Genomic DNA, 72089 nt, shown 5'->3' with positions numbered 1-72089 from the left:
CTTTTTGACATGCCACTATCTGCCATTGAGCCCCATTGTACATTTCTCAAATTTGAAAGCACTATATTTCTAAAACTATGAAACATTTCAAAGATTCCTTTTCGGGCAAACATGTACACCGTAAGATGAACCTAAATAGGTTGGAATGGGGTTTCTATGTGTAAGTATGTAGGACTAGTAGCATACAAAGGTTTGTGCTATTGCCATTAAGAATGCATTGGGCGTTTAAGTTGAATAACTCAGAAACTACAAAATATTTCAAAGTAAAAAGTTCCAGCATGTGTTACCCCAGTAAGCTGAATTATAAAAAGTGTGAACGGAGTTTCTAGGTGAAAGTGACTTTTTGACGTGCCACTATCTGCCATTGAGCCCCATTGTACATTTCTCAAATTTGAAAGCACTATATTTCTAAAACTATGAAACATTTCAAAGATTCCTTTTCGGGCAAACATGTCCACCGTAAGATGAACCTAAATAGGTTGGAATGGGGTTTCTATGTGTAAGTATGTAGGACTAGTAGCATACCAAAGTTTGTGCTATTGCCATTAAGAATGCATTGGGCGTTTAAGTTAAATAACTCAGAAACTACAAAACATTTCAAAGTAAAAAGTTCCAGCATGTGTTACCCCAGTAAGCTGAATTATAAAAAGTGTGAACGGAGTTTCTAGGTGAAAGTGACTTTTTGACATGCCACTATCTGCCATTGAGCCCCATTGTACATTTCTCAAATTTGAAAGCACTATATTTCTAAAACTATGAAACATTTCAAAGATTCCTTTTCGGGCAAACATGTACACCGTAAGATGAACCTAAATAGGTTGGAATGGGGTTTCTATGTGTAAGTATGTAGGACTAGTAGCATACCAAAGTTTGTGCTATTGCCATTAAGAATGCATTGGGCGTTTAAGTTAAATAACTCAGAAACTACAAAACATTTCAAAGTAAAAAGTTCCAGCATGTGTTACCCCAGTAAGCTGAATTATAAAAAGTGTGAACGGAGTTTCTAGGTGAAAGTGACTTTTTGACGTGCCACTATCTGCCATTGAGCCCCATTGTACATTTCTCAAATTTGAAAGCACTATATTTCTAAAACTATGAAACATTTCAAAGATTCCTTTTCGGGCAAACATGTACACCGTAAGATGAACCTAAATAGGTTGGAATGGGGTTTCTATGTGTAAGTATGTAGGACTAGTAGCATACCAAAGTTTGTGCTATTGCCATTAAGAATGCATTGGGCGTTTAAGTTGAATAACTCAGAAACTACAAAACATTTCAAAGTAAAAAGTTCCAGCATGTGTTACCCCAGTAAGCTGAATTATAAAAAGTGTGAACGGAGTTTCTAGGTGAAAGTGACTTTTTGACGTGCCACTATCTGCCATTGAGCCCCATTGTACATTTCTCAAATTTGAAAGCACTATATTTCTAAAACTATGAAACATTTCAAAGATTCCTTTTCGGGCAAACATGTACACCGTAACATGAACCTAAATAGGTTGGAATGGGGTTTCTATGTGTAAGTATGTAGGACTAGTAGCATACCAAAGTTTGTGCTATTGCCATTAAGAATGCATTGGGCGTTTAAGTTAAATAACTCAGAAACTACAAAACATTTCAAAGTAAAAAGTTCCAGCATGTGTTACCCCAGTAGGCTGAATTATAAAAAGTGTGAACGGAGTTTCTAGGTGAAAGTGACTTTTTGACGTGCCACTATCTGCCATTGAGCCCCATTGTACATTTCTCAAATTTGAAAGCACTATATTTCTAAAACTATGAAACATTTCAAAGATTCCTTTTCGGGCAAACATGTACACCGTAAGATGAACCTAAATAGGTTGGAATGGGGTTTCTATGTGTAAGTATGTAGGACTAGTAGCATACCAAAGTTTGTGCTATTGCCATTAAGAATGCATTGGGCGTTTAAGTTAAATAACTCAGAAACTACAAAACATTTCAAAGTAAAAAGTTCCAGCATGTGTTACCCCAGTAAGCTGAATTATAAAAAGTGTGAACGGAGTTTCTAGGTGAAAGTGACTTTTTGACGTGCCACTATCTGCCATTGAGCCCCATTGTACATTTCTCAAATTTGAAAGCACTATATTTCTAAAACTATGAAACATTTCAAAGATTCCTTTTCGGGCAAACATGTACACCATAAGATGAACCTAAATAGGTTGGAATGGGGTTTATATGTGTAAGTATGTAGGACTAGTAGCATACCAAAGTTTGTGCTATTGCCATTAAGAATGCATTGGGCGTTTAAGTTAAATAACTCAGAAACTACAAATCATTTCAAAGTAAAAAGTTCCAGCATGTGTTACCCCAGTAGGCTGAATTATAAAAAGTGTGAACGGAGTTTCTAGGTGAAAGTGACTTTTTGACGTGCCACTATCTGCCATTGAGCCCCATTGTACATTTCTCAAATTTGAAAGCACTATATTTCTAAAACTATGAAACATTTCAAAGATTCCTTTTCGGGCAAACATGTACACCGTAAGATGAACCTAAAAAGGTTGGAATGGGGTTTCTATGTGTAAGTATGTAGGACTAGTAGCATACCAAAGTTTGTGCTATTGCCATTAAGAATGCATTGGGCGTTTAAGTTAAATAACTCAGAAACTACAAAACATTTCAAAGTAAAATGTTCCAGCATGTGTCTCCACAGTAAGCTGAAATATAAAAAGTGTGAACAGAGTTTCTAGGTGAAAGTGACTTTTTGACATGCCACTATCTGCCATTGAGCCCCATTGTACATTTCTCAAATTTGAAAGCACTATATTTCTAAAACTATGAAACATTTCAAAGATTCCTTTTCGGGCAAACATGTACACCGTAAGATGAACCTAAATAGGTTGGAATGGGGTTTCTATGTGTAAGTATTTAGGACTAGTAGCATACCAAAGTTTGTGCTATTGCCATTAAGAATGCATTGGGCGTTTAAGTTGAATAACTAAGAAACTACAAAACATTTCAAAGTAAAAAGTTCCAGCATGTGTTACCCCAGTAAGCTGAATTATAAAAAGTGTGAACGGAGTTTCTAGGTGAAAGTGACTTTTTGACGTGCCACTATCTGCCATTGAGCCCCATTGTACATTTCTCAAATTTGAAAGCACTATATTTCTAAAACTATGAAACATTTCAAAGATTCCTTTTCGGGCAAACATGTCCACCGTAAGATGAACCTAAATAGGTTGGAATGGGGTTTCTATGTGTAAGTATGTAGGACTAGTAGCATACCAAAGTTTGTGCTATTGCCATTAAGAATGCATTGGGCGTTTAAGTTAAATAACTCAGAAACTACAAAACATTTCAAAGTAAAAAGTTCCAGCATGTGTTACCCCAGTAAGCTGAATTATAAAAAGTGTGAACGGAGTTTCTAGGTGAAAGTGACTTTTTGACGTGCCACTATCTGCCATTGAGCCCCATTGTACATTTCTCAAATTTGAAAGCACTATATTTCTAAAACTATGAAACATTTCAAAGATTCCTTTTCGGGCAAACATGTACACCGTAAGATGAACCTAAATAGGTTGGAATGGGGTTTCTATGTGTAAGTATGTAGGACTAGTAGCATACCAAAGTTTGTGCTATTGCCATTAAGAATGCATTGGGCGTTTAAGTTAAATAACTCAGAAACTACAAAACATTTCAAAGTAAAAAGTTCCAGCATGTGTCTCCACAGTAAGCTGAAATATAAAAAGTGTGAACGGAGTTTCTAGGTGAAAGTGACTTTTTGACATGCCACTATCTGCCATTGAGCCCCATTGTACATTTCTCAAATTTGAAAGCACTATATTTCTAAAACTATGAAACATTTCAAAGATTCCTTTTCGGGCAAACATGTACACCGTAAGATGAACCTAAATAGGTTGGAATGGGGTTTCTATGTGTAAGTATGTAGGACTAGTAGCATACCAAAGTTTGTGCTATTGCCATTAAGAATGCATTGGGCGTTTAAGTTGAATAACTCAGAAACTACAAAACATTTCAAAGTAAAAAGTTCCAGCATGTGTTACCCCAGTAAGCTGAATTATAAAAAGTGTGAACGGAGTTTCTAGGTGAAAGTGACTTTTTGACGTGCCACTATCTGCCATTGAGCCCCATTGTACATTTCTCAAATTTGAAAGCACTATATTTCTAAAACTATGAAACATTTCAAAGATTCCTTTTCGGGCAAACATGTCCACCGTAAGATGAACCTAAATAGGTTGGAATGGGGTTTCTATGTGTAAGTATGTAGGACTAGTAGCATACCAAAGTTTGTGCTATTGCCATTAAGAATGCATTGGGCGTTTAAGTTAAATAACTCAGAAACTACAAAACATTTCAAAGTAAAAAGTTCCAGCATGTGTTACCCCAGTAAGCTGAATTATAAAAAGTGTGAACGGAGTTTCTAGGTGAAAGTGACTTTTTGACGTGCCACTATCTGCCATTGAGCCCCATTGTACATTTCTCAAATTTGAAAGCACTATATTTCTAAAACTATGAAACATTTCAAAGATTCCTTTTCGGGCAAACATGTACACCGTAAGATGAACCTAAATAGGTTGGAATGGGGTTTCTATGTGTAAGTATGTAGGACTAGTAGCATACCAAAGTTTGTGCTATTGCCATTAAGAATGCATTGGGCGTTTAAGTTGAATAACTCAGAAACTACAAAACATTTCAAAGTAAAAAGTTCCAGCATGTGTTACCCCAGTAAGCTGAATTATAAAAAGTGTGAACGGAGTTTCTAGGTGAAAGTGACTTTTTGACGTGCCACTATCTGCCATTGAGCCCCATTGTACATTTCTCAAATTTGAAAGCACTATATTTCTAAAACTATGAAACATTTCAAAGATTCCTTTTCGGGCAAACATGTACACCGTAACATGAACCTAAATAGGTTGGAATGGGGTTTCTATGTGTAAGTATGTAGGACTAGTAGCATACCAAAGTTTGTGCTATTGCCATTAAGAATGCATTGGGCGTTTAAGTTAAATAACTCAGAAACTACAAAACATTTCAAAGTAAAAAGTTCCAGCATGTGTTACCCCAGTAGGCTGAATTATAAAAAGTGTGAACGGAGTTTCTAGGTGAAAGTGACTTTTTGACGTGCCACTATCTGCCATTGAGCCCCATTGTACATTTCTCAAATTTGAAAGCACTATATTTCTAAAACTATGAAACATTTCAAAGATTCCTTTTCGGGCAAACATGTACACCGTAAGATGAACCTAAATAGGTTGGAATGGGGTTTCTATGTCTAAGTATGTAGGACTAGTAGCATACCAAAGTTTGTGCTATTGCCATTAAGAATGCATTGGGCGTTTAAGTTGAATAACTCAGAAACTACAAAACATTTCAAAGTAAAAAGTTCCAGCATGTGTTACCCCAGTAAGCTGAATTATAAAAAGTGTGAACGGAGTTTCTAGGTGAAAGTGACTTTTTGACGTGCCACTATCTGCCATTGAGCCCCATTGTACATTTCTCAAATTTGAAAGCACTATATTTCTAAAACTATGAAACATTTCAAAAATTCCTTTTCGGGCAAACATGTACACCGTAAGATGAACCTAAATAGGTTGGAATGGGGTTTCTATGTGTAAGTATGTAGGACTAGTAGCATACCAAAGTTTGTGCTATTGCCATTAAGAATGCATTGGGCGTTTAAGTTAAATAACTCAGAAACTACAAAACATTTCAAAGTAAAAAGTTCCAGCATGTGTTACCCCAGTAGGCTGAATTATAAAAAGTGTGAACGGAGTTTCTAGGTGAAAGTGACTTTTTGACGTGCCACTATCTGCCATTGAGCCCCATTGTACATTTCTCAAATTTGAAAGCACTATATTTCTAAAACTATGAAACATTTCAAAGATTCCTTTTCGGGCAAACATGTACACCGTAAGATGAACCTAAATAGGTTGGAATGGGGTTTCTATGTGTAAGTATGTAGGACTAGTAGCATACCAAAGTTTGTGCTATTGCCATTAAGAATGCATTGGGCGTTTAAGTTAAATAACTCAGAAACTACAAAACATTTCAAAGTAAAAAGTTCCAGCATGTGTTACCCCAGTAAGCTGAATTATAAAAAGTGTGAACGGAGTTTCTAGGTGAAAGTGACTTTTTGACGTGCCACTATCTGCCATTGAGCCCCATTGTACATTTCTCAAATTTGAAAGCACTATATTTCTAAAACTATGAAACATTTCAAAGATTCCTTTTCGGGCAAACATGTACACCATAAGATGAACCTAAATAGGTTGGAATGGGGTTTATATGTGTAAGTATGTAGGACTAGTAGCATACCAAAGTTTGTGCTATTGCCATTAAGAATGCATTGGGCGTTTAAGTTAAATAACTCAGAAACTACAAATCATTTCAAAGTAAAAAGTTCCAGCATGTGTTACCCCAGTAGGCTGAATTATAAAAAGTGTGAACGGAGTTTCTAGGTGAAAGTGACTTTTTGACGTGCCACTATCTGCCATTGAGCCCCATTGTACATTTCTCAAATTTGAAAGCACTATATTTCTAAAACTATGAAACATTTCAAAGATTCCTTTTCGGGCAAACATGTACACCGTAAGATGAACCTAAATAGGTTGGAATGGGGTTTCTATGTGTAAGTATGTAGGACTAGTAGCATACCAAAGTTTGTGCTATTGCCATTAAGAATGCATTGGGCGTTTAAGTTGAATAACTCAGAAACTACAAAACATTTCAAAGTAAAAAGTTCCAGCATGTGTTACCCCAGTAAGCTGAATTATAAAAAGTGTGAACGGAGTTTCTAGGTGAAAGTGACTTTTTGACGTGCCACTATCTGCCATTGAGCCCCATTGTACATTTCTCAAATTTGAAAGCACTATATTTCTAAAACTATGAAACATTTCAAAGATTCCTTTTCGGGCAAACATGTACACCGTAAGATGAACCTAAATAGGTTGGAATGGGGTTTCTATGTGTAAGTATGTAGGACTAGTAGCATACCAAAGTTTGTGCTATTGCCATTAAGAATGCATTGGGCGTTTAAGTTAAATAACTCAGAAACTACAAAACATTTCAAAGTAAAAAGTTCCAGCATGTGTTACCCCAGTAGGCTGAATTATAAAAAGTGTGAACGGAGTTTCTAGGTGAAAGTGACTTTTTGACGTGCCACTATCTGCCATTGAGCCCCATTGTACATTTCTCAAATTTGAAAGCACTATATTTCTAAAACTATGAAACATTTCAAAGATTCCTTTTCGGGCAAACATGTACACCGTAAGATGAACCTAAATAGGTTGGAATGGGGTTTCTATGTGTAAGTATGTAGGACTAGTAGCATACCAAAGTTTGTGCTATTGCCATTAAGAATGCATTGGGCGTTTAAGTTGAATAACTCAGAAACTACAAAACATTTCAAAGTAAAAAGTTCCAGCATGTGTTACCCCAGTAAGCTGAATTATAAAAAGTGTGAACGGAGTTTCTAGGTGAAAGTGACTTTTTGACGTGCCACTATCTGCCATTGAGCCCCATTGTACATTTCTCAAATTTGAAAGCACTATATTTCTAAAACTATGAAACATTTCAAAGATTCCTTTTCGGGCAAACATGTACACCATAAGATGAACCTAAATAGGTTGGAATGGGGTTTATATGTGTAAGTATGTAGGACTAGTAGCATACCAAAGTTTGTGCTATTGCCATTAAGAATGCATTGGGCGTTTAAGTTAAATAACTCAGAAACTACAAATCATTTCAAAGTAAAAAGTTCCAGCATGTGTTACCCCAGTAGGCTGAATTATAAAAAGTGTGAACGGAGTTTCTAGGTGAAAGTGACTTTTTGACGTGCCACTATCTGCCATTGAGCCCCATTGTACATTTCTCAAATTTGAAAGCACTATATTTCTAAAACTATGAAACATTTCAAAGATTCCTTTTCGGGCAAACATGTACACCGTAAGATGAACCTAAATAGGTTGGAATGGGGTTTCTATGTGTAAGTATGTAGGACTAGTAGCATACCAAAGTTTGTGCTATTGCCATTAAGAATGCATTGGGCGTTTAAGTTAAATAACTCAGAAACTACAAAACATTTCAAAGTAAAAAGTTCCAGCATGTGTCTCCACAGTAAGCTGAAATATAAAAAGTGTGAACGGAGTTTCTAGGTGAAAGTGACTTTTTGACATGCCACTATCTGCCATTGAGCCCCATTGTACATTTCTCAAATTTGAAAGCACTATATTTCTAAAACTATGAAACATTTCAAAGATTCCTTTTCGGGCAAACATGTACACCGTAAGATGAACCTAAATAGGTTGGAATGGGGTTTCTATGTGTAAGTATGTAGGACTAGTAGCATACAAAGGTTTGTGCTATTGCCATTAAGAATGCATTGGGCGTTTAAGTTGAATAACTCAGAAACTACAAAACATTTCAAAGTAAAAAGTTCCAGCATGTGTTACCCCAGTAAGCTGAATTATAAAAAGTGTGAACGGAGTTTCTAGGTGAAAGTGACTTTTTGACGTGCCACTATCTGCCATTGAGCCCCATTGTACATTTCTCAAATTTGAAAGCACTATATTTCTAAAACTATGAAACATTTCAAAGATTCCTTTTCGGGCAAACATGTCCACCGTAAGATGAACCTAAATAGGTTGGAATGGGGTTTCTATGTGTAAGTATGTAGGACTAGTAGCATACCAAAGTTTGTGCTATTGCCATTAAGAATGCATTGGGCGTTTAAGTTAAATAACTCAGAAACTACAAAACATTTCAAAGTAAAAAGTTCCAGCATGTGTTACCCCAGTAAGCTGAATTATAAAAAGTGTGAACGGAGTTTCTAGGTGAAAGTGACTTTTTGACATGCCACTATCTGCCATTGAGCCCCATTGTACATTTCTCAAATTTGAAAGCACTATATTTCTAAAACTATGAAACATTTCAAAGATTCCTTTTCGGGCAAACATGTACACCGTAAGATGAACCTAAATAGGTTGGAATGGGGTTTCTATGTGTAAGTATGTAGGACTAGTAGCATACCAAAGTTTGTGCTATTGCCATTAAGAATGCATTGGGCGTTTAAGTTAAATAACTCAGAAACTACAAAACATTTCAAAGTAAAAAGTTCCAGCATGTGTTACCCCAGTAAGCTGAATTATAAAAAGTGTGAACGGAGTTTCTAGGTGAAAGTGACTTTTTGACGTGCCACTATCTGCCATTGAGCCCCATTGTACATTTCTCAAATTTGAAAGCACTATATTTCTAAAACTATGAAACATTTCAAAGATTCCTTTTCGGGCAAACATGTACACCGTAAGATGAACCTAAATAGGTTGGAATGGGGTTTCTATGTGTAAGTATGTAGGACTAGTAGCATACCAAAGTTTGTGCTATTGCCATTAAGAATGCATTGGGCGTTTAAGTTGAATAACTCAGAAACTACAAAACATTTCAAAGTAAAAAGTTCCAGCATGTGTTACCCCAGTAAGCTGAATTATAAAAAGTGTGAACGGAGTTTCTAGGTGAAAGTGACTTTTTGACGTGCCACTATCTGCCATTGAGCCCCATTGTACATTTCTCAAATTTGAAAGCACTATATTTCTAAAACTATGAAACATTTCAAAGATTCCTTTTCGGGCAAACATGTACACCGTAACATGAACCTAAATAGGTTGGAATGGGGTTTCTATGTGTAAGTATGTAGGACTAGTAGCATACCAAAGTTTGTGCTATTGCCATTAAGAATGCATTGGGCGTTTAAGTTAAATAACTCAGAAACTACAAAACATTTCAAAGTAAAAAGTTCCAGCATGTGTTACCCCAGTAGGCTGAATTATAAAAAGTGTGAACGGAGTTTCTAGGTGAAAGTGACTTTTTGACGTGCCACTATCTGCCATTGAGCCCCATTGTACATTTCTCAAATTTGAAAGCACTATATTTCTAAAACTATGAAACATTTCAAAGATTCCTTTTCGGGCAAACATGTACACCGTAAGATGAACCTAAATAGGTTGGAATGGGGTTTCTATGTGTAAGTATGTAGGACTAGTAGCATACCAAAGTTTGTGCTATTGCCATTAAGAATGCATTGGGCGTTTAAGTTAAATAACTCAGAAACTACAAAACATTTCAAAGTAAAAAGTTCCAGCATGTGTTACCCCAGTAAGCTGAATTATAAAAAGTGTGAACGGAGTTTCTAGGTGAAAGTGACTTTTTGACGTGCCACTATCTGCCATTGAGCCCCATTGTACATTTCTCAAATTTGAAAGCACTATATTTCTAAAACTATGAAACATTTCAAAGATTCCTTTTCGGGCAAACATGTACACCATAAGATGAACCTAAATAGGTTGGAATGGGGTTTATATGTGTAAGTATGTAGGACTAGTAGCATACCAAAGTTTGTGCTATTGCCATTAAGAATGCATTGGGCGTTTAAGTTAAATAACTCAGAAACTACAAATCATTTCAAAGTAAAAAGTTCCAGCATGTGTTACCCCAGTAGGCTGAATTATAAAAAGTGTGAACGGAGTTTCTAGGTGAAAGTGACTTTTTGACGTGCCACTATCTGCCATTGAGCCCCATTGTACATTTCTCAAATTTGAAAGCACTATATTTCTAAAACTATGAAACATTTCAAAGATTCCTTTTCGGGCAAACATGTACACCGTAAGATGAACCTAAAAAGGTTGGAATGGGGTTTCTATGTGTAAGTATGTAGGACTAGTAGCATACCAAAGTTTGTGCTATTGCCATTAAGAATGCATTGGGCGTTTAAGTTAAATAACTCAGAAACTACAAAACATTTCAAAGTAAAATGTTCCAGCATGTGTCTCCACAGTAAGCTGAAATATAAAAAGTGTGAACAGAGTTTCTAGGTGAAAGTGACTTTTTGACATGCCACTATCTGCCATTGAGCCCCATTGTACATTTCTCAAATTTGAAAGCACTATATTTCTAAAACTATGAAACATTTCAAAGATTCCTTTTCGGGCAAACATGTACACCGTAAGATGAACCTAAATAGGTTGGAATGGGGTTTCTATGTGTAAGTATTTAGGACTAGTAGCATACCAAAGTTTGTGCTATTGCCATTAAGAATGCATTGGGCGTTTAAGTTGAATAACTAAGAAACTACAAAACATTTCAAAGTAAAAAGTTCCAGCATGTGTTACCCCAGTAAGCTGAATTATAAAAAGTGTGAACGGAGTTTCTAGGTGAAAGTGACTTTTTGACGTGCCACTATCTGCCATTGAGCCCCATTGTACATTTCTCAAATTTGAAAGCACTATATTTCTAAAACTATGAAACATTTCAAAGATTCCTTTTCGGGCAAACATGTCCACCGTAAGATGAACCTAAATAGGTTGGAATGGGGTTTCTATGTGTAAGTATGTAGGACTAGTAGCATACCAAAGTTTGTGCTATTGCCATTAAGAATGCATTGGGCGTTTAAGTTAAATAACTCAGAAACTACAAAACATTTCAAAGTAAAAAGTTCCAGCATGTGTTACCCCAGTAAGCTGAATTATAAAAAGTGTGAACGGAGTTTCTAGGTGAAAGTGACTTTTTGACGTGCCACTATCTGCCATTGAGCCCCATTGTACATTTCTCAAATTTGAAAGCACTATATTTCTAAAACTATGAAACATTTCAAAGATTCCTTTTCGGGCAAACATGTACACCGTAAGATGAACCTAAATAGGTTGGAATGGGGTTTCTATGTGTAAGTATGTAGGACTAGTAGCATACCAAAGTTTGTGCTATTGCCATTAAGAATGCATTGGGCGTTTAAGTTAAATAACTCAGAAACTACAAAACATTTCAAAGTAAAAAGTTCCAGCATGTGTCTCCACAGTAAGCTGAAATATAAAAAGTGTGAACGGAGTTTCTAGGTGAAAGTGACTTTTTGACATGCCACTATCTGCCATTGAGCCCCATTGTACATTTCTCAAATTTGAAAGCACTATATTTCTAAAACTATGAAACATTTCAAAGATTCCTTTTCGGGCAAACATGTACACCGTAAGATGAACCTAAATAGGTTGGAATGGGGTTTCTATGTGTAAGTATGTAGGACTAGTAGCATACCAAAGTTTGTGCTATTGCCATTAAGAATGCATTGGGCGTTTAAGTTGAATAACTCAGAAACTACAAAACATTTCAAAGTAAAAAGTTCCAGCATGTGTTACCCCAGTAAGCTGAATTATAAAAAGTGTGAACGGAGTTTCTAGGTGAAAGTGACTTTTTGACGTGCCACTATCTGCCATTGAGCCCCATTGTACATTTCTCAAATTTGAAAGCACTATATTTCTAAAACTATGAAACATTTCAAAGATTCCTTTTCGGGCAAACATGTCCACCGTAAGATGAACCTAAATAGGTTGGAATGGGGTTTCTATGTGTAAGTATGTAGGACTAGTAGCATACCAAAGTTTGTGCTATTGCCATTAAGAATGCATTGGGCGTTTAAGTTAAATAACTCAGAAACTACAAAACATTTCAAAGTAAAAAGTTCCAGCATGTGTTACCCCAGTAAGCTGAATTATAAAAAGTGTGAACGGAGTTTCTAGGTGAAAGTGACTTTTTGACGTGCCACTATCTGCCATTGAGCCCCATTGTACATTTCTCAAATTTGAAAGCACTATATTTCTAAAACTATGAAACATTTCAAAGATTCCTTTTCGGGCAAACATGTACACCGTAAGATGAACCTAAATAGGTTGGAATGGGGTTTCTATGTGTAAGTATGTAGGACTAGTAGCATACCAAAGTTTGTGCTATTGCCATTAAGAATGCATTGGGCGTTTAAGTTGAATAACTCAGAAACTACAAAACATTTCAAAGTAAAAAGTTCCAGCATGTGTTACCCCAGTAAGCTGAATTATAAAAAGTGTGAACGGAGTTTCTAGGTGAAAGTGACTTTTTGACGTGCCACTATCTGCCATTGAGCCCCATTGTACATTTCTCAAATTTGAAAGCACTATATTTCTAAAACTATGAAACATTTCAAAGATTCCTTTTCGGGCAAACATGTACACCGTAACATGAACCTAAATAGGTTGGAATGGGGTTTCTATGTGTAAGTATGTAGGACTAGTAGCATACCAAAGTTTGTGCTATTGCCATTAAGAATGCATTGGGCGTTTAAGTTAAATAACTCAGAAACTACAAAACATTTCAAAGTAAAAAGTTCCAGCATGTGTTACCCCAGTAGGCTGAATTATAAAAAGTGTGAACGGAGTTTCTAGGTGAAAGTGACTTTTTGACGTGCCACTATCTGCCATTGAGCCCCATTGTACATTTCTCAAATTTGAAAGCACTATATTTCTAAAACTATGAAACATTTCAAAGATTCCTTTTCGGGCAAACATGTACACCGTAAGATGAACCTAAATAGGTTGGAATGGGGTTTCTATGTGTAAGTATGTAGGACTAGTAGCATACCAAAGTTTGTGCTATTGCCATTAAGAATGCATTGGGCGTTTAAGTTAAATAACTCAGAAACTACAAAACATTTCAAAGTAAAAAGTTCCAGCATGTGTTACCCCAGTAAGCTGAATTATAAAAAGTGTGAACGGAGTTTCTAGGTGAAAGTGACTTTTTGACGTGCCACTATCTGCCATTGAGCCCCATTGTACATTTCTCAAATTTGAAAGCACTATATTTCTAAAACTATGAAACATTTCAAAGATTCCTTTTCGGGCAAACATGTACACCATAAGATGAACCTAAATAGGTTGGAATGGGGTTTATATGTGTAAGTATGTAGGACTAGTAGCATACCAAAGTTTGTGCTATTGCCATTAAGAATGCATTGGGCGTTTAAGTTAAATAACTCAGAAACTACAAATCATTTCAAAGTAAAAAGTTCCAGCATGTGTTACCCCAGTAGGCTGAATTATAAAAAGTGTGAACGGAGTTTCTAGGTGAAAGTGACTTTTTGACGTGCCACTATCTGCCATTGAGCCCCATTGTACATTTCTCAAATTTGAAAGCACTATATTTCTAAAACTATGAAACATTTCAAAGATTCCTTTTCGGGCAAACATGTACACCGTAAGATGAACCTAAATAGGTTGGAATGGGGTTTCTATGTGTAAGTATGTAGGACTAGTAGCATACCAAAGTTTGTGCTATTGCCATTAAGAATGCATTGGGCGTTTAAGTTGAATAACTCAGAAACTACAAAACATTTCAAAGTAAAAAGTTCCAGCATGTGTTACCCCAGTAAGCTGAATTATAAAAAGTGTGAACGGAGTTTCTAGGTGAAAGTGACTTTTTGACGTGCCACTATCTGCCATTGAGCCCCATTGTACATTTCTCAAATTTGAAAGCACTATATTTCTAAAACTATGAAACATTTCAAAGATTCCTTTTCGGGCAAACATGTACACCGTAACATGAACCTAAATAGGTTGGAATGGGGTTTCTATGTGTAAGTATGTAGGACTAGTAGCATACCAAAGTTTGTGCTATTGCCATTAAGAATGCATTGGGCGTTTAAGTTAAATAACTCAGAAACTACAAAACATTTCAAAGTAAAAAGTTCCAGCATGTGTTACCCCAGTAGGCTGAATTATAAAAAGTGTGAACGGAGTTTCTAGGTGAAAGTGACTTTTTGACGTGCCACTATCTGCCATTGAGCCCCATTGTACATTTCTCAAATTTGAAAGCACTATATTTCTAAAACTATGAAACATTTCAAAGATTCCTTTTCGGGCAAACATGTACACCGTAAGATGAACCTAAATAGGTTGGAATGGGGTTTCTATGTGTAAGTATGTAGGACTAGTAGCATACCAAAGTTTGTGCTATTGCCATTAAGAATGCATTGGGCGTTTAAGTTAAATAACTCAGAAACTACAAAACATTTCAAAGTAAAAAGTTCCAGCATGTGTTACCCCAGTAAGCTGAATTATAAAAAGTGTGAACGGAGTTTCTAGGTGAAAGTGACTTTTTGACGTGCCACTATCTGCCATTGAGCCCCATTGTACATTTCTCAAATTTGAAAGCACTATATTTCTAAAACTATGAAACATTTCAAAGATTCCTTTTCGGGCAAACATGTACACCATAAGATGAACCTAAATAGGTTGGAATGGGGTTTATATGTGTAAGTATGTAGGACTAGTAGCATACCAAAGTTTGTGCTATTGCCATTAAGAATGCATTGGGCGTTTAAGTTAAATAACTCAGAAACTACAAATCATTTCAAAGTAAAAAGTTCCAGCATGTGTTACCCCAGTAGGCTGAATTATAAAAAGTGTGAACGGAGTTTCTAGGTGAAAGTGACTTTTTGACGTGCCACTATCTGCCATTGAGCCCCATTGTACATTTCTCAAATTTGAAAGCACTATATTTCTAAAACTATGAAACATTTCAAAGATTCCTTTTCGGGCAAACATGTACACCGTAAGATGAACCTAAATAGGTTGGAATGGGGTTTCTATGTGTAAGTATGTAGGACTAGTAGCATACCAAAGTTTGTGCTATTGCCATTAAGAATGCATTGGGCGTTTAAGTTAAATAACTCAGAAACTACAAAACATTTCAAAGTAAAATGTTCCAGCATGTGTCTCCACAGTAAGCTGAAATATAAAAAGTGTGAACGGAGTTTCTAGGTGAAAGTGACTTTTTGACATGCCACTATCTGCCATTGAGCCCCATTGTACATTTCTCAAATTTGAAAGCACTATATTTCTAAAACTATGAAACATTTCAAAGATTCCTTTTCGGGCAAACATGTACACCGTAAGATGAACCTAAATAGGTTGGAATGGGGTTTCTATGTGTAAGTATGTAGGACTAGTAGCATACCAAAGTTTGTGCTATTGCCATTAAGAATGCATTGGGCGTTTAAGTTGAATAACTCAGAAACTACAAAACATTTCAAAGTAAAAAGTTCCAGCATGTGTTACCCCAGTAAGCTGAATTATAAAAAGTGTGAACGGAGTTTCTAGGTGAAAGTGACTTTTTGACGTGCCACTATCTGCCATTGAGCCCCATTGTACATTTCTCAAATTTGAAAGCACTATATTTCTAAAACTATGAAACATTTCAAAGATTCCTTTTCGGGCAAACATGTCCACCGTAAGATGAACCTAAATAGGTTGGAATGGGGTTTCTATGTGTAAGTATGTAGGACTAGTAGCATACCAAAGTTTGTGCTATTGCCATTAAGAATGCATTGGGCGTTTAAGTTAAATAACTCAGAAACTACAAAACATTTCAAAGTAAAAAGTTCCAGCATGTGTTACCCCAGTAAGCTGAATTATAAAAAGTGTGAACGGAGTTTCTAGGTGAAAGTGACTTTTTGACGTGCCACTATCTGCCATTGAGCCCCATTGTACATTTCTCAAATTTGAAAGCACTATATTTCTAAAACTATGAAACATTTCAAAGATTCCTTTTCGGGCAAACATGTACACCGTAAGATGAACCTAAATAGGTTGGAATGGGGTTTCTATGTGTAAGTATGTAGGACTAGTAGCATACCAAAGTTTGTGCTATTGCCATTAAGAATGCATTGGGCGTTTAAGTTGAATAACTCAGAAACTACAAAACATTTCAAAGTAAAAAGTTCCAGCATGTGTTACCCCAGTAAGCTGAATTATAAAAAGTGTGAACGGAGTTTCTAGGTGAAAGTGACTTTTTGACGTGCCACTATCTGCCATTGAGCCCCATTGTACATTTCTCAAATTTGAAAGCACTATATTTCTAAAACTATGAAACATTTCAAAGATTCCTTTTCGGGCAAACATGTACACCGTAACATGAACCTAAATAGGTTGGAATGGGGTTTCTATGTGTAAGTATGTAGGACTAGTAGCATACCAAAGTTTGTGCTATTGCCATTAAGAATGCATTGGGCGTTTAAGTTGAATAACTCAGAAACTACAAAACATTTCAAAGTAAAAAGTTCCAGCATGTGTTACCCCAGTAAGCTGAATTATAAAAAGTGTGAACGGAGTTTCTAGGTGAAAGTGACTTTTTGACGTGCCACTATCTGCCATTGAGCCCCATTGTACATTTCTCAAATTTGAAAGCACTATATTTCTAAAACTATGAAACATTTCAAAGATTCCTTTTCGGGCAAACATGTACACCGTAAGATGAACCTAAATAGGTTGGAATGGGGTTTCTATGTGTAAGTATGTAGGACTAGTAGCATACCAAAGTTTGTGCTATTGCCATTAAGAATGCATTGGGCGTTTAAGTTAAATAACTCAGAAACTACAAAACATTTCAAAGTAAAAAGTTCCAGCATGTGTCTCCACAGTAAGCTGAATTATAAAAAGTGAGTTTCTAGGTGAAAGTCATTTGCCATGAAAGGTGAAAGTGATTTTTTTGACGTGCCAATATCTGCCATTGAGCCCCATTATACATTTCTCATATTTGGTTAGGACGGCATACTATAGCATGTAGTTTTTTGTGATTTTGGAGGTTTTGAAAAAAAGATGAAAATCACAAAACAGGCCTACTATAGTTCATGGTTTCAGACAGCATACTATAGTATGTAATTTTTTCATGAATTTGGGACACTATGTCAAGAGACTTGAACCTGTGGCCTCCTGATTCCCAGGCAGGCTCTGTACCCAGTGAGCCACTGTGCTTGCTGTGTACAAAAAGCAAATTAGATAATGATAGAAGAGCCAGAGACTTGTTTCCATTGTGGTTCATAAGCATTCAAACGTCTAGAGATAAACAACAGCACAAGAAACAATAGATAAATCTCCTGTTATTTTATTTATTTTATTTTTGTATCAATGTTGTTACTCACGTGGAACATCAGACTGTGTTGTGTCAGGTAGCAAGTAGGTCAGTGACTTAGCACACTGGTTACATGATCTGAAGGTTGTTGGTTCAAACCCCACTCAAATCATTACTTGCCAAAATCTGCATTCTGTATTTCTCAAATTTAAAAGCACTATATTTCTGAAACTATGAAACATTTAAAAGATTCCTTTTCGGGCAAACATGTACACCGTAAGATGAACCTAAATAGGTTGTAATGGGGTAAGTATGTATAGGACTAGTAGCATGCCAAAGTTTGTGCTATTGCCATTGAGAATGCATTGGGCATTTAAGTTAAATAACTCAGAAACTACAAAACATTTCAAAGTAAAAAGTTCCAGCATGTGTCTCCACAGTAAGCTGAAATATAAAAAGTGTGAACGGAGTTTCTAGGTGAAAGTGACTTTTTGACATGCCACTATCTGCCATTGAGCCCCATTGTAAATTTCTCAAATTTGAAAGCACTATATTTCTAAAACTATAAAACATTTCAAAGATTCCTTTTCAGGCAAACATGTACACCGTAAGATGAACCTAAATAGGTTGGAATGGGGTTTCTATGTGTAAGTATGTAGGACTAGTAGCATACCAAAGTTTGTGCTATTGCCATTAAGAATGCATTGGGCGTTTAAGTTAAATAACTCAGAAACTACAAAACATTTCAAAGTAAAAAGTTCCAGCATGTGTCTCCACAGTAAGCTGAATTATAAAAAGTGAGTTTCTAGGTGAAAGTAATTTGCCATGAAAGGTGAAAGTGATTTTTTGACTTGCCAATATCTGCCATTGAGCCCCATTATAAATTTCTCATATTTGGTTCGGACGGCATACTATAGCATGTCGTTTTTTGTGATTTTGGAGGATTTGAAAAAAAGATGAAAATCACAAAACAGGCCTACTATAGTTCATGGTTTCAGACAGCATACTATAGTATGTCATTTTTTCATGAATTTGGGACACTATGACAGAGACTTGAACCTGTGGCCTCCTGATTCCCAGGCAGGCTCTGTACCCAGTGAGCCACTGTGCTTGCTGTGTACAAAAAGCAAATTAGATAATGATAGAAGAGCCAGAGACTTGTTTCCATTGTGGTTCATAAGCATTCAAACGTCTAGAGATAAACAACAGCACAAGAAACAATAGATAAATCTCCTGTTATTTTATTTCTTTTATTTTTGTATCAATGTTGTTACTCACATGGAACATCAGATTGTGTTGTGGCAGGTAGCAAGTAGGTCAGTGACTTAATTAGCACACTGGTTACATGATCTGAAGGTTGTTGGTTCAAACCCCACTCAAATCTTTACTTGCCAAAATCTGCATTCTGTATTTCTCAAATTTAAAAGCACTATATTTCTGAAACTATGAAACATTTCAAAGATTCCTTTTCAGGCAAACATGCCCACCGTAAGATGAACCTAAATAGGTTCAAATGGGGTTTCTAGGTGTAAGTACGTATGTCCTTTAAGTTGATCAAACATCTGCTTGTCTGTGCACTATTTCAAACGAATATTTGTAAATGAAATCATTAATTCTCTCCGGGTCTCCCCTCTCTCTCTCTACTTTTCAGTACCCGCTGGGCACTGTCCTAACTAACCTTGAGTTGATCTCCATGCTTTCCACAGCACTGCCAGCTAACAGATCCTGAAGGCGTTGAGCTTCTTCTTATTTAATTGGGGATGCTGTGACTTTTGCGCAGCCAGCAAATGTTCTCATACCAGAATTCTAAAAACTGCAAGTGTTCAAATAGCCTATTACAGTAGGCTATACAGTAGGCTGTAGGATAGATAGGCTATATATCTAAGATATTTTGTATGCAAGACATGCATGTTTTGAAAGTTTTTGTTGTTGAATATAAGTTAAAGGGACCGCTGGGAGAAACTGAGGTCACTCAATGTTAATTGTGACCAAATCTGAATGAATTAGTCAGTCAGTCAGTTGGTCACACCCCATATCGGATGTCATGAAGATTAAGCCCATATATGGAGATCCCTGATGTCATCAATAACGGCCAGCAACTCTACATCTCACCTCAAACCTCAAACCCTTAGATCTCCATATATGGAGCTGACCTGTTCTGACATTCCATAAGAGCTCGATTGGGGAGAAACTGTCCATATATATATTTGGGTGTGCGGCCATCTCTGAGACCACCAGTTTCTATTTTGCCATTAAAGAAACTCATGAAATCGCTACTATTAAGAGCTGTGGGGAATGGGGATACGTGGATCAGTGGATTCATGGCTTTTTGTCAGTTTAGCTAGAGTATCAAAAAGGAACTTAGGGTTACTTTTGTTTTCCTCTATTCGGGATGAATAATAGGTGGCTCTGGCATTCTCGAGGGCCTTTTTGTAAATTCTGCCAGACTATACAGGATTCTGTTTGGTTGAGTGCCATATTTTTTCAAGTTTGCGTGACGTTCGCTTGGGATTTCTAGTTTCCGAGTTAGGCCCCATTTACACTGTCAGCCAAATCCAGCCTGAATCAGATATGTGTGCCACATCCAGATTGGAATCTGATTTGTTTAAATAAGTCTAAACACAAACAAGTCACATGGAATCCAATTTAAAAAAATGTGACTTGACTTGAGCCACGTTCAGAGGTGGTTTCAAATCTGATTTCAGGAGATCTCAGATCTGTCTGTCTGAAAGCAACAACCTGATCTAAATCAGATTCCATGTGACTTGTATGTGACTAGTTTGTGTCTAAATACATCCTTAATGTCAACGAAGTCCACACCCACAACACCAGAGGGAGTTCAACAATGTGCAACCCAGATTAGGCACAAACAAGGGACTAAATTAATTTCGCTCCTATGCCACCAAAATGTGGAACGCCCTACCAACGGTCTTTAAGAGATGTGAAGCTATGCTTCTTCTCACTCCTTTTGAATTTGCTTTTTTATTATTTTGTACTGCATGTTATTCTGTTGTTTCCGTCTATATTGTTTTAAAATTGCTTTATTCAAATAAACATTTCAATCAATCAAATGAATCCCTTGACTCCTTCAAAAACGCTCTCAAAGGGCACCTACGGACGTCTGCAATTTTAAACTGGCCCCTGTGAAATCTGAATCCCCCACCCACCCTCTTTTCCCCTCACTGTACGTTTTCTTCCTTCCTTTTTACCTCCTCTATATGATTTCCTGAGGGTATGCGCATGCATAAAGTGAATGGCAAATTGACTGGGAAATCGAGTGGCAAAGTGAGTGACAAAGTGAATTTAATGTTGTTTAAAGTAATTTAATGCAATCAAATAGGACTTTTCTGTTTGGACATATGGGCTGTCGAGGCCAGAATCTTTTTTTTTGCCACTCACTCAGTAGGCATTCCCGCATAACTACCGGTTATGATGATGTCACGCGCATAACCTCTATTTGCTCATGGTACCACAGCACCTCAAAAGGCCCTTTAAACTAGGCTCCAGACTTCCCAAAACAAACTGGTCAGGCTACTACTTGGCCTTAATTACTCCCAGAACCCACCTCACCCCTGCCCATTTTAACGGGTTGGAATGGCTTAGGGTCGACAACAGAGTACAGCATTTTGCAATGGGTCTGGTCCACAAGATTAGATACACCACCAAGATACCCTTAAGAACGGAACACAGCTTGTGTTCCGTCTTCATTTGGTTCAGTTTACAAGAGAAAATAAATAAATTAAACTGACAAACAGAAAACGGGCGCAAACAGGTGCTGATTTCCAATGTTTACAGACATTCAGAATAACAAAAACAGGCCTGTGTTCTTTTCATTTTAGGTTTAAAAATAACTAACCATCTTCACTATCTTTGTTTAACTTTAACCGTGTATTTGCAGAGATGTAATATAATCAAAATACTGTTGGTGAGATGGCTTCACTCATTGAAGGGTCTATAACTCCTGGCTGCAAGCCCTCATTTGCTCACTCAAAAACTGCACTTTATTCTGGATCAACAGTGTGCTAAACTTCACATCATGGGTATTAAAATAAAGAGCCAGTTGATTTGTAATGTGTATTACTAATAAAAACAATGTGATCAATTCTGTCCATTACCTCCAATAAAATCCCTATGTTCCAGAGTACCATTTCATGGTCTCTGTCCCCCTCATGTGGATCATCTCTTCAGTTGCAAATTCCATGCAGTGTGCTTGTGACTTTTTTCTGAGTTCTATCCAGATGGAAAGTGTTTTTCCAAGGATGGTGTTCAACATATTCTTAACACATAAGCTGTAAAGATGAGTCGCAGCCACAACAAAGATGTATATTGTATTGTGTGCATTATGAAACAATCACCCATGCCAGAAGGATGTTTGCAACATTTTGCACTTTAATATTTTCTCCAAAACAGACAACTAATTTCTTCCACATTTTTACACTATGTAAATAGGAAATAAAACACCTTCGATAGCATAAAGAAAAGATATATGTAGAAAAGTATTAAAAGTTTTTGGATGTTTCAATTAAATGAAAGTAGCTGCTTCTGTTACGTTCAATGTTATCTTGAAATGTTGATGAAAACTACTAGCAGACACGAAGAAAACATTGAGCCCTGTTGAGCGTGTTAGCCTAAGGACCACAGCAGTAGCTGGTGTGTTCTATAACTGCAAGACAGCTTAAAGAAAATAAATTGCCCTTCTGTCATTATCCAAACTGAATTGTCATTAGTTTGTGACTTGGGCTGATACACAAAATGAAGTTGGAAAAAAGTAACATTTTACAAACAACCACATCCTCTTATGAACAACCTGCAAGTAAAAATGAAAACACCTGCAAGTAAAATAGGTGCAAAAAGGTTAACATTTTTCCCAACAGAAAATAAAAGGAAAAAAAATCGTATTGACCATGAATTACCACATTTATTCATAAAGCTTCTATTCTGGAAGACAACCACATTTCTCTGTAAAGGATTGTAGAATACACTACATTTCAAATACAAAGCGCAGAAATGCATCATGGACATTTGGGTAATTCATGATCGAGACCAAGCCTACTCTAATGACTCACACAGTACTCCCAATAATTCTCATGACATTTATTCAAAGAAACAATACAGTTTTTTATTTTTGCTAGGTTAAAATAATAGTTTGTTGAACACATAAGAAGCAATTTGGGCAGGAATTCCCCAAAGATCTGAAACTTGGGGGGGGTGGGGGGGCAAAGGATGTGTTTGAAAAATGTCTGACACTTTGGTGTCATCTTCCCACTTGCACTAGTAGCTGTATATTCGTGTCTCCCCTGCAGTCAGTCTTGTGAAGACTGCTGCAGTGCCGAGACATATGCGAGCATTTACAAGCAGAGAGCTTGCTATCCAGAGCAACCAACAGAGAACAATGCAATACCTGGAGGGGCACTGACATTTCGTTGCCAAATTCTCAACACCATGTGCAGAAAAACATCTCAAAAAACGCAAAAGCATAACAGCAACAGCATTATAAAATGATCCTAGAACCCTCAGAAATTTGAACTATCACTCCTCCGCTGTCTACTAAGGCTCATGCGAGTCCATCTATGTCACTCGTGTTAAAGCAATGTTCAGGTTCACTGCAAGGTTAAGAGATCTCTTCTAAGAGCAGCACGGCCATCATGAGCCCCACGCCATCCATAATTCTCAGCTAGAGTGATGCAAGTGCCTGACCCTGTTAGACAGTTATCCAGTCCCAAATTACCAGCACCCAGAGCAGTGCTGCCTGCTGCCAGTACATTCCATTACCTTCATCGTATTCCTCAAGGTGCGAGCAGAGCTTTGAGAGGGCTACCTCAAGCCACATCGAGAGAGTGAGAGGAAAAAAAAGAAGAGTGAATGTCACTCAATTTGGCTCTTGTAAATAATTAGTAATGTTAAACATCTCTAAAATCAACTAAGGGAGGGTACAGCAAAAATGGGGATTAGCATAGAGGGAGACAGAGCAGGTACACTCCACCTAACCTGTACATTTTACACTTTTAACCCACCTCTTGGATTTCTAAACCCGCTGTGCACTTTCAGTCCTCAATGTCATTGCTTGGCAAGTACAATGAACCCGTTCTATCGTTCCCTGTTTAGAGTTAACCGGCAGGGTGTAACTTGTGCACCACTCTGGAGAGATTGGACGATGATGGAGGGGGTTGTGTTTTTACCATAATGCCAAAGACTTGACATAATACCACACTTGTATGTAGGTTGCGGTGGGTAGAGAGACTCAAACCGTACACAGCAAATATACACCTTCTCGAATATTGGTAAAGAATAAATATTTTTAAATTTAAAAATTATGCAAACACGTGCCACTCTTGCTCTTGAACTTCCATGCATATGGAGTATTTACAAATTGAAAAATACAGACTTACTTTTTGTTCTTTTTTCCTTCAACCCCCTCCCCCTGAAATGTCTTTGCCCCGTTTGCGATCAGCTTGATCAACATTCAGCAACCCAGACAAAGGATCTCACCACATATAGCAGACATGGCCAGGACAATTAAAGCTGTGTTGAAAACATGTTCACACAAAAAAAAAGAAAAAAAATCAAAACCTAAAAGATTCACAAGGAGAAAAATAAAAAAAAATAAAGAAAACTGAGGGGAAAAGGAGGTGTTACAATGCAAGCCAAGTGGATGTATTCTGGTTTAGATGGATCTTCTGCTTTCTCAGACTTCACTCTGTTGCTAACAATACTGTAGTACACTTACTCTTTTTTCATTATTCTATTTATATATAATTTACTTTGAAGATTTCATTAAACAAATCCAGGGAGGGAAAAAACAAAAGATGCAAAAAAGTGGTTGCCGGGGGAGAGGCGGCAGAGGCCCGTGCTGCCCTGTTAAATTGCATCAGCGCTCTAGGTTTTGTCGAGATACTCAAGAGTCCGTTGCATGGGGGGGGGACGTGTCCTCAATCCTCAATGTACTCCCACAGGTCCTTCTCATAGCCTTCGTGCACGTGCTGTAGCAGCACTCTTCGCCTGCTTTCGCAGTATCTACAGGCAAACGAAAGAGGGAAAGCCACAAAAGTAATAATATTAATAATACATCTGCTTTATAAAGCACTTTACATTTGAAAAAAATAAATATCAAAGGACAAAATGAAAGGACAGCTTGAGTTGGACAATACACCACAACCCATGCCTTTACTTGAAAACTTTGGTGTATAGTGTTGAAGCTCTTTCACACATCTTTTTTTTAAAACAAATATTCACCAAAACCAGAACCGAATTCCCACCACGGGATTCAGCCAATAGAAAATAAAATAAAATATATATTTTTAATTAAATCCACAAACAGTACACCAACATCTCCTTCAACTGAACTTGAGCCACTGGAACTGCTAAAAGTGGAAGTTAGATGCAAAGCAGCTGCACCACTAGTGATTGGACCATGTAGAGTGGTGCTTCCTTCACCCACCTGTACTTATCTTGTACTTTCTGCTTGATGTCCTGCAGAGAGTCCTGAGAGATGTCCCTCTCTAGGTAGCCAGATAGCACCTCGGTGGCATTTTCCAGATCTGCCTGGTTGTTCTGATGTCAAATGGAGACCAAAACAAACCATATTATTAGGCAACTAGACTGAAGACTAAAACCTTTCAAGGACATGCATCTAGGGTCACCAAATGTTTAATCAACCAGTGCAGGCACCTCAGAGTTCCTGCTGAGCTTTATACAATAGTCAAGGTGGGCCAACACAACAATGATTGTCAGCCGCCTTGAGAACAAAAATAAATGTATAAAATACTTTAATTTGGAAGAAACCCTCACCAGAGTTTCAAGGCTAGATAAAGTGAACGGGATGTCCCTCTCTAGGTAGCCAGATAGCATCTCGGTGGCATTTTCCAGATCTGCCTGGTTGTTCTGATGTCAAATGGAGACCAAAACAAACCATATTATTAGCCAACTAGACTGAAGACTAAAACCTTTCAAGGACATGCATCTAGGGTCACCAAATGTTTAATGAACCAGTGCAGGCACCTCAGAGATGGGGCAGCAGAGAGTACACTGGGTTCCCCCCGCAGGAGGGGGGAACCCAGTGTACTCTCTGCTGCCCCATCTGGCGGAGTCAGGTTACACTACGCCAGCAGCAGCACAAAAAAATTGTTCCATGTGACAGAGGGGTCAAAGCTGAAAGGAATTTGTGCTATATGGTAGAAATTTCTGCCCGAACCAGACACTAACCGACCTGGAAAACGTATGCTACAGGCAGAGCTTTGGGTTCCGTAAAAAAAACAACAAAAATGTCTTGTGTACCGCTGGCTGGCCTCTGGCAGGCTGATTTATACTCCATTGCAGGCTGGTTTTGCGCACCAAATAGCCATTCAATCTACAAGCCCACTGAAGTCTATAATGCATCACAATTTAAAACTTGAAGATCAGTTCTTAACAGGGCAATAAATCAGACAGTGGCAGATGATACGACAAGATGACTGCCATGTGCTTACATGTTTTATAAGATGATCGGAACATTCGCGATAGCACGTTTTTGAAACGTTGGGTTTTCATGTTGCACTGCTCTCGTTAAACACAGCTGGGTGAATAACTTAAACAACTTCACTACTGTAAATGGTAGTACGTTAATGTTCACTGCATACACGTAAGCTACAAGCAAGTTACAGGTCCATACAATGGTACAGGCTTATTTGGTTTCCAAAATCCTTAGTATTGTAGCCTCCTCCTCAGTCGTCATCACACCTCATATGTGCCCAAAATAACAGATCTGTAAGCTGTCGACAGGCCATGGCACGGTGCGTTGATAGATTTTATGCCTGTTCTTTTGGATAGGCAACGCACATTAGCTATGTATCTGAGGCAATGATTGATGTAAACTTGCAGTAGCCTACTTGATTATAGCCAAGTTGGCAGTTGTCATAATATTGTAGCTCTGTAGGACTTTTGCACAAAGTTGCAATTGCGATACTTGGACATAACTGCGGCACTTCAGATGTTTAATTTACTCAGCCCTGGAATCCATTAGAATGGTGGAAATGGAATGTTATCAGCCAACGCGCGAGTACATCAATCCTTCATTTCGGCGATTATAAGACAGCCCGTTCTCTCACACACTCACTCAATTGTTATACAACAATTGAACTTTGAAATCTAGTGGGGGGTTTTCCACTCGTCTTTTCCGGGTATTCAGGCCTAAAATTATGGTAATGTTTCGGGCTGGGCCGAGCCTTGGGCCGGCCCAATTTGGACCCAGTAAGGTTGGGCTTTAAATTTCAGGCCTGTTGAGAACTCTACCCCAGACCCCGACCAAATGACCGGTAAAATCAGATCATCAGAACTCCCACCACGGGACTCAGGCAATCAATTAATACCTTAAGTTTGCAACCACTATATTAATGGCAAGTATTTCCTACAGCTTTAAGTCCAAAAATCTGAACTAACCCATTAAAGACTTTGGCAAGTCCAATTGTTCACCTTGTGTAGAAGTATTCAGCTTCAGTTAATCCTATGCAAAAGTTGTGCCTTCTTATGACAGTCCGAGTCACAACACGTGACCTGACAAGATATAATTTCTCAGTACCTCAAATATAATGGACTGGTTGTTCTTCTTGAGGTAGAAGGCAAAGACGTAGGTGAACATGAGTGTTGACCGGCACTGGCACAGCACATCCACAGCCTTCTTCAGGAACTGCACCTCGATCCAGGACATGTTGTGCTGCTGCATCTCCTCCATTTTCTGCTTAACCTGAGCATAGAGCTTGTGCTCAAAGCGTAGGCTCTGCATGTGGTTCATGTAGCGGTTACAATAGAACAGGTACCTCTGCAATGCTGCCCTGGAGCGCTGCACATGACACCAAACACACCAAACTTGATTTAGTTACATTGCAGAAACAACGCTGCCCTCCACACTGTCTGTATGTACTGGCAGCAAACACAAATTATGGCAAATGAAATCAGTGTAGATGTTGAACAAGGCATCCCATGATGAATGAATTTGAGTTTCACCAAATGATTAGCAGGCATCAGTCAACCAGTGAAAAGGGGGGACGGGTTAGGCAAACCTTATGCAAAAGACATGTCTTGGCGACATGTCAGGCTCCAATGTAGCCTGACAGCCGCGACGCGGGTTCGAGTGTCGATCGCGACTGCCTTTGCTGCGTGGCACTCCCCCATTCCTCTCTCCCCGTTTCCTGTCTGACTTCATCATCAATAAAGGCATAAAAGGGCACAATATAAATATTTAAAAAATAAAAAGACATGTCTTACAGACGTTACCTCTTGTGCATCTCTGGCCGCCTTGGCATCATCTTCATTGTAACGATTGCAGTTATACCTACAAGACATCAGAATTCACATAATATACTATTAAAGTATCATAGTATTAAAGGAGCTAATCATACAACTACTCCATTTAAAGTGGGTGTCATTACTAGATAATAGTGATGCGCGGGCCGGCCCGTTGCCCGCAGGTCCCGCGGGTTGTCCCGCAGGGCGGACGGGTCAAGGTTTTCAAAAAAGGAGAAAAAAAGCATTCCGGTACTGTTCATCAATGTGTTGCTTATGAAAGGGCGCTTTAGACCCTGCCTTTTTGACCATTGGCGAAAAGTGCCCTCTCCGTTCTGAGGCTCTGAACCTGACCGTCATCAGCTCAATGAGCACATCTGCACCAAATCTTTCTTAATTGCGCACGGTGCTGTGCAGGCGTCTCTGTAGGGTTTTTCATATGGTGTCCTCCCCAGCTCTCTCTCTCTCAACGCAATTGAATGGACTGGACTTGCTGGGTGCCGGTCGTTAGGCTACATTTTGTTTTCGCGGGCCGGGCGGGCCATTTATTAATATATTGTTTTGCGGGGCAGGTGGTATGGGCTGGCTCCCGTGGCGGGACGGGCGGGTTATGAAAAAAAGCCGGCCCGCGCATCAATACTAGATATTTGCTGCAGAGAAGATTCAGATTTTTGTTGCAAAGTAGTTCTGCTCATTAGATTTAAAATATAGTACAAACACACTATACTAGGGTGAACAAATGACTTACGTGGTGTGCATGTGGGTAAAGCTATGATCCAGATAGATGATGAACGAGGGTATGCACGTTAACAAGACGCACTGCTTAAGTGAGGTGAATGGATGCACTGGCTTAGTGTTTGAGTGACGCTACCCTCTTATGCTCAGCTTTGTGTGTTTGTGTGTACCACATTTGTGATGATTTTATTGGCCAGCTCTGTGTGTTTGTGTACCACATAGTAATGATTTGATTGGCTGAGCACGGAATGTAATGTACGATGATAAGAGAGCCCCTCACTTCACACAAGTGTGATTTTTTTTTGTTTTAGACTTAGACTTACCAGGCAGAGCCATGGGGTTCCCATGGTCCCAAGCAGACCCAACAAAACTCAGCTTTGCAGTTCTGGTTCCGACAAACCATGTGATTGCAGCCACCATCTTTCTCGATGGTGACGTGGCATTTTGGACACTCCTGGTTGTGGGGCAAAGTGTGATTGAGTGAGTGAGTGAGTGAAAGTAATACATAAATGAAGCAATTCAAATTTTCTTTCCCCCAATATTATGTTAAATTAACATTTAGAAAATAGTTTTGTGCATCGATTCACTATCGGCCATGTCCACATTCAATGAATCCAAAAATCAATGTTTCCACCCCCACTACCTGTATGTGTAGTAGCATCTGCTTTGTCACAAGATGGGGCACTTTCCTAACATTCTGTGCAGTCACATTAGTACAGTATGTCCAAAATAAAACGTTCTATTGCATACACCACTCAAAGGTATGTTGAAAAATAGTATAATATATTTAGTATGTGATTTCGGACGCAACCAAGGTCTAATAAAGGCATGTGGATATCAGACGGCATGTGGCAAGTCTGTGACGACCACAGCCATCTCCATATTTGGGCTGTTCCAGCTCAATCTGATATCCTCTGACTTCTACTATAAAAATGGAAGCTGCGACATTCTCTACCTAATTTCAGCGTGCACAACAACAGATCGACACACAAGAAAGCCCACCTCCACCTACTGCAACGACTTATAGTTTGTAGCCTAGATCTTCTACAGTTCATTACTTATTAAGAACTTGCAATGATGTAGTTTATGAATGAATAGTTTGTGGACAATGTAAATAGCTTTATGACTAACAAATTGCTAACACAACCAACCTTGCAAATGGACATACCTTGGTATTTGCTGCAATCCAGTTTGAAGTTTCACTGTCATCGTCACATTTCTTGATCCATTTCCTCAGCCACTACAAAATAAATGAGAACAAAAAATGACTTTAGCCTTCCCTTCAATAGTGTGGCAACATTCAGGTATATCGCTTTCTCAGTTTTACACTGGGACTCAGAGGCATGCTTTGTTGCTGCCAGGACTGCCTCTGCAATAACAAGGCTAGTCTCATGAGAGTCCTCCAGCAAAATGTGTGGGAGCCTGGCAGTCTGCTGTCTTGCTCTATGTTAAGTAAAAGAAAAAAATGATAGTAGTCTTTTCACGACATGTTTTGCCATATAAAAAGGGGCATTCCACAGCTCATTGACCATGGATGTCATTTAATTACATTAAATTACCTGCCATTTGATTACAACCACCTGTATAATTTACAACCAAGGTCGTTAATATTAGCTTTAATAATGTCATGGATTCAACTGTCATGGATTCCTTGTTGAATTTACTCAATGTCTAATTTTCTGACAAATATTCTTGAAATCAATTGTGCATACCTTGCACTTGACAGGATCGTGCCAGTTTTCCCCACAGTTGAAGCTGCAAAAAAGAAAAAGAAAAGACACATTAAATTAATCTAACACTCATGTTCAATTTAGTAGTGTACAGCATTTTAACGCATCCCTGCTGGGAAAGAATTCTCTTGCATGAATGCACATCATTCATTACCTGTGTGCAAAAGAGGAACAGCTTTGATATGATCGTTTTGGAAAGAGATTAAAAGCAAGTAATAAACCATGGCCCAAACCTGCCACAGCTCCTCACAATAAAGAGGTTTACATTGTGCATGTTGATATGTCTCCAGGTAATCTGTGATAAGATTTCTCCATGTTCTAGTTGCAGGGATTAGGAGAGCTATGACCTGCCAACAGGAAACAAGGATGCATAGGGAGCGTACTGCAGCGCCAGGTGGGTACAAGCTGGTTTATGGCAAGGCCTTGGCATAGGAGGGGATGTCAAGCCTGGCTAGCATAACTAAATAAACCAGAGGGGTGTTTTACCAGAACTGACGGCCACACTTGCACCTCACAGGCTTGGCATCTGGATACTGGACTTTGACGACATGATGGCAGTCAGGTGCTGGACACCACTTTAACAGTCGATTACACTATGAAGAGGAAGCAGAAACACAACATGTGACATGGGTTAGGGTTAGGTGAGGGTCATAGTTATAAGCTCATATTCTTGATGCCATCAACATATTTCAATCAACATACCTCTACAAAACTATTTGTGATTAAATGCTGGTACTTCAACTTCACTTTTGAATCTGTTATGAGGCGCCTGGAGGAGAAACCAAAACAAAATGTTAGTCAATACGAAGCCCAAACCAATGAGTTCATGGAATGAAGGCTATGCCGTGTACTCATAGGCAGACGTGGAAGGTAACCCCTATAGTAGCTACAGGGGTCGCACAGTGTGCCTTCGATTGTGGGTTGTAGAAGGCTATGCAAATTCGGTGATACAGGTAGTACTGGTGTTGACGTGATTTATTAATTCTCACACAATGCCGACCCTTCTTCTTAGTTACACCATTAGTCAGACTCTCAAGCATAACTAAATGAACACACACACAGTCTCACTCACACACACACACACACACACACACACACACACACACACACACACACACACACACTAAACTGTAAAAACAAAAAAAAAAGAAAGAAAAAGGATTGCTCCAGAAAATAATTAGGATCACCAACCATAATGTAAGGAGCGCCAATAAGTAATCGATTTGTTAATCGAATTATTAATAAAAACCAGACCCCTCTGAACTGAGTGGTGCTGTACTGTACTCGTGCTGTACAATCCCTCTTCCCTGGCCTGTGTGTGTGTGTGTGTGTTAGGCTGCGCAACAGTGGCTAACGCTACTAGAGCTACTGGCAGCTCAGAGGGGAATGCACGTTTGATGGCAAGGAGCGCTTCTTTTGTTTCACTTGACGTACCGTTTTGGTCGCACCACAGAAATGATTTGCAGACTTATAGGTGCTCCCAATTATATTTTTAGGTCGCACAGATTCAATTCCACGCACATTGGCAACCAAAACGGTTGAAATTTCGAGCTCTGCACTGTATAGTGGCTGCAGGGGAAAAGGTTTAGTTTCCTGCCTGGACCAAACTATACACTGATATACAAATAAAGAGTAAATTGATGTAAGCCTAGCCAAAGACCATACATACCCAGTCTTTTATGTAAAGATTGATCTTACCATGATGCCACATTAATGTTTGGTCCAGTGGTGGCACCTGGTTTTGTGATTGGTTTATAATGTAGCATAACCTAACACCAGCACATTAACCTTACTAGCTACAGGAGACCAGGATGTAGGTTAAAGCAATTACAGCCTTAACGCTGGGTCAAGAGATTAGCTTGCAATGCATTCAATATGGGGCAAATTCCAATTAATACAGGCCCCACAACATGTGGTGTGAAAATACAAAAAACATAATAACTCTTTCATTTGTATAATTCTTGGATGAAATTAACTTACGTAAGATCACTTTAACCAACTTAAAGTATGATCAAAACCAGTTAACACAATTTTGCTTTTCTTTGGATTAAAAAGTCACAAGCTCAGCATGTCAGGACATGTGTTAAAGTGGGCTGTTCCAACAACAAATCAGGACTGACCCAGTTCAAGAGTAAACTGTCAAAAAATACGAATAATTCAGCATGTCCCTTTACCGTTTAGCTGCGCTTGTGTTTCTAAGATTCACGTATAATTGTCATCACTGATTAAAAAAGAAAAAAACAAGCCAAAACAAGGTACTCACATGACTGTGTTGTCATCAACCAATATGTCACAACTATGAGCAGGACAAGAAATGGTCTGAAACAGAAGCATACAAGGCCATAAATTAACTCACGTAATAACAACCGTATGTTTTCTGAGGCAAAGAAATAGGCAAATAGGCAAAAAAATTAAAAAAGTCTTAATACCTGACCCATTCCTTCTTCTATGATTTTGGTGGTCAGGTAATCTCCCCAGCACTGCATACAGAACTTGTGTCCACACTCCAGGCCTGTGAAGTACTGAGAAGAGCACAAATATTCTGAGCATTGAAGTGGTAAAAGTCAGAAAATAAAGGGCGCTAATCTGACGCCAAAACAAACTCATTGAATAGGGGTATGTAAAATACACGACAGATGCCAATTCTGTTCTCACAGTCTAATTATAACAATCCTAGCTTTTTCAGGATTTAAATGGAAGCATTGAGTGGATTCGTTGATATTTTCTTTTTACATTTATGCAGAGAAAAAAACAACCAGCAAATAATTCACAGAATCAACTAGGATTTGGTTATCGTCATCATATCGTAGACCATATCTGATCCACAGAGACAGCAAATTGCTAATCACCCAAATCTGTACCATTCGAAAACACAAGACCCATGCCATGACAGCAGGTTGACAACAAGCAATCTCACCAGGTAGTAGACAGTATACAAACATTTTACCACATGGCACCCATAATATTACTGGATTTTTTTTTAAATGGCAAAGGGAGTGGATACTCCATTCACAAGTTTGCCTGCATTTCATGTATAACTTCCATATATGTTTTTCTTAAATTGGTTGGTTGCATACAGACGTGTGGCTTCTCTACAGGAGCATATACTTCACAGTACGTTTCCATGAGTAAACATCCCATTCATTCATTTCCCCATAGAGAATTGTATTATCAGCAACAATGTTGTAACAATCTAATGGAGACTTTGCAGTAAATTATGGTATATAGCTGCAGTGTTTTCTTGGTTGCATCAATTTGGAAGTTAGATGGAAGTATAATCTGGCCTGGGTCCCTTACACCACGGCCAAGGTCGGGGAACCTGAGTTTAAAATGGTCAATCAACTTTGTTCTCTGTACATAGTCTTTACAAAAAGAGACGCAGCCATACACATAGATTCCTGGATCTATAGATAAATATGAACACCCCAAACTAGTGCCTGTCATATATTATTAAATGAGTTCACTGGTGACCACACACCAGAGCTGATAAGCGTAATTAAAAGATGTCCAACAAGCTGAAATGTGTAATGTGCAACCCAACAAAACGGGCAACAGTTGTATAACTATTTCTCCAGGTCAAGCTGTAAAGAACAGCAGAAAGTGTTTGTAATGCTCAAAGACATTACAAATGCAGGTCATACCCCAGGTTTTTTGCCTCCTTTGCGGCCAATCAATTTAAAACTATCCAAAAAAAACACTATTAATCATTACAAGCCAGCCACGACCTGGGCTCTCCATCATGTATCAATAACATGTACTCTAGTCTACAATCCAACCATCAGCAAACTGAATAGGTATGAAGCTGCAATTAAGTGAATTAACTAAGGCCCTAGAAACCTGCCCTAGATTTGATATATTTATGTATGACTGAGATTTTGTTCACTTGACTTGTAATGTGCTTCTACCAATACCTTTCTGGTGTGATTATATCTTTTTTCCATTTCTATTAGAACGAAAATTTCCCTTCAGAGTTTCACTTTGTAATAAGCTGCTGTCTAATATAGAACCAGTCATCTGATGGAACTCACAGTGTTGGGGTAGTTTAGATAGCAGATCTGACATGGCAAGTCCTGTGCAGATGATCTTGTGTTGATCGGAGGACGGGTCCGAGATTTCTTACTGGGGTTGATGACATGACACTCAGAGAAAAGCTTGTCCAGGTTTCCATCAAAGTACCTGTACAAATTGAGATGAAAAACATTAATACCAGTCAGAGTTACAATCAAGACTTGAGACTTACTGGGCAAATAAATATACATGTTTAAAATGTTGGATACTGTGTGTGTGTGTGTGTGTGTGTGTGTGTGTTATATAGAATTAATTGCAGAAGTACATGCCTTTCCATCAGCTTCTCTTTATCCCAGTTGAAGTGACTAAGAAGAATGCGTGTAATTGTCGCAGGGTTCTGGAAGAAAGGGAAATGGTTGTCCATACATCAGCCCGTTTCATCAGATAAATGAAACAAATAAATGAAAAAAACAAAACTTAAGGCTAAATTCTCACTTTGATCATTTTACTTTGTGTACAACATGAAAACACGGCAGAAAAATACAAAACTTAAGGCCTCTAGTTAGAGGGCGGAAACACTGATTGCAATTGATGCGTTTGTCACACAGTAGCGATGATTAACTAAAAGGATGCATCTAATATAACGATAACCCACCAGAAGAACACTGGCTTTTTGTAATGTAATAATTTTCACCGGGTTGGATCTCAAAACTCTTGGGAGTGACAGAGAGGAGGCTGTGCTCGTTTTGGTTGGCATGATAACTTATTCCATACACACTACAGCTAACCAACTGGGAATGATTCATCGACACACAAGGTCATTGGCTGCTCTGTGCGGGCACATGCTCACCTAGCAGCTTGCCTGGGCACACCTCACGAGCCTCGCTTTGTCGGCACACCTGCCTTAGTTGTTGTCAAGTGACTTCAAAAGTTATGCATTTGTTGTGAAACTAACATTATGCAGGACACTGAGTGAACCTAAATGAGCTTGCGCTTCAGAGCTTAACCGTCCTGCCGCCGGGCACGAGGAAAACGAGAATCTACTCTAACTGCTCCGCCAAACACAGCTTTCTCGTGTTCCAATTGTTTAATCGCTGTTTGATCGGTTTCGATGGCTAGCTGATCTTGCTACCGCTAACAATACTCTGAGACACAACACACACACTGTCGCGGCCATTTTGAAGATGCGCGCGCATCCACTTCCATTCTAAGCCATGCATTAAAAGCCCTGTATCTCAGAAACGACATTGAGGGGGCAGTTTCTGGGCCAGACAAGCGTTTTCAACGGCCTGTAGCAGGCGCTGTGATACTCGCGGTCGGCTTTATCCACCATCGACAGAGAACAACCGGTGAAGACACCACACACATCAGTTTGTCACAGGAACATGGAATTACGGATATTTGGCTCTTCAAAGTGTTACGCGCGATAAAACCCTGGCAGTACGCGATCCAGAGATGAATTAATGCTAGCGGTAAATGGGTTAAGCCGGTGGAAATTAAATGCATGCATTTCATCCAGTCGATGTGGTTTTTCAGTTTACCTTACACAATGGGATAAGAATTACTTGAATGAAATCATTGAGCTGTAGGTAAGTATAATTATGGGACTTCTTTTGGACTTTTGATTGATCTCATTTTCTACAGTCGGCAGCAGTGTGGGTTGTGGCCAATGGCAGTAATAATTATTAGCACCAAACATCGGAAATCAGCCGGGGGAAATGGCAAAAATAAACAGACATTGCCCCCAACATCCAAGATTGCTTTCAGAGTTGCGCAAGAATGGACAGCTGGCACTACTATGACACACACGAAACAGCTATTGTTCACACTACACTACTGTTACAATACCTAGTAGAGGCCAGGCCATCTTTCACACACAGCTGCAGTGAAGTTAGCTTCTGCATTGGACCAGTACCTCATTAAAAATGATCTTCCGTTACCAAAGAAAGGGATATCCTGGGCCGTCATAAACACCAGAAATAGATAACATAATGAATCCAGATTATGGCGTATGTATCACTGATGGTGATTTCAAACACACAAATGTCACTTCCAACAGGTTTGTTTGTATCATATTATTGGCAAAGAGCCTAGATGATACATAGTCGCCATGTTCTTTGTCCTTACCCAACTTTCATTCTCCAACTAGTGAGGAGGCTGTATTAGTCAAATCTATCAAAACTGACCCCAATATTACAACACAAGTTCACAGTAGGTTTACCAGAAGTAAAGCAAGCAGTTATGCACACTGTAGTAGGAGTCTGACACTGAAATAATGCTTGTGCCACCTAGAGGGCAGCGCTCTGTGGATTTGTGTTTATTTGCAACGTGTGAAATTTGTCCTCTGTCTTTTATCCGTGTGAATCTAGTTTGCGTCCGAGCATAGGCATGGTGACGCCCCGCCTGCCTCTGATTGGCCTACCGACACTGCCCGTCTTGACTGTACTCCGAGGTGGATATAGCTATGCTGGATAGTCTGATGCTAGGTTACTCTCCGTGGTGGGAAATAATTCAAGTACAGTATGATACAAGAGAACTGTCTGTAACTTTTATACGTTTTATTTTTGTACTCGCACGTAAGAGGCAAACTTTGCGACCAGATTTTGTAGCGGCTTGAATGAAGGATTGAATGATTCTGTCTTACTCATGTCTATTTTTTGGTTCTGTTGTTTTTATATTAATTACTGCTCACAGTTTCAAATACTCCCTTATGTCTCCCTATGAGTATTATATTGTATTGTACTTTAATTTCTGTACACATCATCCATCTCTCCCATATGCTTTATTTTATTTTTATTCTTTTTTGTTCCAGTCTAAAAATGGGAAAAAAAAAACCTGTGGACAAAGAAACACATTTGAAAAATGGTTGTATAATATGATTGTGGATGTCCCTAAATAAAGAATAAAAAACTATGCCGTTTGCTTTGATGGAATAATTGATTGAACACACGTGTATGTTGTACACGTGTGTACAGCGCATGTGTTGATTATCGTATCGTATTAATCTAATTATAGTAAACTAATACTATATTATACTAAAAAGGATAAAGGTGAAGGGAAAAGAGACCTTTTTACAGTACAATGTTTCACGTTTACTTACAAATAAATTACACAATCAACACAAACACTTTATTTAGAACACACCCAAATCAAATCATATTACGGCGTACATGTTCAATCAATTATTCCATCAAAGCAAACGGCATAAACAATATTAGCTTGCCTCTTCTACAAAAATAAAACGTACAAGTTAGTTACAAGGTTGCATTCTTGCATTCTGTCGAGTGTGCCAAGCAGTCATTCTCTATTATTAATTATTTCCCACCACGGAGTAACCTCGCATCTCGGAGGACAGTCAAGACAGGCAGTGTCGGTAGGCCAATCAGAGGCAGGCGGGGCGTTACCATGCCCAGACCATGTCTATGCTCGGACGCAAACTAGATTCACGCCTTTTATCCATCCTAGTGGCTGCTCACTGCACAGTGAGCAGACAATAGCGACTTTAAGCAACGACGGATACGGCAGTCGGCTACGTCAACCGGAAATGGATCAGTGCTCGATACATAAACCTGCTCTCCGTCGCAGCCCTTTCTACTACGGCAGAACCTACACTTACACATAGTGTCTACAACGCCATGTCATAACCATGTTTATTGAAATTATAGCTGTCATACATTTACACCGATTGCTCCTTCACCTCTCTTATGCTGCATTGTGTAATGTGTTGACATGCTCTGAATGAAGAAATAACACTAATAGTAATACCATATGTCATATTAACCAACCATGTTTATTAAAACGGTTTTAACACAGATTGCTCCAGCACCTTCCTCTTTCCACTGCTAGGCGGCGGCGGTGGCTCAGGGGTAGAGTGCCTGGATGGTAACCGTAAGGTTGCCAGTTCAAACCCAGGCTCCCCCAGAGTTACTGTCGAAGTGTCCTTGAGCAAGACACTGAACCCCTAATTGTTCCCGATGTGCTAGTTTGTACCTTGCATGGTTTCCGCTGCCATCGGTGTATGAGTGTGTGTGTGTGAATGGGTGAATGTAATGCACAATCCCTGTAAAGCGCCTTGGATAAAGGCGCTATATAAATGTATGCACCATTTACCATTTACTGCTGATCATATCCAGCGCATCTAAGAATTAAGCAATATCGGCACGTTAGCTGACGCGCAACGGGGTGTTTAATGTGTTTATGTTTGACACATGCTGCATGGACGCGTCACCATGGCAACCAATGTCGCCGTCGCCGGAGGCTGTTTGCTTAACGATTTTGACAGCTACGGCGTGGGCGTCATAGCCGCCGTACATCCGCGTAGCGGAGCCGTCCTGAAAACAGTCGTTGCTTAAAGTCCCTATTGTGAAGCGTAATATCTACGCAGTAATAATAGTCTGGTCATAGTCATACCAGGCTAGGAGGTCGGCATCTGGTCCTGTCACAAAGCTGCAAAGCAATATATTTGATTGACCACTTAAAATGGTGTCGCTTTTCCAGATTTGGTAAATTGCTGATGACCGATAAAATCTGCCCATTTAAATCGGTGGCTGATTGATCAGCTTACTAGTTCTAGACTTCTAGTAAACTGTTTACTCACCAAGTTTACCTTACAAGTTACTCTAGTTTACCTTACACCGGTAAGAAACTGTAATTGTGGGTGCATCGCAGATGCAGACTTAGTGGTCCAGGAGTATGCCACATATAGGCTCTGGCCTGACAGCCCGGCATGTGTTCGAGTCCCGTTCATAACAACATTTGCTGCATGTCTCTCCCCTTCTCTCTCTCTTTCCTGTCATTCTTCACTGCAACTATCAATAAAGGTATAAAAGGGAAAAAAGTGCATTTTTATTAACTGATATATTAGGCCACTGGTGCACATATTAGTTAAAAAAACATTAAGATGTTAGTGAAGATGTATCATTTATATATTTTACTTAAAACCGTTTTCCAACTTGTTTAAAAGATTTCATGACTCAAAAGTAACTAAAGCCACTTAGTTCAAAAACTTCAAATGTAAGCTACACAGTATTCAAGCCAATATCAACTGTACTGTCTTAATCTATGCAACTGGTGACATATCGTATGGAAAACAGTAAGCCATTTGTCTTTCATTGCCTGACAATATTTTGCATATTCAACCTAGTTCTAAAACATGCTCACAGGACAGAACAAAGATATAGGAGTACCTCTCCATTCAGCACTGATTGATACCATGTCATTTCCAAACAGCTGACAATTTACCAGTACAAATTCCTCCTAGTATTAGCCTTTATTTAAAATAATCCCATCTCAACGTCCTTTCAGAAATGTTAACTCATTTTTTGCCCATTGAACATAATGTACAAATGTCATTGTCAACTCATTTTTCCTACTGATTAATTTATTCGTGGCTGCAAAGATCCTGTCCATAAATATTATGGGATCTCAACAGTGAAGATTGATCTCCCTCTATTGCTGCATAACATACTTGACAACATACTTAACATAATTGACTGCTAACATTACCTCCAAGCCTCTTCACAGGCTGAGAAAACCCCTGATTGTGTAACTGCTAAAAGCACAGGCAGAATAATAAAATGTTTATACAACAGTAGGTTCATGTCTGTCCACCTCGCTTGCATCTTTTATTTAAACAAGTAAACTCAGCTGTGCATCTATTCTGTAACACTTATTCCATGATATTGCATAAAGAAACCTGAAAACGAAGCAGGCCTGAAATTGCTATTTTTAGAAGAAGCACCATGGCAATTGTATTTATCCTAATCTTCAAATGTGGATAGAATAATGTGGTACTGTTGTGATTCTTCGCCTCCTATGTCGCCTAACTGAAGTGCGACGATGACACAAACAATCAAGTTGATAGTTAGGGTATCGTTCAAATGTAACAACACTTGAGTTTCTTGTCAGGGCCTAAAATGGGGTCAGTTCAAGACGAGTTCACTGGGAGCCATGTACGGGTATTTGAAGTGAGTGCAGGGTGGGGTGTATACTGTAGACGATTCTACTTGAATGTTTAAATTGGTTAACAAGTCAAATGTCTCTGATGGGCCTCAAGTAAACAAACTTGTAAGCCACTTGTTAGCCAACATGCTAGCTGAACTTGCTAACTAGCTCAATGACCAAGCCTCACTCTCGCAGCATGAAACTAATCGTAAATTAATGTTACAATGAAAACACACCTGCTGAATGCATGACAAAACGCAATACTACGTGACAATATGGTTGACAAGTAGTCAACTGCGTTAACGTCACTTCACTCCGCTGTCCGTCTTTATCTTCTAGGTTAGCAAACTGGCTAATCCTGCAAGCTAGCAGCATTCACGTTCGCGTAGGAAACATCAGCTAGCTGCCAACTTATGTGGCTGCTGGCTGGGCTCTGGCTATTTCCTGAAACACAATCCTTCTGAGAGCTGTTCCACGTCTCAACTCTCAACTATCTCTAAAACCTAATAAAAAAAAACGTGTCCATCCATGGAAGACAGTGGAAGTACTAAATCACAATGCAAGAAACCCATCCCAAATATATCTGTGGGTTATATTTCATTGGCACTCCCATTTTAGAAACTGTAAACGAGCATGTAAGGTAATTTTGGTAGACAAATCCTGAAGTGTTCATTTGTAACTCCTTTTATAACTCCCGAGAGTGTACTGGACCGTCCTGGGTCTGTACGCTCTCGGAGTTATAGATGTATGTACAGGATATAAATTAGCTAACAGGCTAGGCTAACAGGCCTGTTGGTTGAGACCACGGTGTTTCCTGCAGCTCGCATACCACAAATGCCTACCTGGATGACCTCGTTGACCTCCCTAATACACTCCACCATATGCTGGAGGATCTGCTCGGCGGTCAGCACCTCGAAGCGGTAGTCCTCCTCCTCCTGGCCCTGGCCGTGGCCGCTGCCGCCCGTGTCACCGCACGAGTCGTCACGCTCCCCTCCGGCGACCACGGGGTCGACGAGCTCCACCTCGCCGAGCTCCAGGGTATCGTCCTCGGGTTCCTCCTCGGCGCTGTCTTCGCTGCATTCCTCCTCCTCGTCGTCGAATTCATAGTTATAACCCTCGTCCGAGTCCATTCCTAGTCCTACTACCAGAGGGTCGACGAGGAACCCGCGACCAGCGACGACGACGCCTCGACGGCCGTGGGAGCGTCGTGTGAGACGGGAGGGGGGGATTGGGGATTATTTGACAACACAATACGAGTGGGTATCAGTTTGATCCGCACCTATTTTTTCCTTCAACTGCAGCGAAAAATAACAACAAACCGTCGCCGCTGCTAAGCCAACAAAGAGACACGGCGTCACGGACCGACGTCACGACGACCCGGCGTCACATGGTAATATGTTGCGTTCACACAGGCAGACGCAAAGATGCAAATATGAATGGGAGTATAATTTGGAGCAGCTACATGCATCATTGCGTCTTTGCATCGTCATGTCGCTGGTTTCCATTGAGAATGAATGGTAAACTGCATCTTTTACATCTGCCCGTGTGAACGCACAAATTATATATTAGACTGGGCTGGGGTCGATTCACTTTGTAGGTTGTTGATCCGGTCGGTCCCCCCACTCACTACTGGCTTCTACGGCGAGCGGATGTGCGTGTGTGTGTGTGTGTGTGTGTGTGTGTGTGTGTGTGTGTGCGCGCGTGCGTGCGTGCACGCGCACAAATTACCGGATACGGAAAGCGGGCTAGACCGGATCACACTGGGAAATGATCACGCCTCGGAGTCGGAATGAAAACCAGGCTTTCCACGGGATGGGTACTGCGGGAAGCCTGGTGCGTGCCCCGAGTTACAGTTGAATAAAAAAATCACACCTGTGTGAACTGAGTGGTGCAACTCCGTGTGGGGGTCCCCGGAACTTCCAGACTTCAAGAACGCGCGGCGAGCTGCCGAAACGGTCGAGAAATCACAGCGTTCTGTGTGGGGGAATTAGCAAACAACACTCTCCCTCCCTCTCTCTCCCTCTCACCCTGCATTTCTTTATAGAGTTTTCCACACACACACACACACACACACACACACACACACACACACACACACACACACACAGTAGCCTACAGCTGAGTCATATAGGATCAGAGCTTTTGGAGTTGGGGAAGTTGACAACTAATCTAGCATGACATAGTACAGTTTATACTTTACTTATTATTATCATACATACAGTATAGCCTACTAGAATACAATGAATAGGCATTGTACTTGCTCTCTCAAAGACATGCAGCAACATACATAAAAGGCACATGCGCACACACACACACACACACACACACACACAGGCCTGCCCTACATACATACATACTGAGCTTTTTAGTCATGTGACTATAACTGTTGTGCAGCACCTGTCCTGACTCAGTAGTCAACAACACACGTGAATGCCCTTTCAGAGTGGTTGCTTTGAGTACCAAACAAGGACCTTGGAAAATAGATGTAATGTTGAATGTCCGTGTGAGGCCTTATTCCAATCCAGAGGTTAGTTTCTTCTTGTTTATAATTATCTCACAGTTAGGTCTGCACACAGTGACAGGAGTATGGCCTTTACCTCAGTCTTTAACCATTTCAATGGAGCGATATTCAGTGAATCCAAAGGATTTTAACTTTGGAAGGAACTCATCCACGCAAATATGTTCTGTCCTGGATGCTGCATTCAAGAGATACTTCTCTCTCATTTTTCCAGATTACATTTCAGGTACGTGAAATACTGTTGGCTTCAAGGAAATCTCAAGTGAGTGAAACTCAAATTCACTCAATATTCACTCAAATAGCGGACAGGATGAAATTTCAAATAGGCTATGTAAGATTTCCCCCTTAAAGGTGCACACAAAGTGATTTTATGTTGTTAAAATAAGTTTTAAATAGCTCTATACTGTGATAGGCTATCCTGATACACAGTATCCTCATTAGTACCTAAACTGAAAATGCTTTAAAAGCTCGAGAAAGTCAAACGCTATAAAATAGAAGCTGATATAGGCACTCTCTCCTGAGTCCTGATTGGATGAAATTGACTACCTATACCTACCTGATGTGTTTTTAAAACTTGTTATATGCACTGTTTTATTGGTTTTATTCTTATAATTGTTTTTTCTAATAAAGTTGTCCTTTTTCTTGTTCCCCCCCTGTGGCCCCAACACATGTAAAGCGTCTTTGAGTGTCATGAAAAGCGCTATATAAGTCCCAGATATTATTATTATTATTATTATTACCTGAAAATGTATTTTCTGGAGAGTGGAGACCACCCCTGTTACTGTTAGCGAATAAACACTCTAGTGTTTGTTCAGTGAAGTGATCGAGGGCTCCCACTTTTTCTTGTATGGAAAAAAAATATTACAAGATGTATAGCCAGATGACGTATTACGTTATAATTTACTGCTCTAAACAAACATTAAAAGTCCATAGACTTGGCTGCCACATTTTCGACATAAAATCTCAAAAATATGATCCACCTAAAAATATCACTTACACTACCTTTAACTAAATTGTTGGTACAACAATTTAGAGACGTGGTTTTGTTAGGTCCATTCTGTTTGCTTTTAAAGTAGATCAATGGGCTTTGTAGAGGCAGCAACTTTGTGTGTCATTCAAAGCAGTGGTCATTCATCTGCGACTGCTCTGAAAACATTAGAAAACTGTTTTAAAAGTAAAATAAATAAAGAATACTGTAGCAGTTAACTACAGTGTTATAATGTTCATTTTTGTGACCAGTAGAAAATGATGGCCTGTCATCACATGATGCCAAACCATTTTCATTGGTGGTTAGCTTGGACCATGATGACTGTGAGGGCTACCCAAATGAAAACTCTTCAGAAAGATGTAAGTAGGCTAGTGAGTGACCCACCTATTCTAACTAAAGAAGTCTTAAGAAGGACATGTCCCTCAAGTGGCACAAGTTGCTCTTCTACACATTGTAGGCTCACAGCAGTAGGCCGTAATGTGCTTGTTTTTGTCTTCCAGACACACTGATTGTATCCGCAGGGAAAGCGTTCCTGAATGCAGAGACTGTTTGGGGTGCGCTGAGAGGTAGTTATGATTTGTATTTTATCATACCTTTCTGAACAATCAAAATCAGAATCAACTTAAAGACGGAGTGGAAGATTTATTTTTCCAAAAAAAAGTGTCAAAGTGTTAAAATGATGTTTGTATGTGGCCACACCCACCAGTTCATTATAGAAAGTAGGCATATGCAGGCCTGTACCTGGTTTTCAATAAAAGTCCCAAATAAAAATAATGACACATATAGCATAGACTAGCAGGTACAGTATGTAGGCCTACTACACATATAGCATAGACTAGCAGGTACAGTATGTAGGCCTACTTGTGGTTAGACCTATGGGTCCACATTAGCAGGAGTTATGCACATGAGATACTTTAAAGGGATAGTTGACCCAAAAAAATTACTTTAAGCATTTATATAGAGTTTAAGCCTTGAATTCATGCTGATTTCTTTGTATCCATTAGCGGTATAGGAGACTACAAGATACACTGCTGGTCATCAAATTGTTTGCTTATATATAACAAAAACACAAAAGTCTTCATGAATTCAAGGCTCCATGGGGTGGGTAATCGATAAGGGAAAAAAATTATTTTGGGGCTGAACTATCAAGTGTAAAACCAACAAATTAATCAGTGAAATGCGACCAAGCATTCACTTTATGTCAATTAGAACCCTATATAACCATCATTTCATCAGCATTTCATTTTTTTTCCTCATTACATTTTTATTGATTTTTAGATCAAGCAAAACATAATAATCATAATCATTTCAAAGCATACAAAATTGAACTTAAAACATACACACACACACACACACGCACAGACACACACACGCACGCACGCACGCACGCACACACCATGCACGCACCACACACGCACGCACACACGCACGCACTCACGCACTCACGCACGCACAAACACACACACACACAACCCCCCCCCCTCCCTCCCCCTCCATCCTATTCACAAAATAATCAACCCACAACACATCCACTACATCACCGGCCTTTCAGGTCTTTCAGGTCAGATATTAGAGTAGGTCTGTCCACGTTGAAATTGTGCCCTCTTGGGCTCATCAGCATTTCATGATATTGAAATGCTGGTAGTTTTCTTTTGCCAACTCAATGTCATTTAATTAACTCCAGGTTTGGAAACTTTCAGTCAGCTGGTGTATCAAGATTACGTTGGCGCAGTAAGTATTTATTCAAGTGACCATCATTTTTCAAGTAATCACCAGTAATAAATGCGTCTTCAAACTGAACAAACCAAATGGCATCTTGATACCAGTACTTTGTTGAATGCAGAAATTGTATTGGTACACAGTATAATCCTCAGTGTTCATTTATACAATCCAATCCACTTTATTTATAGAGCACATTTAAAACAGTGTAACTCAGAGAGTGTAGTCATATGGTTACATACACTTTCAGAGTTAAATGTACACTCAGGATCTTTGTATATCTCTGCTGTCGGGCAGAAACCACCTAACTCCAAAATGTTCATTTTTCAGGAAATTTAAAAACATCAACTTAAGTGGAGTTAGGTTTTGGCCGAAGCGCTTTTTAATACTTCTCGGTTCAAGAGTTTTAACCAACACACACAGATGGGTGTGCAATAGCACTAATGTATGGGGGGGGGGAATCAAAAACCTGAAAACTGGAGTTAGCTGGTTTCTGTCAGACAGCGACACACTTTACCCATCCTGGCAATATAACCTATAACTCTCCAAAACTAAGGACTGGACAAATGTATATTTCTATCCTGCTCTTTTCTTTTTTCTTTTTTTTTTTCTTGTTCTAGTTTTTTGTTAACAAGACTGAGATTGAGGACTTTCCCCGTTTCCAGTTCAGAGGGCTTTTGTTGGACACTTCCCGCCATTACTTGCCACTAAACTCCATCCTAAAGACCCTGGTAATAATAACTTAATAACACACATGTAAAATTCAAGGTGCTTCAAGCGTTGCAAAGTGTCAGAAATGTTCTGGTAAATTCCCAGAAATGTTTGATGAGAAATTTGCCATTTTCAATTATAACACCATGAAAAGTCAACTTATTTTTGGAGAAGTCTTTTGGCATGCTTAATATATCTCTATTTAATTGAAATTCATGTGCAGTGTGCACTCAATGTATTCTTACATCACATGTACAGATCATTTGTCAACATCCCATCTTGGGAATTCAGTAGTTCAGTTTTCTGATAACTGCTATATTTCCACTTTATTCCTGTCAGTTCCCTTATCCCATGTACGGTTTTACTCCTTTACATATCCGCCAACTTTTGGATCCCAGTACATTTATACTAAATCATTTCAATTATACAATTTTTCTTGTCAGGATGCAATGGCCTACAGCAAATTTAATGTGTTTCACTGGCACATAGTTGATGACCCTTCCTTCCCATACCAGAGCCGCACCTTTCCAGGCCTCAGTGATAAGGTAAGATGAGAGGACCGCCACAGCAGAGAGAGAATCAGTATTGTGTAACACATTACCCCTACCCTATATATGAAGCAAGACTGATGTATTTTATTTATTTTTTATCATGACCTTATGTTTGTCATAAAATACTGTGAGATCGCCTCCACCCTTAAACAAAGACCGTTGGCTCTGGTTCAGGGGGCTTTCCACCCGATGACTCATGTCTACACTCAGGCTGATGTGAGAAGGGTGATTTCACATGCCAGGCTAAGAGGGATCCGAGTGATCCCTGAGTTTGACTCACCCGGTCACACCCAGTCATGGGGAAAAGGTAATATTTCAATCTGCTATGAGGAAATATGTTTCTTTGCTAATAAATAACATTGTGTTTTTGGATCGCCTCCATCTGAAATTCCCTTTGAGTGCATATGGTATATGCTGTAGCAGTGTTCCTGGTTTAGTTACAACACCACTGTAAATTACCACAGATACTGTACAATCCTGACTGAGTTCACCTATCTGTCGTCCAGAAGATTCTTACCTATCTCAGTATATTTTGTACTTTCTGTCATTACTGATAGCCACCAACAATATCTCATTGTCTTATAAATTACTGTAAACCACATGCATGGACATGGTATTAAAAGAGTACACCAGAAATATATTAAAAGTAGCGGTTTGGGCCGTTACATGGCCCTCACACTTATGTTGCTGATGATCTGACCGATAAGCCCATATATGGAGATCTCTGTATCTGTCAGTCTTTGTCCCATTCCCATATAAGGGCATGCCCCTTTTTGTGTCTAAATGTGGAGCTGAGCTGACTGATTTTGTTTATCTGATGCCATGACGACACATTGAGGTTAGACAACACACTCCAGCTGCATTGGGAACTCCTTATATGGTTATGGCTGAGTCATATAAGTGATGACATGGTCCACCGGTCAGCCGGTCCTCCCATTACTTAGCCAATTTTAATATAGGACAAGTTAACAAAGTTATTTATTTGAGGGGCTCCTATGTCCAGCTTTGAGGGTTTGTGTAACTGTAAACACAAACATTGTCCTAACACAAACATCGAATGCCACTGACAATGAATGGTCAGCTATGAGTGTTTGTGTAAACACAAACATTGCGTAAACACAAACATTGAAGACAAAGGTGAGGACGCAAATTCTAATTGGCTGGAATGAGATGATGTATGATGATAAGAGTGACTGATGATAAGAGTCCCTTCACACGGGTGTGATTTTAGAAGTCTGATGCAGTCCAGGTGGTGCACATCAAAAATAATCGTTACGGATGCTGTATAAAAATGACAATTAAACTTTGAAGAACAATATTTGCAAACCGACTTCTAAGCTCTCATATAACTTTGAACTATAACTAAATAAGAGACAGTTCACAACATTTCGATCTACACATGGTCTTCGTCGTCGGTGAAATAACTGTTTTTTTTAATCTCCCCCATCCTTTCATTCTAGGGCAGCCTGACCTGTTAACCCCCTGCTTCAGAGGGGGTATTCCCTCAGGGATATTTGGCCCCATCAACCCAGCTTTGGACTCTAGTTACAAGTTCATGACCCGCCTTTTTAAGGAAGTGACCTCTGTGTTCCCTGACTCCTATATTCACTTAGGAGGAGACGAGGTCAACTTCACCTGCTGGTAGGACAGAATTCAACAGCAATGTACAGACAGTACAATGATGGGTTTTTTTCCCTGTTTTTTTGTGGCTTTCACCTTTATTTTTATATATATAATAATAATAATGAATTGCATTTTTATAGCGCTTTTCCAAGTGCTCAAAGCACTTTACAATGGTTCATTCATTCATACATTGGGAGGTGAAGCGGCGAACAGTCGACGCCAGCGTCCTCACTTCCCACATTCAGGGACAGACAGTATAGGCTGACAGGAAATGGGGGAGAGAGATAGGGGGGTGCCATGCAGTAAAGGCCGTCGGGATCGGGAGTCGAACCTGCGGCACACTGCCAGACTTGGACTACCGGCCAAGGTGCCTGGACTGCTGCAGCCAACGTCTGATTCGGTCTGGCTTATTAGCCAGGCTAGGACTGCTGAGCCACAGCCCAGGCCAATGTTCTTTTTTAATGACCTTACAGTACATAATGTTCTTTTTTAACCACCTTACAGTACATGATGTTCCTTTTTTAACGACCTTAAGGACCAGGGCCTTATGTTTTGGATCACTATCATTTGCTCCCCATAGGAAATCCAACCCCTATGTCCAGGGTTTCATGCAGAAGATGGGGTTTGGAAGTGATTACAAAAAGCTGGAATCATACTACATGGAGAAGTAAGTAGTCAAAATAGGAAAAGCACCATAATACAATGTTCAATTTAGCAGACTTATCCAGAGCACTCTCTTTGCATGCACCATACGTATGGTACATGCAAAGAGAGTACCATACGTATGGTACATGCAAAGAGAGTGCATGCAAAGAGTGTATAGTGCTTCAGGAAACTAGAATTGCAGTTAAACCACCAACCTAGCATCAGTATAAACAATATACTCCAAATCTAAATAATTACATCTGTAGATTGAAACTATATGATACCGGGTAAATGTATCTAGCATCTGTGTAAATAACATCCTCTCTAAATTACATTCATAAAGTTAGGATAAGTGATATCTTTTGTTTAAATCCCTTCATCACGTCCAATTCCACTTGTTTAATCTGTATCCTGAGTTCTCTATCCTGAATGGATACAATATTGTTATCCCGACCTGAAAATAAATGTTCTGTTTAATAAAGAGCTGGGGAGACATGGAGACTCATGTTACTGAACAAACACTCTATAGAGTCTATAGCAATGAGTACTAACAGATTATAGAGCTATTTAACATATTGGTCAGTCGCTATAGCATGTAGGTAATACAATGAGAGTAAGTAAGAATAACATGCAGCAGCCCAGGTTAGGGTGGTGACTTTTATAAACTTTTATGAGACCCAAGTCATTATCTATATTTTCAGCATGGTGAACATAACTTTAGCTCTCAACAAGACATCCATTGTGTGGCAAGACTTGTTTGACTTCCATGAACCGGTAAGTACTGTTCATACTAGCAAATGATCAGCTAGCCTAGCTGTGTTGTACAAATAAGAGATTGAGAGATTCAAATGCATCTCAGAGTGCAAACATGTCAGTAAAAAGTGATACATTAAAGATGGAGTGCCACGATGTTTTTCCCACCCTAAAACATGATCATCATATAAGGAGGAAGAACTTTTTCCAAAAAGTGTACAGTATTTGTTAAAATCATGCTTTTATATGGACACGCCCACCAGTTCATTAAGTATGCCTGGTTTGCCTGGTGGGTGGTGATGGGGAACTGAAGCCGCACCCACAGCTGTAGTTGTATGATAAAGGGGGAGGGGTTAGGGGAGGGGCTGATAGTGTGATGTCACTATATTACTGTTTATTTCATTGGCCCGTTTGACTGTCAAGGGTTCAGCCTCCAGGAAGAAACCCTAAATACAAATGAATACACCATTGCACATAAAAACTAGCCTGGCGCGGCCAGCCTCATAGCTCATAGGTTCACTGATGTTTCCTCCCCGCATATGCGGGAGGAAACATCAGTGAGTCTATGAGTCTGGCAAATAAGACGGCAAACCCTATCTTTTCTTGAATATATCACAGTAGACCCTCTCAGTGACTCACATCACCTTCAGATGCCACACATGCACGCACGCAACAAATGTATATCTGACAAACTAGAGGATTATGTTGCAGCACAGGTGCCTATCAGTGGTGGCGGTTTGGAAAGATGGGTGTTACCTCTGTGAGGTGCGCAGGGTGACAAAAGCAGGGCATAGAGTGATCCTGGCCTCTCCATGGTATTTGGACAAGCCTGGTCCCACACACAACTGGGCCCGGTATTACACTGTGTGGCCCCTCGCCTTTAAAGGTCAGAGTACAATCTGTGTGGAGTGGACAGTTGTGGTGGTGTGCTATGTACTATGTTTTGTTTGGTTTTGTGTTGTTTACCATTGATGTTTCTTTTGTGATTTGCCCCTGAATATTGACTGGCAAAATGTCTGTGTATATATGCTTTTTGTAGTTTCATACCACCAGGGGGCAATACAGTCTAAACGACTGTAAACTATTTGCATACTGTCCCCTAATCTAGGGGATAATGTACTTAAAGAGTACATTATCATTATGTGTGTATAAATTAAAAGGGTTACTGTGCTAAAATGAAGAGCATCCAGTGGAATACAGCCATGTCAAAATTGCTAAATTACTGGCACATAAATAAACATTTACATTAAGTAAGGGTAAGGCCACTGACAATATTAAAATTAACCAACACACAGACGTAGACAGATAACTATTTGAGCTTCTATACTTGAAATACTGCTGTATCTTTACCACTTGTGACTTGATGGTGCATAATGATGATGTGAAACTTGAAAGTGTATGTTTCTGACAAACTGGTACTCAATTGACCCTATAGTGCTGTGAAATCTAGTTGAATGCCTTTGGTTTCGCAGGCATTAAAGCATTGGATGCTTGGCATCATGAACACAATCATGATACCGTACCATGACCATGAGGCTACACTATCTTGTGTTTTAAACCAAATGGCTGAATATAAGCAGAGAAAACAATACCAGTAGTCACTAGTCAGACACACTGATCAATGGCAGCAAGTATGAATGACCACACAGAAGGGCCAGACAATGTCTTGTTTGTCACCCTGGTCAGATCGTCAAGGATGTTGCACATCTGGAAAGGCCTCCATGCTGAGTACAAAGGCAGAGCTGAGCAGGATTACCAAAATTGACCACATGGTCCGGCTGGTGGCCTCTATTATATCAACCGCATCACTATATGGCCAAGACTGGCGTAACTACTAGAGACTAAACTGTGCTGCCACAGAACTTCTCTGGTGGATGCAAGGCCTGGTAATAACAATTTACAATTTACAATTTAGGCATTTAGCAGACGCTCTTAATCCAGAGCGACTTACATTAAGCAATAACAAAAGCATGGCATACATCACATATATAAAAAGTAGTTATCATGAATCATGCCTAGACTAAGAACGTAACAGTGGAGTATCTATGTAAACTATACATACTATACTATATAATATATTATACATGTGTACTATAAAGTGCTATGACTACATAAAGTGCAATTCTAGAGCTGTCTACGTAACAAGCTATAAGTCTGTTTAAAATACTATCTAAGTCTACATAATGTGCTATCTAAGGGGCTAGGCTAGGGCAAGTGCTACGGGCCATGGTGGAGTCTGAAGAGGTGGGTTTTCAGACTACGGCGGACCATAATAACAATGAACAAGTAAAAGGTTACAAATTGTAGTCTAGTAAGCTACTGGTAATGCTAATTTCCCTCTAGGCAAACCCAGACCTAATCAAGATACATGTTTTAAAACCATGAACTAAAGACTGCTAAATTGAGCGAGAGCCTCGTTAAAATATTTAATGGATGGATTTGACCACGGTACTATTGTCTGAGTGATGATTTGCTGTGCTTTGGTATATATGTAAATGCTGTGAATCTCTCTGCCTTGGAAAACCATGCATACAGTACAATAATACTCAAACCACACTGTTATACTGTAGCCTGTATCCTCTTTCATTAACGGATCTGTAATCCAGGTATCAAAGCCATTTGAAACTCCATTGTGTTAACAACACATTACTAATTGCAGGTATTGCTTTCCCTTCACAGGAACAGAGGAACAGAAGAAGCTAGTTATTGGGGGGGAAGTTTGCATGTGGGGAGAATATGTTGACGCCGCCAACCTCTCTCCACGGCTTTGGTGAGACTCAGTGAGAGTGAGATTTCTTTTAATCGCATGCATCACTCAATGTACCATAACGGAATTGTTATTAATCCAGCTAACAGTAACACCCTGATTGAGTGAGAAACATTATCACTGCATCACTCAACGTACCATATCTGTTAAGGGTAGGTACTTCCATGGCCTAGCTAGCTGCAGGCACAAAAAGTTTTCATCAATCATGTTTCCGACATGTTTCCGACATTAGTCATTTACACATAGATAGACACACTGACACTGGTGTGTGCTCAGCCTTCAGCCTGGCAGAGATAATTAATACAGCTAACTCCCTGATTGAAATCACTACAAATACTCAACATACCCCAACTGCAGAGTTACTTAAGTTACCCTATCTATCTCCTTGGTTGTGTCCTCCCCAGGCCAAGGGCAAGTGCAGCAGCAGAGAGATTGTGGAGTGATGAGAAGCAAACCTATAGCGTGGAGAAGGCTTTACCTCGGCTGCAGGACTTCCGGTGCAAGCTGCTGAGGTAGTTGGGTTTTCCATGTATTAGTAGAATTGTCCTTTTATACAGTTACTTGTTTATGCAGTCATTTGAATCAATTTTCCTATTTTCTGTTCCATTTCTCTTCCTCTCTGAGGCGTGGCGTCCAGGCAGAGCCTCTCTTTGTTGGTCATTGCAGACAGGAGTACCATGGTATATGAATTAAGACTGGACAGATGGAATACTCCAAGATTGTATTGTTCTTTTTCAGATTAAATTAATTTAATTCAAGGACATGGCTGCTTCCTTAAAGTATCTAGATTGAGTTGCTGTTGAAAACCTCATGATTTCAGTTTGGGTTAGGTAATGAGACTGAGATATAAGGAGTATGTAATGAATAATCTACCTCAGGGATTGACCAGTTGAGAAATAAGGCATAGGGGTCTACTCTACGCCACAGACTAAGATTGCTTTGTTCCAAAAGGACAACTGTACAGACAGTTGTTGTTTCTTAACTTAGTGTCTCTTTCTTAAAATAAAAAACGATGTATTTTAACTTGTTTTGCATGACATAAAGTAATTGTTTCTTTCTATAATTTTTTTCCATCTTTATTATTATTACTAGACCTGTGCCCGTCGGCCACTGGCCTACCGGGGAACGATGCAAGTTGGGCACCTAGTAAAGTGGACTGGTCAAGTAATCAAATGGCAGGTGTGGGGTTGCCATGGCAATCAACTGGCTGGGTATTGTACAGGTGAGGGCACTTAGGGTCATTAGGTCCACTTCAGCAGAGCCTGACCAGAGCCTTTTGTGGTATTTCTGGACAACAGTGTATCCCACCGACTGAAGGCCGGGCACTGCACTCCGTGTGGTGGTGTGTGTGTGTGTGTGTGTGTGTGTGTGTGTGTGTGTGTGTGTGTGTGTCAAATTTGAAGTCGGTGGGGCTAACGGTTCTCCAGTTATGTGGATTACAACCATACACACAGACAGACAGACAGACAGACAGACAGACAGATAGACAGACAGAGACGTGGTGCATTTATAGCAGAGCAGAGCAAGCAGAGCGTGCAAGTAATCGGCTGCGTATTACTTGCACAAGCAGAGCATGCAAGTCAGATTCAGATTCACATACCTTTATTTGCCATTGTGTAAAACACATAGGAATTTGCTTTGACATTTGCTTGTGTGCATTCCATTTTCCTTTTTTCACATAAAATAAAACAAACACAAATACAACACCGTGTACCAAGTACTGTAATCGGCTGCGTATGTCGGTCGTATGTCGGTGTTGTCTGTTGGCCAATCAGGGATCAAGGTTCAAGGTTTCTGGCCTGTTCTGACATCACAACACTCCATATTTGGGCATGCCTGACACCGAACTCCATATATAGGAATAAAGGGACACAGAGAAACAGATACAGAAATCTCCATATATGGGCATAAAAGGGACACAGACAGATGGGTGGAACGGGTACTCTGACACGTGTACAACGGGTATTGCGGGTGGGGCATGGATCTCCAACTTGGTACTGATAATGATATTTAGCATTAATATAGAGAGGATACTCCTTGGTCAGCATTGTTGACACAGACCCAGCAACAGCTCCAACCCCTACATTGTTCATAATTTAGGCAAGAAAGCCTTCTTTTCAGTTATTTAGTTCGTTATTTTTGTTTGGCCTGGACATGGCCGGTAGTTTTACTTTATTCTTTAGTTAGATTATTTCTTGGTTTTGTCAATCAGGGAAGGGGGAGCAGCTTAGCATCTAGCCTTCTTTTGTTTCATCATTCATCAAGTTTTTGTTTTTCTCCTCAATGATTACCTTTTGTTATTATTTGGTTAATAAAACCTTAAAACTTTCTATTTGTGGTGTCCTATAATTTATGTTGGGGTCTCCATTCTTGAGCCACTTAAATGTTATTCTGTTGTACCCTATCATTTGGAGACCATAACAAGCATTAACATGGAATTTGAGATAAGTCTCCCTAATGTTTAATTTACTTGTTGAGTTGAGCTGCCATGTCTTTGATATGCACTGAGACAATTGATTTTTCTCATTGTGTGGATTATGTTAATGGTAGCAGATGGCAGGGTGGGGCAATCCCTGGTGTCCATTGCGCTGACAATTCAATCCTGCTTCCAGTCATCATTTGACAGGGGCATGGGATGCTTTACACTACAGCACTGAACCAAACCAAAGACTGCTTAGCCATGCAATCTTTGGTTGCCCATACTCGTACCCAGTAAATACTGGTACTTTGTCAGGAAAAACAAAGGGAGTGTGTTTTTACGTTGACCACCTCAGTGCAATACAACAGAAGTCCTGGCCTTGACCATTATACCTGAGAATCATGAAGAGATCCAGATAGATTACTTCTTGAAGGTTCTTAGATACAATTTTGGTTTATAACACTACTATAGAATCTAATCTGAGTGGACGTAGGAGGGGCCCGGACAGGAGTCAACCCACAGAGCCTAGTCCTTCCATGCGCCAGAAGCGTACCTCCCTGGCAGAGTAGTTCTGGAGTATTTCCAACGGATTGTGTGGCCCTGTCTTTCCCTAATGGGACTGATCGAGGGTAGCTACTGCGACGTAAATCGAGACTTGATCACCCCGGCTGGGTCGCCTGAGTGAGGGGTATGATGTTCGAGAGGCCCAAAACCCTAATGACCTTGGGATACATCACTGAGGATACGTCCCAGGTGCATCCATGCAATGTTTTTTTTTTGTTATAAAATCTCTGCTAGAAAATCAGTAGTGTCATCAACCATGGTGAATTACATCTCAATCTGGCCATTAGTTTTCAAGATATCCATAATAACCTGTCTGACCAAAGTCACAGATTTTATGATAATGTGCCAAATTGTTTTATACCTTGTGTGTAAGTGGACATTCTACCATTAGCCTAAGGGTGGCACAAGAGAAAAGTGCATAGGGTCACTAAAATCAGTAGAGAGAATGATTGTCCTCAGCATGGGGGTATCCTAGGAACAAAATTAATGGAAGGGACATGAGGTCATGTGACTGGACACTAGGGCTCATAGACATAAAGGTAGACGCCTCTTCCGGCTCTGGGGCGGATGCTCTCTTGGTGCCAAGGAACATAATGAAAGGAAGGGACGTGGGTCACGTGACTGGAGGCCGCCATGCCGCTCATGTCTCTGTCCTCTATGGGCGCACTTCCGCCCTCTGTGCGAGACATGTCGCTCCAAGGAACTGCAGCGACCAATGAAGCATCTATTATTTTAAATATCTATGGTGCATCCACACAGTAGTTTCACGAAGATGCCAGTTGCCGCTTAGAGCAGGCGTCTCTTCCTGGTTTTTAGACAGCTGGTGGATGGAAAATGAAGCTTGCACGCGGCTTCCACCACTTGCCGCGGAGGCAAGCGTTTCCAGTTTTCTGGCGGTGGTGGGTGGAGCTTCATTTCCATCCACCAGCTGTTTAAAATCCAGGAAGAGACGCCTGCCGCTCGCAGCATTTGGCATCTTTCTGACTCTACTGTGTGGATGCAGTCTCTGCCAGTCTCTGCCGCCCTGATGACGCTCATGGGTGGCAAATCTCACACCGGTTGTTAGATGAAATACATGGCAGTGGATGGAGCCGGCTGGACCAGCTCATGAACAAATACTATTTATGAACGATTGCGACCTTTGTCAAATAATAGGTTAAGGAAAAGAAGTAAAAGAAGACATGACAGGTTGTTTTCTAATAACTTGCTTTTCGATGTGCACAGTACATCATTTTATTGAGGCATCTAAACAGCGGCAGGTGCCGTTTCTGTCTCGGAGATATCGCAAGATGTGGTTGCCAGACAGGGAACGATGGACAGTCTTGCGATACTTGGCACGTTCAGAAACATACTTTGTGCTCTTTAGATACCTCTACAAAATTGCACAGTGTACCCATCGAAAAGCAACACAGTGGGGGCACGGTGGCACAGTTGGTAGTGCTGTCGCCTCACAGCTAGAAGGTCCTGGGTTCGATTCCCGCTCGGGACGCTGTGGGTGCTGGTGGCATCAGTGCCCATACCCGAAGGCGGGGTTGGCGAAAGGGCCTTTCTGTGTGGAGTTTGCATGTTCTCCCCGTGTCCCCTAGGGTAGGTACCCTCACAAAAACATGCAGTAATCCTGGTCTCTAAACTGCCTCCACCTGGCCAGCCGGGGAGGGGAAAGGAACTGGTTGGAATAACGTGTTCCTTCCACGCGCTACGTCCAACCAGGGAAACCCCCCCCCTGTCAGGTGTAAAGGAGCAACTTGGACACTCAGGCATGAAGGAAGCATGAGTTCAAGTCCGTTGCTCTCCCCATGTCCCCCATAAATGGGGACTAGGTTGGCGGAGGGTGTGTAGAGCCCAGGATCACATTAGATAATTGACACAGGTCAAAAATGGGTTACAAAATCGTGGGATAAAAATTATAAAAAAGAAAAAGAAGAGCAACACAGCAGACAATAATGTATAACTTTTCTCTATCTATGCCAAGGACAGGGATGCTATACACTTTGCTGTATTTGATCCATTCCATTTGTACACTCTCATTTGCAGACCCAAAGGTCGATTTGGACATCTGGTGGTCCCCAGACCAAATGTTGAAAGACTGCATTAGATTGCAGACCTAGTATTCTTTTGTCAATGATTGCATGGTAAAGGATTATGCCAGTTATGCCACAAAACTGGCATCAAATTCATGCCCTTGCATCTTGAGACACCTGTTACTAACACACAAAGAGGCCACCTACCACTTATAAAAAGTTAATCTCACTCTTTGACAATAGCTGACATTCAAGGAGATTATATATAAAGCTGCTTAGTCTGATGCATAGATTTGTGAACTCGAATTCAAGGGCATCCACTCAAGGGCAGTAACAAAGTATGTGCAGTGAGAGTTCCATTTGCAAGTCTTGTATCCCAAATTGCACTGGACATTGATTCCTAATCAACTGAATGCTGTCTAGAAAAAAATACATTAAAATACTCGTTAGACAATTCAATGGAAAAAACACAATCTTTCATTCACGGTTGCTCGTCTTCATCCATGCCCACTGCATGGAGATGCAGTAGGCTAATTAATACATTGTCCAGTCACCTGTGGTGCTGCTGTTACTGAAATTATTTATCCTTAAAGCAGTGGTAGCCCACAGTCCAGCCCACAGTCTCTATCTTCGCACTACCTTCATGGCAGTTGGCCATTTAATTTGTGACTGGATCCATTACAGTAAAGTGTAAACGATCGGAGAACTGTTGAGCTCCATCCCAGTGCTCAGGAGAGGAGGAGTCTGACAGTTATCCGCTCTTGGGCCCAACCCCACCGACTACAGATTCCGCTGAGGGCAGCAACACCTCACTGCAGGACCTGCAGTTGGGGTGTCAGAGATCTAGATCGAGACAGGGACGGTCACGCAGAGCTTAACTCATATTTCATCCTCACTGTGAGACAAATCCTAGTTAATACCCGTTACATGTGTGTCACTCACTCATCACATATCCGACTTCCGGTATAATGATATACACTATATGGCTGCGAGCGCCATCATTGCCTATATTACAAGTTTAAAATCTCAAATGTGCTGATATTCTGGAACATAAAATTGCCACATAGGCACATGTGTCCTGCATCATGTCAATTCTTAGTTTATTGTTTGCAGTTTAAGTTTTGGTGTGGGGATGGAGATGATCAGCTTTCCCCAGACATGCAGGTGAGGTAATCCAGTCCATGTAGCTCCTATTTCTCAGGCCTGCAGGCTCTAACTTATGTAACCCACTTACTGCGGTAGTGGTTCTCAACCTTTTCTGGATCAGGGCCCCACTTGAAAATCGACCCACCCATCTGACTACTGAGCTGTTAAGTGGACAGACAGCTGGGAATGGGTTGCTTGCATTTTCAGAGCATGTTTATCGATTGTGGTCTGGATCAATGGGAGTAACATAATTATATAATTTATAATTTATCAGTATCACAATGAACTTTTCAAAGTTTAAAAGAACCAATACCATGTTTCTTTTTACATGTTTTTAAATCTTAATGTTTTGCCAATTATTTGGGGTCCCACTTGCAATATCCCCCCGTCCACCACTGGACCACAGTGTCATTCAGCACTACTTAGATTAGATGTAATAATGTACTGTACATATCTGGCGGTTAAGCATTTCTATTGTGTGATTTACAGTTTGTGTAATTACGACAGATTCTGTCAGCACCACTGCCCTTAACATGTTGTGCTGGGTTTCCCGAACTCATTTAGTGTAAGACTTGTAGTGCCGCACATGCTCAAATGCCCTCTAGAATGCCCTACACAGAAGCCTGTGAACATAGACATTCCGTGCATAGATGTGCCACGCAATGGTAGGCCTCAGGCATGGTAGGCCTCAGGTCTACCATTCTGAAATTCAATTTAATAATATTTGGGCTGCTGGACAGCTGACAGTACCATTGCGTGGCACATCTATGCACGGAATGTCTATGTTCACAGGCTTCTGTGTGTGGCCTAGAGGGCATCTGAGCATGTGTGGCACTACAAGTCTTACACTAAATGCGTTCGGGAAACCCAGCCGTTGTTAGTGGGAATAAACACAGAACGACCTGGGAGGAATGTTCTAAGAAGAAAGGGGATGAACCAAACCGAGTTCCTGTTTCTACACAAAACAGTAGGTGGTACCCCCAGCTGCAAAAACAAAAGGAACAAATATTTTAACTGGATGGGTATTCCTAAAAATACTGGCTGGGAAAGATATCTTGAGCATTTGGTGTTTTGAGAAATTGTCAAATTGTCAAACTGAATTAGGAAAGAGAGTGTGTGTGTCTGTGTCTGTGTGTGTGTGTGTGTGTGTGTGTGTGTGTGTGTGTGTGTGTGTGTGTGTGTGCGCGCGCGAGCGTGTGTGCGCGCGCACGTGCGCATGTGCGCGCATCTCTGTGTGTGTGACTGATCCAATGAGAAAATGAGTTCTGAGGTCAAATAGCTCTATCTAACAAGCCCTTCAAAAATCTTTAATCCTTTTATACACTCATTTAGGCTAACAGAGAGAGCTCTGTTTTGGACACAAACCCTAAAAATCAAGAGTGCAGTAATAAGGCTTTTAGACATAAAAGAAGAACAAACAAATAAAAAGGCAAATTAAAAACTGAGCAGGAAAGAAATAATACTAGTGCTGTTCAGTAATTTATGCCACCTGACCAGCCATTGGTTGTAGTATAAAAGAACAATATGGACGTGTTTTTATCCACTGGCTTTGAAAAGAAAGCAGCAAATGACTGACCTTTAATTAGCAGTATATTGTGCATGGGTCACTAATTGGGCCACCATATGGTAGAAGAATAGACTTGAAGTCTACTCACAACACCGTCATGCAACTAAGTATGAATCAGGCTTAAGGGTCAACTCTTTGGTGCTCTTTCAACCTTAGCACTAATTGTTTTTCTTCTCATCATCCCCTTCCATGATCCCTCTCAAGGAGGGAGACCATGTTTGGTGGTGGCATAAGCTTCTTTGTTGATTTGGGATGGTAGCGTTCTCCCAATGCCACATGGAAAGAGATAGCACTGCTAATTTGACAGGACCAAAGCAATACAATGCCGAAACAGTCTATAAGGTCATTTCCATTTGCTTTTGTCAACATCTCAGTAGAGCAAATTTAAATAGGAAATGATGACGTAAAAGGTAAAAAGACAACTAAGATAACATTACTGTTTTACTGGCAACTAGATGCTCAAGCAAGTGCATCAGATACAAATCTAGATTAGCATGACTTACACTGACTCATACGGAAAACAAGAATGGATTAGTTGGTGGAGGCAGAAAACCTGTCTGAGCTCTGAGGGAGATAAGATATAAGAGTAAGAAATGAGATGAAAGCAGGGAAAATAAAAATTAATGAAGTCTTAGATGATGTTGCAAACATTCAGCCACAACATTACACATCATGGAAAAAAAACATAACAATACAGCACAACTCAAAGCAATTTGATTCAAAGTGCGGGCTTTAAAAAACCAAAACACACAGACTGGATATTTCCTTGTCCTTTTTCATTGTTCACACTTGTTGAGTGTGGTTCTGCCTCTGAGTGGTGTGACTGATTGATCCACCCTTATGGACAGTAAAGATTAAGGGGATGACAAATCAGTATTTGCTTACACAGCGCCTGGTACTAATCTTCTTGTCTTCCTTCAGAGAGCCCCCAGACGACACAGGCTCACACAATCAGTCTGGCACATAGAAAAGGAAGAGGTGGCAGACCCACTTCTGTACAAACAACGGAGGCCACTGACCCGGGACAGGAGCACAGGACCAAACACTTGATGCACTCCAGGAGTTACTCCCTGAGTATCTCTGTGCAAGGTGTGGACAGCATTGGTGGACAGTACTAGAATCTTCTTGTTTTGGCAGAACATCTATTTCTGTCATTCTCAACTTAAAAGGTTGCTTTGAGATTCTCAGGAAAGACTGCATAGAGGACAGAATTGTATTAGAGTATTTCATAGAATACATTCACATCTCACAATGGAGGACCACATGGCCAAGATCAACATGTTACCCTCTTCAAACTCGAAGGACTCACGACAACACATCACAGATGCTGTTCAAGCAGGTGAGCCAGAAACAAAAATGTGTTGCAGTTTCACTTCTGAAACGAACTATGATCCGAATGACTCAATCTTGCTATCTTTATGTTCTCTTCGGCTAAAGCTCTAGCTCCGGGGAAATCACCACTTCAAGGCCTGTTGTGTAAAGTTTGCTCTGACACAAGCAGTGGGAAACACTATGGCATCTATGCCTGTAATGGATGCAGTGGCTTCTTTAAACGCAGCGTGAGACGCAGACTAATCTACAGGTGAGGACGGGGATACACATGCCTACAAAAACAACAGTTATGCTGAAATTATTCTCTGTCATACAATGGTGTCGCTCACCAGATATAGCTGATCTAAAAGCTCACAACGTGTCACATTCCTGGCAAATCATAATACAGGTAGATATTGGTTAATTAGAACATGGCTCTGGTCAAAACTCACAGGTGTCAGGCTGGAACTGGTATGTGCCCAGTTGACAAGGCTCATCGCAACCAGTGTCAAGCATGTCGACTGAAGAGGTGCCTCCAAGCTGGCATGAACAAAGATGGTGAGTAGAAAATTAGCCTACAGTGGAAAATAGACTCCCCACCCCAGTCATACATACTGTACCCCAGTAATATATGTTTCAAAATTAGCAAAAATACATTTTGGAGAAAAGACATTTGGAATGTTGAAAAGAAAGAAAGAAATGTATTCTGAAAACATACTACTTTTCATGTTTTGAAACATTCAGTATCAGTGTAATAAGGCTATGATTTTTTATGGATGTCCATGTGTCAAAGTGTATTCCTATTTGTTCACAGCTGTGCAGAATGAGCGTCAGCCTCGGAGCACAGCGCAGGTCAGCCTGGACTCCATTAATATGGACACAGAAAAGGAGCACCTGGCTACGACAAGGGAGCCCACATACTCCATCATGAGTAGACCACTGGTCAACACCTCCATCACACCTCCTGCCCCCACAAAGCCCAGCGACGGCCCACAAAACAACCACCGCCTCATGGTCAGCCTACTTACTGCTGAGACTTGTGCCAAACTGGAGCCTGAGGATGGTGAGACCATGCAGGGATATGTGAAGATGGAGCATGGGTTATTATAAGGATGTCAGGCAGAAACCTTGTATCTATATTTTTATGCTTTTTAAATACATTTATGCCCTGTTTTATACATCGTTGACGGCGTATGACAGTTTTGTGAAAAAGTAGCGAAAATAACCGATCTACAAGCTGACAACACTTTGCAATGTGACAATTTTAGAAAATTTGGAAAACACTTCAGTGTTAACACATTCAGGTAGAAAGTCGGGTTAAGTCTGTCTGTAGGTTTTATAAACATTTAACCGATAAAACATCAACAAGAGCGTGTGACTACACACACACAAGGCTCGTGCCCGGCAGGGATCAAATGTGTCCAGGGATCGCTGTATGATTTCCCTGACTCTCTTTCTCTGTGCTTTGCAGTGGAAGAGAATATTGACGTGACAACGAATGAGCCAGAGAGAGATAGGCCACCCTCTGAATGTCGCTCGTCCTCCTTGTACAACTCCTGCTGCCCAGAGAGTGTGTATGAGACATCAGCTCGTCTCCTCTTCATGTCTGTCAAATGGGCAAAGAACCTGCCTGTTTTCTCTCACTTGCCATTCAGAGACCAGGTAAGGTTTGTTTTTATTTGGTTTGATAATTTGCCAAACATTACTTTACTGTCGTAAATTGTAATTTACACTCAAATGTAATCCTGCACCACTTCCAGTGGTGGACAGTACCGGTAACTAAGTACATTTACTTAAGTACTGTACTTGAGTACAATTTTAAAGTATTCACTATTTACTTAAGTATTTCCAATACTTTTACTTCTACTCCACTACATCTCCAAGGCAAATTTTGTACTTTTACTCCACTACATTTATTTGAAAACTTTAGTTACTATTACAAAACAGTAACCACTTCAGCCCTATTGCAGCTTGTAGATCTGCTATTTTCAAAAGCTTTTTATACATCTGAAAAATTGAAATGGGACATTCTACACGAATGAACGTACTTTAAGTACATTTTGAAGCCAATACTTTTGTACTTTTACTCAAGTACATTTTGAAGCCAATACTTTTGTACTTTTACTCAAGTACATTTTGAATTCCTGACTTTTACTTGTAACAGAGTGTTTCTACGTTGTATTGATACTTTTACTTAAGTAAAAAAAGTACTTTTTCCACCACTGTAATTTACACTCAGATGTATTCCTGCGTCATTTCCAGGTGATCCTGCTGGAGGAAGCTTGGAGTGAGATGTTTCTGCTGTGTGCCATCCAGTGGTCCTTACCCTTGGACAGCTGCCCCCTCCTGTCTCTGCCAGAACTGTCCCCCACGCAGAGTTCCAAAGGCAGCCTCCCCTCCACTGACCTGCGTATCCTAGAGGAGGTCTTTAATCGCTTCAAGACCCTGGCTGTTGATCCCACTGAGTTTGCCTGTCTCAAAGCCATTGTACTCTTCAAGCCAGGTGAGCCAGCATATTGCTTTGCTATTTTCTTTTTCTCTTTTCACGTATTACTTTGGGTGATATTCATTGGCGTGGGTGGTCATTGTAACTAACATCAGTTGTATGACTCCATGGCACAGAGATTCGAGGTCTGAAAGACCCAGAACAGGTGGAAAATCTGCAGGACCAGTCGCAGGTGCTGTTGGGTCAGCACATCCATTCTGTATACCCAGCCCAGGCTGCCAGGTACACCCAATAATAACAAAAAGGGCTTTAACCCCATTAAGACTTGGAACGCATCCGTGTCGCCTTAGCTTTTAAAAACTTTAACTATTATTTAAAACTTTAGCCGTTGAAAATAGCAGATCCACAAGCTCATAGCGCGCCACCAAGTGCCGTGCTATGAGATTGTAGATCTATTTTTGAAAAATCGTGAAAACGTGTGCAAATCTTTGAATCTATATTCTTTCACAGCAATCATTTATTATGAAAACAGAATCATACTTTTGTTGTTGTTCAGGTGTGGAAGACTTTTGCTGTTGCTGCCATCCCTCCATTTGGTCAGCTCAGAAAGGATAGAGCAACTGTTCTTTCACAGGACCATTGGAAACACACCCATGGAGAAGCTGCTTTGTGACATGTTCAAAAACTAAATGAGCCCCATGCAGGAACGCAGTGGTTTTATAAAGCCAGCTCTCAAGAAATACATCTTGTTCCAGGAATTTTATTTCATGCTTTCATAATTAAATAATGCAAAAATGATGAGCCACCACCATAAGTCACAGACCACACACTGCAATGCAATCAATAATTTGGTTTCCTTGTTTTTAATGTTACAAATAATTTACTTTTGCTATATTGAAGGAATTATTTATTTATAGATGCTGGAAAGTAGGAAATATGTGTTGTGTAATTTTGAATATGTATTTTTAGTAAATAAAAATAAACAAATACCTTTATTTGGTGTCAGTTCTTATTCTTGTGCACTGTGTTCTGTGTTCATCCCTGATCATCGATTTGTTCTCAAGAGGAAGATGTCCTCCTAATCAGCTTATTTTATGAAGCTACATCACAAGTAGAGGACAGTCAGGGCACAGGTTAATCTTACTAGTCTAGAGAATCTCTGCAGTGCTTTTTTAGAAGCAGAGGGTGGCAGTAATGCACCAATGTAACGCTAAGCACCACATACATAGTCAACGCTCGATAGCCATCAGTAAAACCAAAGAAGAATGGGGAATAAATAAACACGGAAGTGTACATTGGACAACAACAACATTGACACTGGCCATCCAAGCAGCTCGTTTTTGTGCAGACAACCCGTCAGCAAATGTTGACGAAATGGTTAAGTATAATATTATAGTATATAAATGTATCGAATTTGAGTAGTGCGTGGTGACGATGTCTAGCAGCTACCACTACCAGTCCCTTCAACAGAGCGACACAAGAAGACACCCAGGATTGTTCGTGGAAAGAGAGAGTCAGTCCCACCAACATAAAGGACACTCTTTTGACTACATACCTAAAGTCACTGACAACGACTTCACCGGTAGGTAACAGTTATTATAGGCCAGGGTATATCCCAATCCCACACATAACCAAATAACCCGTAGTGGCTACGTTAATTTATCATAATAGTTGTAAGTTGTTAGCGATGGTTCACATTCACATGATGTTCGTGCTTACGAGCATGTTTCAGGGCTAAGCGCTTGTATGACTGTCATGGACTGGACCAGCGGCGTCAACTTTGGGAGTGCCTGAGGGCTTGGGCACCCACTGAAAAATATTAAACCAAATAGCACCCACTGAGATTAAGGCTGAATATCCCCTCCCCCTGGTCATTTTGGGTTACCCCCCCCCCCCCCAATGGCTGACGTTTTAAGAACCTCCCGCCCCTGGACTGGACTACGCTTAACTGTCATGGACTGGACTGGTTTGATTGATTGATTGAAATATTTATTAACAGTTTGCAGAATTACAGTACATTTCGAGCACAAACTCAATACAAAGGCTGTTAACTGTGAGTGGACGACCCAATTAAGCATTACACTTGTTTACAACAGGGTCCACCATGTTCAATAACTATGTATATGCGACGCGAAATATAAGGCGCTTACCCTGATGCCCCAAATGTTAGAGAGGCCTGTGGGGTGCTTCAAGCACCCCACAGGCCTCTCTAACATTTGGGGCAACTACGGACTGTAACATTGCACAAGCACCGTGCTTGTGCAATGTTACAGTCCGTAGTTTTCAATAAATAAGTGTTTTAATTTAATCCCGTTAGTGGCCGAACGGCATTGCTTCCTTCCACCCTTCGTTTTACTTCCTGTTTACATTGAACGTAATTCCGGCTTTCACCGGATGCGCCCCCCCACTACCGCCATGTATATTGGGAATTTCCGACAGAATCGGCCACAAACGGGATTAAAACACCTTCTTCATTGAAAACTACGGACTAATACATTGCACAAGCACCCCGCAGGCCTCTCTAACATTTGGGGCATCAGGGCAAGCACCTTATATTTTGCATTTGTACCTGTTCGGACAGAGCTCTAAGGGCTCAGCCTAGTGTCCATCCTCCAACCTCAGGGAAATGAAGCCTTTACTCTCGTAGCCTACAGTAGATTAAAACAAATTTCAAACTCGATCAAATACATCTACGAGAGTCTAAAATGTAATCTTAGGCTAAATCTAACAAAGAAAATGCATCATGTGTTGCAGTGATAAAGTAGTATGACTGCATAATAATAATATAGTACTTTCTACCTCTCTTGTAGATTTGTCACAAGGATGGCTGTCCTGGATCTGCAACCTGATTGTCATTTTCTTGGTCTACATTTTAACCTTTATAAGTTTTCCTATATCAGGATGGTTTGTGTTGAAAGTAAGTGGGCATTCCTCCTATAAAAGATGTTATATTACAGACATTTCATGTATGACATACACTGTACACAGGCTCAGCCATAGATCACCTATGCAGTGCCCCATGTCCTCTAGTTTCTAATCCATTTGACAATTCTGGTGGAAAATGTGTTTTAACCCATTCTGTACGGGAACCCATTTGGTGTTTTAACTAAGCATTATGTTATACTTTAGCTATTGAAAAATAGCAGATCTACAAGCTCATAGCGCGCCACCGAGTGGCGCGCTACGAGCTTGTAGGTCTGCTATTTTTGAAAAATTGTAAAAATGCGGCACAAATCTTTGAATATATATTATTTCAGAACAAACGTTTTTCTTATTTCGACGTCAGGCCTAAAGGGGTTAACCCATTTAGGCCTGATGTCAAAATTAAAAAAATGTCTTCAAAATCCTTTGACAGTTTTCTGAAAAACCTTATGTTTCTGTTTCAGTGGTGCTCAATATTTCATGTCAAGGACCCCAAAAATTATATGTAATATAATCTGAAAATATGTTGTTCCAGGGACCTCCCCAGAAGAGAAGCAAAGATTTGAGATTTAAAACGTTCACTCTGTAAGAATATATATTCAAAGATTTGAGGCACATTTTCATAGCAGACCTACAAGTTCATAGCGCGGCACTCGGTGCCACGCTATGAGCTTGTAGATCTGCTATTTTTCAATAGCTAAAGTATAACATAATGCTTTAAAACACCAAAAGGGGTTCCCGCCCAAAAAGTACATCCATTTTCTAAGAGCTTCACCTGGACCACATTCTCATACCCAACTGGGCCTTAAAACTTCCTTTGGTGAGCACACATATATGGGCAGTTTTGGGCACACAGGTGTGTTTGGCACCTGCCAATTGTGTGCTTGATACCTACTGTATGTGCTCACAAAAATACATTTTCATATGTCCAGACCTGTCGGGTAGGATAATCTGTGTGAAGCTCCTGGAAAAATGTATGACTAAACGTGTTTTTTGCCAGGACTTTCAACTGCATGGAACTAGAGAACAATAGCTGACTGAAGGGGTGAGTTGAGTACACAAGCATCGCTACTACAACTTCTATATGCCGCCGTGATGACTCTGCTAGTCTGCTACCTGGGAGGGTATGATATGATAGGTCAAAGCCATATAGGGCTAGCCAGTGCAATACAACTTTTAGATCAATCCTAACAAACTCTGTGTTTGACATTGTCACTAGACGGTTCCTAACTACCAGAGGATTGTTGTGTTCCGTCTGGGACGGATTTGTCCTCCAAAAGGACCCGGAGTTGTCCTTCTGCTGCCCCTCATAGACCAATGGCAGAGGGTAGACCTGCGTACCCGAGCCTTCAACATACCTCCCTGCCAGGTACACCAACATACACATACTTTATTGATCACTGTGGGGAAATTCATTCTCTGCCTTTAACCCATCTCAATTACAGTGGTGCAGTGGGCAGCCACTGGGCACTGCCAGGGGACCTCTCCCTCCACTGTAGCTCCTGGATAAGTCCCACTGCGTTAAGATCCAGCTAAGGCCGCAAACTGGACCCTTTACCCTTTACAAAAAGGTAGTCCCGGTATCCTACAGATGTCTGTAGTTCTGATGGTCTGGAAAAAAATAGTCAATTTGTTGAAACAACCTTTAAACCACTTGAACCCTAGTATCCGTATTTTGAGGGAACACTTAATTTAAGTTGCAATACGTTGTTAGTTTGTAGATTTGCAAAGAGCTTTTGTGTAGAGGGGGGGAAAAGAGTGGACCGAGTGTGGAGCCAACTCAAGTTTACTAAGTATAGAGGGTTTAAGTGGTTACACAAGCTTTTTGCCAGCTTGCACCAAATTTAACATGAAGGCACTATCCTGATCCAGGAATGCCGATGCACGTTTAACATTGTGGCACGTATACAATCAGGAACACGCCTGCATATTAAACTTGGCGAAGGAGAGAAAACAGCAAGGTTTTTTTGCATCTTCTGAAATGCTACCATTCCAGGTGGCTACTCTGGATGGTGGTGTGCTGTTGGTGGGAGCAGACATTCAGTTCCGAATCTGGAATCCAGTCATGTCGGTGGTGTCTGTCCAGGACCTCAACGCATCGACCAGGCTAACAGCGCAGAACGTCATGACCCAAAGCCTGGGAAAGAAGACTGTTGGAGAAATCCAAACTCAGAGAGTGAAGCTGGGGGAATACCTTGGGGTGAGGACAAGAAGATTCTTCAGAGTTAAATTAAACACTTTCAACCTGGTGTCCCTATTTTAGGCATCTCATAGGTGAACATCTTCAAAATGAGTTTGTAGATCATCTATTTTCACTATTCATCTTACAACGAAGTATCTTACTTTGAATTTTAAAGTAAGATACTTCATTGTACGATGAAAGAAAAGTTTAAAGGCTTACCTTTAAAGGTTTACCTACTGACTGTTCAGACTTAATTAATTTAAACCAACTATTTTTCTCACAGGTGGACATGAATGAGATGACCCGGTCCTGGGGTCTGGAGGTGGACAGAGTGGAGCTGGCTGTGGGATCTTTACTAAAGGCCCCACAGGAGGCCCCCTCAGGGCCTTTCATTATGCCTCCGTCGGTGCCTGGGCTGGAGGGCCTTGCTGGCCCCATTCAGCAGCTGGCCATGCACTTTATGGGTCAAGGTGGACTTCTTCAGCCTCAGAAAGGTGCTGCAACACACTCATGCTGCTTTCACACTGGCAGATGGAAAATATACAAAGATGCAAAGCTACACAGCGTATTTGTATCTGAAGTTGAAACCAGCTCAATGTTTTTGTAGCTTTTGCAGCAACTACAAACGTCGGATGCATCTTTGCATCTTCATGTCGCTGGCTTCCATTGACAAATGACAATGAATGGTAGACTGTATCTTTGCATCTGCCCGTGTGAACGCAGCATCAGTCTCCACTCTCCATCTCTTTTCTGCTCTGTTTGTATGACTGCAGTGTAATAACATGTATCTTATGTCTTGCATGTCCTTAGAGGACAATGTAAGTTTTGTAGATGAGCTTGGAGATGCTCCTCCTCTGCCTGTCATGGCCAGGCCTGGCTCTGTGGAGGAGCTGCTGGGGGTGGTAAAACTGCTGCTGTCGGACACCTTGGTCAGACGGGTGGGGGCCTGCTTCCAGTTCCACATCAGCTCAGACGACGGACAATGCAAAAGCTATTACATGGATCTGACTCAAGGTGACCATTCAACCGGGCTGTGAAGGTTGCATTAAAAATGTCAACGGATGTAACAGATTACTAAATCATCTTCATATAATTATAGAGTAATCTAAGTAATGTCATCTGATTACTTTAAATTACGGGAAAAAAATACTATACACTGTTACATGAAATAATCCGAAGTTTACTGAAAGTAATCCCATCACATTACTTATGGTTACTGACTAAAGACAACGCAATTCCAAAATGCTTCATCGTCACGTAATAGGCACATATGTTGATTGATGATTTGGATGTGATGACAATATGCAATCTGATTCTTTAAATGTATTGGCTTTTTAAAAAATCTAATCGTGTGGATCTCGGGACCCACATGGGAATGACGTGGCTCCATTGTGGACCTTGGATCCACATTGTATCCACAATTGTATCTACAATGTTGCCAGCTTGTGTCTATGTATCTATGACGTATGACTAGAAATCAGTTTGGCAATGTTTCAGCCCAGTCAGAGTCCCATTGACTTCCATTATAAAATGGAAGTTACATTTCCGAAAATATAAAAGATGATTAAAACAAAGTGCACTTCTTTGGCCTACTGGCAGTTTAACACAATAAATTTGACTGATGAGTACAGCCGTTTGTTAGCTGAGCTCTGGAAAAGCACACTTCACACACAGCCTCGTAGATCAGCTATTTTAGTTTTTGTCTTTTTAAAGGAAAAGAGAGTAGGAGGGCAGCAGCCAGAGGCTATGGATGACAATTTGGGGGTCCTTGGGATGGACAAGTTTAGGAACCCTTGCATTAACTGACCAATGCCACAAAGCACCCTTAACATTTGTTTTATTGTCTGTGTGTGCATCGTAGGCAGCGGTGCAGCTGATGTAGGCTCCCCGTGCCAGCAGCCAGATGTCACCTTGAATATGAGTGACAGGGATCTACTGGCCATGTTTGAGGGCAGCCTGAGACCATATGCTGCCTACACCAGTGGGAGACTGAAAGTCCAGGGAGACCTGAAGACTGCAATGAAGTTGGAGGAAATCATAAAGTTACTTAGGCAATAGCTGTGGCAGTGTCCTAGTGAATCAACCACTTCACTTAGAAGGTCCACATTTCAGTCTTTGCTGCAGCCATGTGTCTTGTGGAAGAGTTTCTGATTATGGCACTGCACTGTACTCCTTGTTCACATATTGCCTTAGTTGACTTTACAAATATATAATGTAGGCTCCAATCTCTATCCAAATGAGCTTACATGTTATAATTTATTTCAACAAGGGATTGGACTGCTAGTTATTTGACTAAAATAACTTCAGAATGCAATTACTGTAACTTGTGTTTTTATCTATTTTTAGGTGTTTTCTATTGTGTAATGCAAATTAATTGCAGTTTAATGTTTTATTTATTATAAATCAGACATTGATGTGGAAATTAGTCAGACATGAGATGAACCAACCTTTTCAGTTCCAACTATGAACAGTTCAAACCATGTAAGAATCACAGAAGCAGAGCAGAGGTATTAATATCAGCTAGTACTCCTACAGGGTGGTATATAAGAATGCACAACATGCAATGCTTCCTTTTGAAATGTATTCACAACATGCAATGCTTCCTTTTGAAATGTATGTCAATACTGCAAACGGCATTAAAAAGTGCACTTCTATATTTGTGTCTGTTTGTACAGTACCAAAACAAAGATTTGAAACATCAGTTTCAGAGTCTTTTTTCTTTGTTTTGCGGGGTGCTAGTCCCTCCAATGCATGGCTTTTGGTAATTACGTCATATGCCAGCCAAGTCTATGGACTTGTGATGTTTGTTTAGGGCAGTAAAGGACAACGTGAGACTCCATCTGGCTGTTATAAATACTGCCCTCGCTGCACCCCTCACTTCACATGAATG

The 72089-nt window shown here is 40.2% G+C and overlaps 4 protein-coding genes across 7 annotated transcripts; 3 read left to right on the top strand and 1 right to left on the bottom strand.

The window, feature by feature from the left end:
* Positions 1–22040: 22040 nt before the first annotated feature.
* Positions 22041–41763, bottom strand: LOC306923757 (E3 ubiquitin-protein ligase arih1). 4 transcript variants are annotated; one of them, XM_079502041.1, is made up of 15 exons: positions 41189–41763; positions 34733–34800; positions 34424–34571; positions 32825–32917; positions 32659–32714; positions 31098–31164; positions 30882–30988; positions 30378–30420; positions 29834–29905; positions 28989–29119; positions 27922–27979; positions 27227–27487; positions 25462–25554; positions 25112–25224; positions 22041–24687 (listed from the first exon to the last, which is right to left on the bottom strand). In XM_079502041.1, exons 1-15 carry the CDS (start codon positions 41474–41476, stop codon positions 24603–24605), a joined length of 1683 nt encoding a protein of 560 aa, XP_079358167.1. In that variant the 5' UTR covers positions 41477–41763; the 3' UTR covers positions 22041–24602. The 4 variants fall into 4 exon arrangements, with proteins under 4 accessions (XP_079358167.1, XP_079358166.1, XP_079358169.1 ...); XM_079502040.1 differs by having other exon boundaries at positions 27913–27979; positions 41189–41761; XM_079502043.1 differs by lacking the exon at positions 25462–25554 and having other exon boundaries at positions 41189–41759.
* A 1071-nt stretch (positions 41764–42834) lies between these two features.
* On the top strand, positions 42835–53309 carry hexa (hexosaminidase A (alpha polypeptide); the record flags this gene model as incomplete). The annotated part of the gene is made up of 14 exons (XM_079502306.1): positions 42835–43090; positions 44107–44211; positions 44353–44418; positions 45537–45583; positions 46192–46302; positions 46726–46827; positions 47008–47140; positions 48294–48474; positions 49037–49123; positions 49803–49875; positions 50566–50746; positions 52540–52624; positions 53026–53133; positions 53246–53309. The coding sequence occupies 14 exons, from the start codon at positions 42835–42837 to the stop codon at positions 53307–53309; spliced, it is 1599 nt and encodes a 532-aa protein (XP_079358432.1).
* An 8014-nt stretch (positions 53310–61323) lies between these two features.
* LOC306923354 (photoreceptor-specific nuclear receptor-like) lies at positions 61324–65090 on the top strand. The gene is made up of 8 exons (XM_079501408.1): positions 61324–61677; positions 61776–61920; positions 62104–62207; positions 62464–62712; positions 63121–63311; positions 63912–64152; positions 64272–64377; positions 64652–65090. Exons 1-8 carry the CDS (start codon positions 61590–61592, stop codon positions 64782–64784), a joined length of 1257 nt encoding a protein of 418 aa, XP_079357534.1. The 5' UTR covers positions 61324–61589; the 3' UTR covers positions 64785–65090.
* A 248-nt stretch (positions 65091–65338) lies between these two features.
* Positions 65339–71853, top strand: stoml1 (stomatin (EPB72)-like 1). Its single transcript, XM_079500825.1, has 7 exons — positions 65339–65677; positions 66906–67012; positions 68237–68386; positions 69014–69217; positions 69483–69693; positions 70010–70213; positions 71061–71853. The coding sequence occupies exons 1-7, from the start codon at positions 65530–65532 to the stop codon at positions 71255–71257; spliced, it is 1221 nt and encodes a 406-aa protein (XP_079356951.1). The 5' UTR covers positions 65339–65529; the 3' UTR covers positions 71258–71853.
* The last annotated feature ends 236 nt before the right edge of the window (positions 71854–72089 follow it).

The sequence above is a fragment of the Electrona antarctica genome, assembly GCF_951216825.1.
Source record: "Electrona antarctica genome assembly, chromosome: 5".
NCBI lineage: Eukaryota > Metazoa > Chordata > Actinopteri > Myctophiformes > Myctophidae > Electrona > Electrona antarctica.
This window is presented reverse-complemented; position numbering and strand designations above follow the sequence as displayed.

Coding starts and splice junctions, on each gene's coding strand:
- LOC306923354 (XM_079501408.1), top strand. CDS start 61,590: ATGGAGGACCACATGGCCAAGATCAACATGTTACCCTCTTCAAACTCG. Junction 61,678..61,775: donor CACAGATGCTGTTCAAGCAG/GTGAGCCAGAAA, acceptor CTTCGGCTAAAG/CTCTAGCTCCGGGGAAATCA. Junction 64,153..64,271: donor CATTGTACTCTTCAAGCCAG/GTGAGCCAGCAT, acceptor TCCATGGCACAG/AGATTCGAGGTCTGAAAGAC.
- LOC306923757 (XM_079502040.1), bottom strand. CDS start 41,476: ATGGACTCGGACGAGGGTTATAACTATGAATTCGACGACGAGGAGGAG. Junction 29,906..30,377: donor ACGATCCTGTCAAGTGCAAG/GTATGCACAATT, acceptor TTTATTTTGTAG/TGGCTGAGGAAATGGATCAA. Junction 29,120..29,833: donor GGATTGCAGCAAATACCAAG/GTATGTCCATTT, acceptor CCCCACAACCAG/GAGTGTCCAAAATGCCACGT.
- stoml1 (XM_079500825.1), top strand. CDS start 65,530: ATGTCTAGCAGCTACCACTACCAGTCCCTTCAACAGAGCGACACAAGA. Junction 68,387..69,013: donor TCAACATACCTCCCTGCCAG/GTACACCAACAT, acceptor CTACCATTCCAG/GTGGCTACTCTGGATGGTGG. Junction 70,214..71,060: donor TTACATGGATCTGACTCAAG/GTGACCATTCAA, acceptor TGTGCATCGTAG/GCAGCGGTGCAGCTGATGTA.